The sequence below is a fragment of the Protomyctophum parallelum genome (assembly GCF_964188405.1).
Source record: "Protomyctophum parallelum genome assembly, chromosome: 8".
Classification (NCBI taxonomy): Eukaryota; Metazoa; Chordata; class Actinopteri; order Myctophiformes; family Myctophidae; genus Protomyctophum; species Protomyctophum parallelum.
Window position 1 is genome coordinate 29712629 of NC_139703.1, and position 63671 is coordinate 29776299.

Genomic DNA, 63671 nt, shown 5'->3' on the forward strand with positions numbered 1-63671 from the left:
AAAAAACCCCCAAAAAAAACAGAACAGCTGCCGAATAATAATGTCCTTTCATGCGTGTTTCCCTTACCTCAGCAACAGCAGTGACACAGGGCAGCAACCAGCATAGGTTGCTGTTTCAGTACAGAAGTACGTGCTTGTGGGAATCAAGTGACCTTGGGTTATTGCTTCAAGCTGACGCCACAATGCACATGATTGACTGCTGAGTGCAGTTTCTAAGCCTGTCATTTGGCTATGTCTTACACAGCAATTTTGTGCTGTGTACCTATCCTGTGTTTTGCACTAGCACTAGGCTGTAGGCTGTAGGCTTTGGCTTTTTGAGTGGTGCAAACATAGGATGCAGCCACTCCAATGCCCAGCAATGTGTGTCCCATCCCATGTATGTATGTATGTATGTATGTAGGCCTATGTACAGTATGTATGTATGTATTTGGTTAAAATGGGTAGGGTTTAAAAAAAGGCAAGAGTTTGCTCTGGTGCACTGGCCTAAAAGTGGGTCCTTAAAAACTGCTAAAACATCTGATGTATGTATGTATGTATGTATGTGTGTATGTATTTAAAAGGGGGGCTTTTTTTTTTTTTTTTTTAACCCTAACCATAACCCTATATTTAAAAATAATTCAAAATAGGGTTACCAGTGAAGGGCAAACTGCCTATTCAATGGGGACTATGCAAGGCAGAGGCGTCCACCCACCTGAGTCCAAGTTAGACTAGACCGCATACCTAAACCATGGTCCGAAAATATCCTCTAAAACCCAATGGTAAAATGGATATAAAAAATGGACATTAATAAAACAACCTAAAACCATAAAAGAGTAAAAGTTCACAGCAAGGCCTGGATACCATTTATTTAGTTTGCAGATAAATGAACATAAAAGGGATACATTTCAACTTCTTTCATTTAAACCAGTGGGTGTTACAGTTTGCAATTTTTGAATCCATCTGTGCTCCATGAGTTTCCGCTGTCCACTGGTCCATCGGACTCCACATTCCAGACCTGAAATGATGAGGTTAGTGATGGGATGGGATTGGAAGTGTGTGTACAGAGTTGTGTGTATGTCTGCTCGTTTGATGTGATATAAGTGTTGTTTGAGGCGTGTTTCTAATGTGTGTCCGGTTTCTCCTATATAGTGTTTGTGACATTGTGTGCAGGTGATGATGTAAACTATATTGGGGGTGGTCAGAGACAGGGGATCCGTGATGGGGGAAGAAGTGTGACTATGGGGGTTGTTGATGAATTTGCGGGGTTTGAAATGGAGTGTATGTGGCTGTGGGGGCTTGGGAGGTAAAGTGGAAAATTTGGAATGCACAAGGAGGTCTCCCAGGTACCTATTCCTTCTTAGTGCCGAAATTAGCCTACCTGATGTGTTTGTAATGGGGGGTAGGATTGTTGTATGGTGGTGAAATTCTGTTTAAATTTGTGGTGTAGTGGTTGGAGTGTATGTGAAAATGTGGTTATGAATGGGAGTAGTGTTGTAATGGTAGAGGAGCCGATGGCCTGGATGGTGGGAGAAGAAGAGTTGTAGGAGGGAAGACATAGAGGAGAGGGTAATGTGTGGGCCCCGTCCAGGTCCGTCCCTGTCCCCGCGCTAGAGAGAGGCCTTTGATCCGGGTGCCTGCTCTGAGGTGGCTGGGGAAGAAAGCTAGGATTGAGGTTAGGGTTAGAAGTAGGGGTGAGAGGGTTAGGGGTAGGAGGCAGAGTGTTTGTGGAGAGTGACTGGGTGGGGGAGAGAGAGGCCAGGGCATTGCTCCTGATGGTACGCAAAAATCTTTTGCTGTACCCTCTCCTACGGAGGACTGTGAAAAGTGTGTGTGTGGCCTGATTAAAATGTTCCCTATTGGATGAAATCTTGAAAAACCGAATGATTTGTGATTTGATGATTCCTGCAAAAGTGTGCTTTGGGTGGTAGCTGTGTTTATGGAGTAGTGCGTGTGTGTCTGTGTCCTTAAAATATATTTTTGTCAGTAGTCGTTTATGTGTAGGATCTATTGTATGAAAAAATACAGTGGTGTCCAGGAAGTTAATCTCTGTTGGATGAATTATGTGTTTGATGGTTATGGAAGCATGGTGTGTGTTCAAAATCTGTAAAAATGTATCAAACTGTTGTAAGGTGTGTGGCCAGAGCCCTATGATGTCATCTAAAAATCTGAAATACATGGTAGGTTGTAGTCAGTGTTGGGCAAGTTACTTTGAAAGCGTAGCTTGTAAAGCTACAAGTAGCTCACCATGGCAGTAGCTTGATCAAGCTACATAGCTACCCCTGGAGAGATGTAGCTTGTAAAGCTACAGCTACATGGAAAAAGTAGCTCAAAGTAGCTCAGCTACTTTTTATTTTTCAGCGTTAAATTGAGAATGTACATGCGGGAGACCCCTCCTCCCCTCTGGGAGACCCCTCCCACCCTGCTCCCCTCGGGGAGACCCCTCCTCCCCCTGCTCCCCTCTGGGAGACCCCTCCTCCCCCTGCTCCCCTCTGGGAGACCCCTCCCACCCTGCTCCCCTCTGGGAGACCCCTCCTCCCACCCTGCTCCCCTCTGGGAGACCCCTCCCAGCCTGCTCCCCTCTGGGAGACCCCTCCCACCCTGCTCCCCTCTGGGAGACCCCTCCCAGCCTGCTCCCCTCTGGGAGACCCCTCCTCCCACCCTGCTCCCCTCTGGGAGACCCCTCCCAGCCTGCTCCCCTCTGGGAGACCCCTCCCACCCTGCTCCCCTCTGGGAGACCCCTCCTCACCCTGCTCCCCTCTGGGAGACCCCTCCTCACCCTGCTCCCCTCTGGGAGACCCCCCCACCCTGCTCCCCTCTGGGAGACCCCTCCTCACCCTGCTCCCCTCTGGGAGACCCCTCCTCACCCTGCTCCCCTCTGGGAGACCCCTCCTCCCACCCTGCTCCCCTCTGGGAGACCCCTCCTCCCCTCTGGGAGACCCCTCCCACCCTGCTCCCCTCTGGGAGACCCCTCCTCCCCTGCTCCCCTCTGGGAGACCCCCCCACCCTGATCCCCTCTGGGAGACCCCTCCTCACCCTGCTCCCCTCTGGGAGACCCCTCCCAGCCTGCTCCCCTCTGGGAGACCCCTCCTCCCACCCTGCTCCCCTCTGGGAGACCCCTCCTCCCCCTGCTCCCCTCTGGGAGACCCCCCCACCCTGCTCCCCTCTGGGAGACCCCTCCTCCCACCCTGCTCCCCTCTGGGAGACCCCTCCTCCCCCTGCTCCCCTCTGGGAGACCCCCCCACCCTGCTCCCCTCTGGGAGACCCCTCCTCACCCTGCTCCCCTCTGGGAGACCCCCCCACCCTGCTCCCCTCTGGGAGACCCCCCCACCCTGCTCCCCTCTGGGAGACCCCTCCTCACCCTGCTCCCCTCTGGGAGACCCCTCCCACCCTGCTCCCCTCTGGGAGACCCCTCCTCCCCCTGCTCCCCTCTGGGAGACCCCCCCACCCTGCTCCCCTCTGGGAGACCCCTCCTCACCCTGCTCCCCTCTGGGAGACCCCCCCACCCTGCTCCCCTCTGGGAGACCCCTCCTCACCCTGCTCCCCTCTGGGAGACCCCTCATCCCCTCTAGGAGACCCCTGCTCCCCTCTGGGAGACCCCTCCCACCCTGTGATACCAGGGCCAATCAGAGGCCAATTAGAGGCAGCTGTCAAGTGCTGATATGCCCTCAAAGCAATCAGAAAAAGGAACAGTCCTTGATTTTTCAAAGGGGGTTCTAGTACAAGAATTAACACAGCAACCAATGGTCAAAATTAATATATTTCTTTCATGTTATTGCCCAAAATTGTAGCTTGTAACTTGAGTAGCTAAGCTACAAAAAATGACCCAAAAGGTAGCTGAGCTACTTGACGAGGTACACAAATATGAATGTAGCTAAAATACCACAAGCTACAGCAAAATGTAGCTCAGCTACGTAGCTCAGCTACATGTAGCTTAATACTCCCCAACACTGGTTGTAGTGGACACTTTGCCAAGGCCTCTCTCTCCCACTCACTCATGTAAATGTTGGCATAAGCGGGTGCAAGTTTCTTGCCCATAGCCATGCCCTCTATCTGTAAATAGTGTTTGTTATTAAATGTGAAATCATTGCAATTAAGACTAAGTTCTAATAGTTGTAAAATGGCATTGTCTGGTCTAGTGTTGTCTGGGTGTGTCTGGTAGAGATTTCTAACTGCCTGTAAACCAGTGGCTGTATGTATGTTAGTGTAAAGGCTGTCAATGTCTATGGTGAAAATGTATGTGTGTGGTGGCACGGCTATGGGCTTGATTTTTTCCAGGAAATCATGTGTCTCTTAAATAACTGGCGTGTATGGTGGAGAGGGGGTTGAGGAAGTGGTCTATGTATTGTGCTATGCGGTAGGACTCACTGCTGCAGTCTGACACTATGGGTCTGCCGGGAGGCACCTCGAAGGGAATAGTCCAAGTCTGGGGATCCTTATGGATTTTGGGTAGTAGATAGAAAATCCTAGGTCTGGGGTTATCGGGTCCATAGAGGAAGTCGCGTTGTTTGGAGGTAGTTTTGGTGATAAAGTGTTGTAATGATTTGTCTGAGTTTGATCTGAGTCTGTGGTTGTATGCTGGCTGCTATGTGAGTGTAGTATCTAGTGTTGGAAAGTTGTCTGTTGGCTTCATATGTGTATTGGAAATTATCTAAAATGACTATTTTTGAACCTTTATCAGCTGGTTTAATAACTATTTTTGTGTTGTTCCGCAGTTAGTGTTGTGATGCTGTTCCGTTCGTCTGTGGTCAGGTTGTCAGGTCTGTCTGGTGATGGGTGGTACTGATTAAGTGTATGGTTATCTAGCTGTATGAGGTCTCGTATCCTGCCGTCCACCTGGGAGAGTTTTGGCTCCCAGGTGGAGGGCAGGACAAAAGGTGTATGTCCGTCTGTCTGTGTGTTTTGGAAAAAGTCTATTAATTTTAAGTCTCCTATGGTATTTGTGTGTGTCCCTTCAAAGTGTCTCCCAATCTGTCCCTGTGGGTCGAGGAATGTAGGCGAGACCCCTCTCCAGCAACTGGGCCTCTGCGGCCGTGAGACGGACGGACCTGGACAGGTTCAACACATTGGAGTGGGGGTCAGGTGCTGGTCGGAGGGGCTGTTGGACGTTGAGAGGAAGAGGAAGAGGGGGGAAGAATGGTGGTGGACGGTGTGGGAGAGGGGGGAGGAGAAGGAGGAGGAGGAGGAGAAGGAGGAGGAGGAGGAGGAGGAGGAGGGGAGCCTGTTGGGACCAAGGCAGTTACCAGAGGAAGAGGAGAGGTAGGGCAGGAATCCAGGCTTCGGCTCCTGTTCAGAGAAAATTTAAATGTGTGCACCAATGGTTAAATATTTTGACTGCTGTGGTGTGTGTCCAGTGTATGTTGTCGGATTCTGTGTGAAATTGGTCGGGGTCAACTGGTGGGATGTATGGGAAATGTGTTGAGATGTACTGATTCATGAGTGTGAGGTTATTTTTCAGTTTGACTGTTAGGAACTGGGAGAAGTTGATGAGGGGAATGTGGATGGTGGCGTTCGGAAAGGTCCGTTGTGCCTCCTTGTGCATCCCATTTAGCTGCCTATAGGAGGTCTGGTCTGTGTCATTGTCCGAGATGCCCACAGAGAGAATGACTTCTTCTACCCTGGGGTGAACCTCCGCCTTTTCCAAAATCTTGGTCAGGTGGTTGAAGGTCGCCCCAGGGTAGCTGTCTATTTGGAGATCAGTGTGGTGTGATGGTGGGATATCTATTTAAATTGGAGTCCCCCAAGATGGCCACCGGCTTTCGGACCACAATGTTCCAGTCCAGCACCTTTCTCTTTGGCCTGGCATTGTGATATGTGGGTATACAGGGAAGTGCTGGGGATGGAGGGGGTGGTGACGTGTGTGGCTGTGAGGCGCCAGTGGTGAGAGGCTGCGGGATCGGGTGGTTCTGAGAGGGTTCAGAGGGGCCTGTTTGGTCACGGTTGTTCCCGTATCGAGGCCTACTCATCATTACCCGGGATCTTAGGGTACCGATCCCGCGCTTCACACCGGCGCCTCCTGTTGGGGAAAGGGAAATGGAGTTTAATTCATTGAATGATGCTGGGGTGTGCTGGGGAGTGGTGGGTGTGGTTGGAAGGACTAGTGAGGTGGGTTGGAGTGGACTTGGGGCTGTGGACTCCTCACAGGTAGAACACTCTCTGGGTTGGAAACGGGGGGAGGTTCCAGTGGTCGTATGGGTAGACTTGGGTGTCGAGGAGGCAGAAGGAAGGGTATAGGGTGAGCTGCCCGCACCCTCCACCTCCCGAACACCGTTAGGGGGTCCGGGTGCAGAGGAGGCAGGCAGTGTTGAGTCCTCCGGGACAGGGGGAGGGGTGTTGTGGGGGGCAACAGGGAGCTGGTCCTATGGGGTTTTACTCTCTGTGGCTGGGGGGGCGCCAGAGCTAAGGCCTCTGGACGTCTCCCCAGGGACAGAGAGCAAATGGGTCTGGGTGGTGGGCGGGGGGCACTAGGGAGGACGGGTCGCTGGGCTGTGGGGGTTATGAGGAGGGGTGGGATGGTAGGCCGCCTGGTTATAGAGATGGTGAGAAGGGGTGGGATGGAAGGCGTTGGGAGTAAGGCTGGTGGGGAAGTGTTCCTGCCTAGAGGAGGGGGGAACACTTGGGCTGGGGTCCTAGGGTGTGGGACAGGCCAGGCCGAGCACTAGCAGAGCTATTGGCAGGTCTCGAGTGAGGTGGAGGGGGGGCGGTGTGTGTTGCTGTGTATGTGTTCGCTCGTGTATGTATGTTGTAGCGGTTTGTATGTGTGAAATGTTGCTGTGTATTGAGTTGTGTCTGTGTATGTTGTCTGTGTTGTGTGTGTTGTGTTTGCTGTCTGTGTTGTGTGTGTTGTGTGGTTGGCTGTGTGTGTTGTGTGGTTGGCTGTGTGTGTTGTGTGGTTGGCTGTGTGCGTTGTGTGTGTTGTGTGGTTGGCTGTGTGCGTTGTGTGTGTTGTGTGGTTGGCTGTGTGTGTTGTGTGTGTTGTGTGGTTGGCTGTGTGTGTTGTGTGGTTGGCTGTGTGTGTTGTGTGTGTTGTGTGTGTTGTGTGGTTGGCTGTGTGTGTTGTGTGGGTGTCTGTATCTGTAGTATGTTGCTAACCCGGGTTAGGGTTGCATTAGTCAGTCTCTGGGTGTATCGTTTATGTGCCCACCCTATGGCAATGGTATAGGCTAGGTTATGTGGGTGTATGTCTGGTGTGAGTGTGTCTATGGTGTCTGTGTAGTGTGTTTGTAATATGTGCATGTTTGTGTTCATCCAGTTGTGTGTGTTGTGGGCCACCTGTGTGGTGGTGGTCTCAGTGGGGCAGGCGGGCTTGATGAAGGTGGTGAGTTTATTCACCTGTCTCATCCCAACAGGGAAGGACCCTGTCCGGAGCGCCCTGTCAGCCACCTCTCCATGGTGTACAGCCTGAATTATTTTAAAATATAGTTTGGCTGTCTGCCTGGTGGCTTCATCGGGAGGGTGACCAAGAGGGGGCTGGCTGTGAGGTACAGGGTGATGGGGGCGTGTAGTAGGGGTATGGGAAGACAGAGGTATAGGGGGATATCTGTTGGTGAAGGGTGGTCTGGCTACTTGTGCATGTATGTATGTATGTGTATGTATGTATTTGGTTAAAATGGGTAGGGTTTAAAAAAAGGCAAGAGTTTGCTCTGGTGCACTGGCCTAAAAGTGGGTCCTTAAAAACTGCTAAAACTTCTGAAATGTATGTATGTAGGTATGTATGTGTGTATGTATTTTAAAAGGGGAGGCTTTTTTGTAAAAATCCCTGCCCGCAATACCTTCATATATTTAAAATGAGTCCAAAGTAGGGTTACCAGTGAAGGGCAACCTGCCTATTCACTGGGGACTATGCAAGGCAGAGGCGTCCACCCCCCTGAGTCCAAGTTTAAGCTAGACCGCATACCTGTATGTGTATGTATTTGGTTAAAATGGGTAGGGTTTAAAAAAATGCAAGAGTTTTCTCTGGTGCACTGGCCTAAAAGTGGGTCCTTAAAAACTGCTAAAACTTCTGAAATGTATGTATGTAGGTATGTATGTGTGTATGTATTTTAAAAGGGGAGGCTTTTTTGTAAAAATCCCTGCCCGCAATACCTTCATATATTTAAAATGAGTCCAAAATAGGGTTACCAGTGAAGGGCAAACTGCCTATTCACTGGGGACTATGCATGTGTATGTGTGTATGTATGTGTGTATGTATGTATGTATGTATGTATGTATGTATGTATACATGTATGTGTTTGGTTCCAAAACACCCCAGAGAATTACCTGCAGGAAAGTGAAGGCTCGTTTGAGAAATATTAAGAACAATTGAGCAATTGAGCTCTTCTATGATTAAAGCGCCAAACGGAAAGATAAGGAGGGACTTGGAAGCAAAAGGAATGCCCATAGCAGATGTACCCATCATAGGGATGGATGCAGTGGAATTAGGAGTCCTAATTGGCAGAGACCAATAAGGGAAAATGGTCACAGGAAAAATGGAGAGACTGAATAAAGGACTAGTTGCACTGGAAAGTGTATTTGGATTTTGGATGGCTGGTGCAAGGAGAAGTCACCACGCTAAATATCATAACTGAAGTTGTGGACATTGAAGTGATGCAGCGATCAGCGTCGGAGAGGAACAGGCACTGTCAGATCAGTTACAGATCAGTTACGATCAGTTACCTTTGGGAAATCGAATCCCTTGGAATCCACATGAAATAAATGCAATCTGAGAAGGAAGACATGGCAGTATATCCCAAGCCGTGCATATCCACGGCTTCCCAAGCCGTGCATGCCTATTCCCACTATAGGCTGAGGAAGAAATGCCACTTGACAGTTTTCATACTTTTTATGTATGTGATGTATTGCCATGCTTTCTGTTCTTGCTTACTGTACGTCGCTCTGGATTAAGAGCGTCTGATAAATGCCGAAATTAGAGAGAGAACAAGATTCCCCTACTGTGTAATTTATCTTACTTGTGTCCATTATCTGTGTCTGCAACTATAATGCTGCATGATGATTATTATGGTCTCTATAGCACTGAGTATTTGATTATTTGACTATCAGCTGCATGCCATTTCATACACAAAGCAATTTTTTTACGAACAGGTTTGACAATGACTGACCTCAGGCTAGTGAACCATGACATTTTGCATGACTGATTTTTATCATATCACGTTTTGGATGTTTCAGAACATCCTTTGTCAGACAGGGTATTATTACAATTAGGCCACATGAGGGAGACTTTGAGTCCACATTGTTCTGCTCAAATGCCTATTGTGTGACAAAATAATAGACATGTTACTATAATAGTTAAAGACAAAAATACAATTTAATAAAACAGGTTGCATAAGTCTGACATGACATTAAACTTGTGGTACTCACTCAGAATGGTCTCACTACATGTTTTAAAGAGAGATTAGATTATATATATCTTCACTCTACTCCCTCAATCACATTAGCTGCAGCAGCAACATTACCTATACTTACATGAAATTATAAACATTGACATTATGTCCTTTTAAATTTCAATATGTTTTCTGATTTTAACGATGAAAACTCAAATTAATTTCCGGGGGAAATGATGCAGTGTTTAAATCCTCATGTTATCCCTATAGCACATGTCATCAGACCTCGATCTCTGCTTTGCTGGCCTATACTCAAATCCTGGGGTTAATCCCAAAGAAGGATACATTCTTATGAATGAGAGGTGTAAGTGAGTGTTGGTTAAATATAGCAGCATGTGATTTCAGCCCTGCCTGAATTGAGGCCTTTGTCACAGAATGTATGCAGAATGCTCAAGTCCAACCATTTGTTTTAAATTAACTTTTCTGTGGTATAGCACAGCAAATTTAATATTATAGCAGAAATTCTATAATAAGCTAAGTTATAATACGCCAATTTGTGGGTTGACAGAATGATTACAAGGATATTAACATATCTCACATTATGTTACTGACTATTTTTAAATAAATAATAACCTGCTTTACGGTATTTACTTATGTGTGAAAACTTATATATGTTGGGCCTACCGGTATGATTATTTATGTTTTCCATGTCTATAAGTGTTGTTCAGATGGAAAAACATTAAAAAAACGCTACTGTGAATATATTGTGTATCTGCTACTTCAAAGCATATAGTCAAGCGACTCTTGAGCTCCCTCCTGAATAGAAACGGGGCATGCTGCACGTGCCAGTGTGTGAAATGGGATAGAGGGTGTAAAGGCAGCATATGTCTGACCTTCTTCCCATATCCTACTAAAGCAGCACAGGGCCTGGCTTAAGGAACTTAAGCGATCCAGCTTATTGCACACAACATGTCAGCACGTGAGCCAGTGCATACCTGACCTGATCAATGATGTGGTGTTTGATGCAAATCAAGACCCATTACTTGTGCTGGAGCCATGTTCCGCCAACAGGAGCATGTATCTGTACGCTGGTTGAGGAGAGGAAATAATGGTTGTGTTAAAGGAAGCTATAGTTTTACCCACAGGTCATTAAGAGAGATGGGTTCCTCACTCTAGATTAGATAGGGTTTCAATCAGTTATGTGTGATCACAGATCATACACCTGGACAGCACATATATGCACACTTGTGAATGAGCGTATTATTCTATTTGATTTGGTTAAATATCTGTGTTTAATGTGGCATAAATGACAATTAATGACAAAACATGTTTTTTTTTTGACTGACTGACTGACTGACTGACATCTTTACTGACAAGATGCATTATTGTACAAATCTGTCCAAGGCATAAAATACACATAAAACACAACAAAGCTTGGGAGCTTGTTTCAATTCTGGTTCAATTAGTACAAGATGCATTCTTGTACTTGGCAAACAACACACGTGCCCACATAAAAGAAGAAATGTGTGACTTTCTTCTCTCGGGTGACAGAAAGCCTGGTAGCCTATTGTCTCTGTGAATGCCTTTCAGCGGGAGAGAAGATGCAATCATCTGCAAGCATATTCTCTGTCTCCATGGAAACTGAGCAGCAGTGAGTAGAAGGGGGGATAGTGAGTGTAGATAGGGGGGCGTGGTCTAAGCAGGCCCCAATGCATGCATGTTGGTTTCAAGGATGAAACAATGGCAGGAAGAGTGGGCTGTGGGCTGCCCCCCAGAACGCCTATGTTCATGTTTGTCTTTCCGACTCTCTCTCTCTCTACACAGTGAAGTCCTCAGTGTTGATTAAACTCCGAAGAGTGTACAAGTAGAAACTCATGAAGATCGCCCATTTCTACTCTCTTTGGAGGTACATTTACACAGAGGATTTCTTGTGTCTGCTACCCAATATCCTTTTCTTCCCTCTTGCTTTTTCTTGCTGTCTCTCTCTCTACCATATGCGTCTGTCTGTATTACCGCATGCTCTGTTCCTCTGTAGCCTATGTATCTATCTCCCTCTCCCACTCTCATGCACGCACACACACACACACACACACACACACACACACGCACACACACACACACACACACACACACACACACACACACACACACACACACACACACAAATGAATTGTCTAAAAGAAAGCTGAGACGACAATGAAAACAAAAACAGGATGCCAGAAAGAATTTTATCTGTCCATGAGGAATGATCTTCCCACCTAAATGTCCTGACAGAGGCTGCAGTACGGGGCCAGTTTAGATGAGTAGACAATGTTCCAACTAGTGTGGCTGAGTGTACAATAGTGAACATGTGCGTTTATCTATGTAGGCTGATATGAAAACACATAAATACAGTAAGTGAAACATAATTACCCAGGAGTGTAGAAAGAGAGTAGATTACCCATGATGATAGAAATCAATCTCTCTGTAATCTCTCACGCACGCGCGCGCACACACACACACACACACACACACACACACACACACACACACACACACACACACACACACACACACACACACACACACACACACACACACACACACACACACACACACACACACACACACACACACACACACACACACACACACCAGTGGTCCTGAGGCGTTTCCTGGTGGCCAGCTAAATAGCAATGCAGTATGCTTATTTATCACAGTTTAGCCAATTCATTCCAAATATTATTTTGTCGCTAAATCCAATTAAGATGTTTTAAATGCACCATTTAATTTACCATTTACAAAAAAGGAAAAAAGAAAGAAATTCTCTTTTTTTTAAAGACTTGACTATTTGGTCACCTGGTCATGATGTGATTATTCTGTATCCGACACAGAAAAATCACAGGATGAAAATAAATAAATGGTCAGCAGTATTTAATTTGTTTATTGATTAGGTACCAGGGTGAGGGCAGGGGCACTCCCAATCATAGACTGTAAAAGCTCCCAGTCCCAATGCGTGGTGACGTAAGCAGCAAGGTGACAGGGATAACGTGGATGGCAGCAGCCCCAGCTCTGCAGCCAAGAAGCCATACCGGGCCATCTGTTTGTTGTCACTTTGTCTCGTATTTACACCACGCTGTACTCGAGTCTAGACACAGCATTTACACTCTCCACTGCAGAGGGAATCGGATCTTCATGCACCTGACCGGGGGTTCGATGCTATTTTTCCAGGTAAGCTGACGGGCAGGTTCAGTGAAGCAGATTCCTTTGTTTTCGGCGACCCGCCCCTCCTGTAGGCTACGCCGCTACAGTTAGCAAAGCCTCACGTTCTTTTAAGATTAATTATCGTGTTTTATAAAGGGACAGTTGTTATAGCACTTATGTAGAATTGGATGTGTTGTGTTGTTAATCGTGTGCCATTTGCGCATAGGCTGATATTCCTTTCTGGGTTTCAGTCAGAGAGAACTGAGAGAAGCGTTCCAGGTTGCTAGGGTATCAGGACCTGTTGCTACGGAGCTTTTTTTGTTTTTTTTTGCTAAAGGGCGCGTTCGGAAATACCACACCGGAGCACACTCGCCTATTAGTTTGCATTGCACAGTGGGCTCAGTGCGCTATTTCCGAACGCGCCCCAAGTCAACCTTACAAAACTGTGCACCCTTCTTATGGCATTGATGCACAGTGCGGCAATAACTCATGCAAAAATTAGGCAAGCGTGTCAGTTTAGGCTTAATAGGCTATATTATTGATTAATAACGTATGCCACAGCTCTACCAATAATTAATTTCCATATCCCATTTGCAAATTGCTCAAGCACAAGCAATGTCCATTAATCTTTCCTTAATTTAATTGGACCAATTCGAATTATCATGTCTTTTATAGGCTGTGATAATAGGGTCTACCCTATTAGGCTACTTATCAAAATCTTCAGGGCTTCAATTATTGGCTTCTCATGACCAGTATGCATTGTTGATTAATGGACACACACACACACACACACACACACACACACACACACACACACACACACACACACACACACACACACACACACACACACACACACACACACACACACACACACACACACACACACAGTATAGAAATAGAAAAATATTAAATTCAATATTCATTTTTCTGAAGGCACCCAACCATGATTGAGCCAGAATGAGCCAGAATCACTTGGCCAGTTCATGTGATGCATGCAATTGGAGCTGTGTTCACTCATAGGGAAATTACCCAATCACCTAACAGTACAAATAGTACAAATTTACAAAATACAGAGTCACCTTTGGACTCCAAAATGTTCATTTTTCAGGAAATATACATATATTTTCAAAACGAAGCACTACTGCCCATCAAAGTTGGTGTTGTGAGTTTATATATTGTCAATTACTTGCATGAGAAGGAGAGAGGTGGTGGAGTTAGTCAGATGGGGGTCTGCATCAAGTTAGGGGTCCGTGACAGAAGTTGACACGAAACAGTTTGAGAACCTGTAAGCTTTAGGCCACCGTGTGCCACTGCCACCCTGAAGTGCCTTAAACTGTAGTATAACCAGTGTTATATGATGTAGTACTTTGTTAGTTTTCAGTTTTCAGACAAATTATATCGTAAGTGCATCAGGACCTTGTGTAGTGGGAAACGCAACAAGCTGGCAGAAAGAGAATGGACAAGTAAGATTCAGTTGGCAAGAAAAGTAGGGTGGATGAAATCTAAGAGGATGGGAGCGATATCAAGACAAAACTCTACTTCGCCGAAAAAGGAACGCAGATATAGACTGAGAACCTGGCGAGATAAAAAGATAGCTCTTGATAGGAAAAGTGTAGAAATAGGACAATGGAAGAGAAGTTAGAATTATCTAAGAAAAATGCAAAGAGGATGCAGTCTAAGATGTTATTGGAGAACAGAAGACATAAGACTCTGACTGTATAGTAATTCATTAATAAATAATGTTAATTTATTGATATTTTCTTTTGTATTTTTTTTATTGGATGAGCTTCACACGGGTGTGATTTTATTACCTATGTTAAGAAAATAAATTCCTGTTTGACATGTCTTCTTCAGAAACGCCATGCACATCACACAGACATATTAAAACCTGCAAGCTGACCAGTATACTAGTCTTTTTTTTAAAGATTAGTTTTTGGCTTTTCTGCCTTTATTGATAGTTTCAAGTGAAGATAGACAGGAAAGGGAGGGAGAGGGAGAAGGGGAGAGACATGCAGCAAAGGTCATCATGAACGGGACTCGAACACGCAACACGCAGTCAGGCCAGAGCCTATATGTGGCATGCACCTGGACCATTCGGCCAGCAAGCGCCCCAGTATACTACAGTCTTATAGTTATGGCCAGGCCAGCTATTCATTGCCTTGCTCAAAGGGCACTTCAGTGGTCTTGGGGAGGGGTGGTAATTTTAGGCTACTTCTCCCACCCCCGATTGTTCCTGAAAAAAGTGTGTTCCTCTAGTTTAAACCAGTGTTTCTGCCCTTTGTTTTTTAACACAAATCTTCTATTCTGGAGGTCCCTGACAAAAAAAATCAGATCGGGGTCTGCATCAATTTGGGGGTCCGTGACAGAAGTTGACACGAAACAGTTTGAGAACCATGCAGTGCTGTAAGCTTTAGGCCACTGTGTGCCACCCTGAAGTGACTTAAACTGTAGTATAACCAGTGTAATAAGATATGATAGTACTTTGTTAGTTTTCAGAACTTTGCACTGAAATTTGTCTTGCGACCCAGCGGTATGCAGCACATGGAAATACACATTTGACATAATGCAGAACAGAGAGACAAAAACGGAAGGCTTAAAGTAATCCCTCGTGTCGGGACCCCCCAAAAATGGGTCCCGACCCAGTGTTTGTGGAAGCATTGGTGTAATCCACTTGTACTCCATTATGGTGGTTGAGAGTAACATATTAACAGCTCTCACTGCTCTATGCTCCTCAGGTACACAGCTGCGGCTGTGATTGAGGTTATACGAGGTCATGAGGTCTTTGAAACAGTCAGTGGTCTGTTTCAACTACCAAGTAGGACTTTACGCTTGTGGTGTAATAAGTTGATGTTCTTTTGTTAAATTAAGAGTAGTAGGGCTGGGCTAGACAATGTAACTGAACAAGATAAGGTTCCCCCAGTTGGTACGGGTTCATTATGAACAGAACCAGAGACTGATGTAACATTAAAGGTTAAAATACAGAAGGGTTATTTTAGCAGGTGATATAGGGTGAAGGCTTCAGGGCCTACTGGGTCCTCAAAAACGAAACATACGATACATACACAACAAATAAATCAAAACAATATAAATGCGCAAGCAAATAAAGTAATTCAAGTAATCACCGCAAACAAAATCCAAACCATGCGATACTGGTTAATGGCCCAGTATATCACTATGTCCTCAACACCACTAGGGCACATGGCCCAACAAACATTCTGGCAAAGCCCAGTCAAATACAATATGGCACATAGCCCCTTTCGGGACCCTCGGTTACCTTTTCTGAATTTGGACGGCGGTACCCTAGGGTCCCTCGTTGGTTATTCCACTCTCCATAGGACGCAGCTTTGCCTACTGTCTGTTCACGGAGACCTGCGCGCCGCTTGAGTGTCTGTGAGATGTTTCAAAGATGCATAAAACAGCTTTAGGAGACAACGGAAACGTGTGTGCTAGTTTCCATTAAATATTTTTTAAGTTTTACTTCGCTGAAATTCTCTCTTCCTCACTTCCCATGTCCCGCCTCCCACGACACAACAGCATTATAAACATCCCGCATGTACGCGGTCGGCCAATCAGAGGCAGTAAATAGGATGTGCAGCTAGCCAGTCTCGGTGCGGGAGGCAGTACAATGGGAAGTCAACAAGGAAGTCAAGGAAGTGAGAGGAGGAAGAAGTTCAGCAAAGCTACATTTCAAAAAAATATTAAAAATACTTAACGGCACACGTTCCCGCTGTCTCCTAAAGCTGTTTTATGCATCTTTGAAACATCTCACCAACACTCAAGTGACGGTGCAGGTCTCCGTGAACAGACAGTGGGTAAATCTGCGTCCTATGGAGAGTGGAATAACCAGTCCAAATGTAACTGAGGGTCCCAAAAAGGGGCTATATGGCACAGTGGGAAAAGCAGTGAAAGGTTGTAGGTTAGTTGTCGTCCTACAATAGATCACACAATACATCTGGTTAGCACTCAATACAAATTCATTACATTATACAAAATGTAGCAAAATGACTAAAATAGAACAAAAACCAAAACCTACCCAGTCAATATATTCAAGGCTCCCAGGAGTGACTGTGGATGTGAGGCTGTGGAAGTACAGAGGATAAATTGACTAACATTGCCCCATGTCAAAAACCATCCCCTACACTTTGACTCCTGCAGCGTCCCAGCTCCCCCTCACTAAACATCACACCTGCCGAACTCTGTGAGTACTAGTAGTGCCTCCAGGTCGCCAACAAACACTCAAATCAGGCTTCTGGCCAAACATGAGGCCTCAAACCTCGTCAACCCCTTTTATGCACTACCCTTAAAGGGGCAGTGCACTGCATACAGTGATATTTTATTGAAAAGTCACGTTTATTTGTGCAGCTCTTTAATCACAGTTAGGCATACGGCCTCAAATGGCGTCACAGATCCACATTTAACAAAGAAAACAAACAACAACACCCTCTGTCCTCAGTCCCTTGTGAAATAAATGTCAAGCTATACTGTATGAGGTTTTGATTACATTAACAGAGGGTCAGACCGTATTGTTTTCCTAACCGAAGCAAATGAGTTCACGGTTTGTGTTACCGCCGAATAATGTAGGCTGGCACACGCAGATGCCTGTGTTTGTGAATCGGCTCAGAGCAGGAAATAATGGCCCTCACTAAAGGAAGTTAGTTTTACCTGATCATTTGGGCAGATAGTTCTACGCCGCCAGCTATGGTTTCAATCAGTCATTCATCACCTTGTTATGATGACCATCTGTGCTGTACACATGCATGTTACATGCAGTGGTGGACTATACTATACAGTAAATATTCACGTTAAAAAACTAGAGGTTCGGGCCCTCACACCAACTGTATGTTGCACTGATGATTCGACCGATATGCCCATATATGGAGATCTCTGTATCTGTCAGTCCTTGTCCCATGTCCATATATGGGGCCCAATGAGTCCCTTCCTGGAAATGCAGTCAGTGGAGTCAGAAGTATAATGGGCGCGTGCGGAAATACCGCACCGGAGCGCACTCGCCCATTAGTCGTCTCCACCAGGCCTGGCCGATGCCAAACTCTGCACACACACTCCTTGGATGCCAACGATGAACCTCTGCCCCAAATTATTCAGAGCAGCCTGTTATAGCGCCACCATGAGGCCGATGTTTGCTAAACAGTAAACTCATTTCATTACATTACTCATACACATTTTAGCCATACATCAGTGTGCTATTTCAGAACGCGCAAAAAAAACAGATACTCCAAAAATGTACTTAAGCACAGTCCATAACTGGTTACATGTTTTGCATGGTTTCATGAACAATCCCGACACTGTCGTACGGCAACGTATAAATTAATGTGTTGACAGCATCAGATAAAAGACTCAGCTCGTTCCTTCTCACCTCCCACCTGCACATCATGTTGTAGCCAAACACTGCAGGCAGAGTTTGTAATGAAAGCTGATCAGCCACATCAGCACAGTAAATACACCCACATCTATGTAGGTGTGAGGCAGGAATTTGAAGCACATTATTCTAGAAGAGACTCCCGCGGCCTAACACCGGTGAAGTCCAGTGGATTTATGGACAATTGCATGACAATCCATATAAATGTATATTACTCCCACCGTAGACTGGTGTGTTGAAGCTTAGAAAAAAAGAATGTAGCTATTGGCCTGCAAACCTACTTCAGCTGCATCTCCTTTGGGAAGTCTTGGAACTGTATATGTTCTCAAATTAACTCTGTGTGTGTGTGTGTGTGTGTGTGTGTGTGTGTGTGTGTGTGTGCATATACTGTAGTGTACATAGTTTAATTGGAAATTTGGATATTATGTCTCACAATAGGTGCTTACATAACATAAGGCATATGTAAGACATATAGAATTGTACAGAATAATACAAAATCAAACCCGTGTGAACTGAGTGTTGCAACTCCCCTCTCCCCCTGCCTCTCTCTCTCTGTAATTAGCAGGCAACAGTGCAACACTATCTCTCTCTCTGTTTCTGGCACAACAGCGCCACTTTTGCCCCTACTGGTACTCTAAGTGGTTGCACCACTCAAAAACTGGATGTACAGGAACACTTCATTATAGAGGTGATGCGAATCCAAAGAATCATAATGACGTACAGTCTCTGGCTTGAAGCCATGGTTTTGTTTGCAGGTGCTCCTGCTGGCTTGCAGCCATGGTTTTAATATTGTATTTGACTTTTAGAGTTGACTGACATGCTGCAGTGCCGTGGCTCTGCAGCATCGGACATCTGTCAGTTCAACCCTGGCATTTGGGGCTCTAAAAAATGTTGCCCGCCATTTTAAAATGTACAGTACACCCCGGCCAAATTTGTTTAATAACCCTCCTAGATGACAAACCCATTGAGAAATCCCCCATGTACATTTATTGAACAGACCGTGTATTGCGGCGCTGCACTGACTGATTGCCACAAAGGACCTTTTCATTGATCAAAGTGAGGTTTGTTCAAACAAGCACATGGATGTTGTTGTACAATTTAGGCATTTAGCAGACATTCTTAATCCAGAGCAATTTACATTAAGCAATAACAAAAAGCATGGCAATACAACAAGTAGTTATCATGAAACATGCATAATCACCTGACATATATCACCTGACGAAGCCTACACTGTCAGGAGGTGGTTTTCAAGTAGGACCCAAATGTAGGGATCTTAGAGGAACTCTTTATTCAAACAAAGAAAAGCAGGAGCTTAACACTAGCAAACAAAAACCGACCTGGAACTCAGGACACGAAACAATAATCCAACAGAGAACACAACCAAACACAGGGCTTAAATAGGCACAAGATTAACAGGACACAGGTGAACTCAAATCAACACAAGGATTGGCTGGGGAAAACAAGACACAGGTGAAACAAATAACCAAAAATCAGGGAAGGTGAGACAAGGCAGGAAACTACTACAAAGGAGGACAGGAAACACAAAAGCATAATTTCAAAATAAGATTCAGGAACACCAAACACAACACACGGAAGGCAGATCCTGACATACACAATGAAACGTGTCGTGCGAATAAAGCAGCAAAATGAAGCATTATAAGTCTTGTCCAGGAGCATCTTTTTGGAGTGTGCGGTCCCTTCCTTTTCTGAGGGAGGTTTTTCTCTGGTTTGCATATCATATCTTGCCTACCAGCACCTTCTCCACCTGGATGTGCACAGAAGTATATATACGGTGTAGATATATACCGTATATATATATATACTGTTAATTTCCATTAGCATGGTTTCCAGAGCAAGACATTAAATAAATGCCATATATCTTGTCCTAGGAAGAAAATGCCTAAAAAACCCTTGATGTAATGGGAAGGCTTTTTGACATCGTAACAACTATGGGCCAGTGGTTGATTGCAGTGAGACCTGCTGCAGTTTAGTGGAAGTGGCTGACTGTCCCCGTGAGCACACTAGACGCGTCAGGAGCGTCAGAAGTAGCTGAAGTTTTCTTCTTTGTGGGGTTTTTAGACAGCTGGTGGATGGAAAAGAAGCTCCACCTCCGCGCCCAACGGACGCGACGGACAGCTTCACGGACGCGCTCTCCTCCGCGTCCGTCGGGCGCGGAGGTGGAGCTTCTTTTCCATCCACCAGCTGTCTAAAAACCCCACGAAGAAGAAGGGCTTCAGATCCTTCTGACGCCTTCACGCCACGGGGTGTGTGATGCAGTGGAAGAGGTGAGGTTAGACGGCTGTGGTCAGCAGTCAGTAGTAAAAGGACCTGGCAGATTGCACTGGGTCAACCACGACAACGCTATCAACGTTGGCGGTCTTGACCTACTCTGTTCGTTTTGGCAAAATGTAAATAAAACGGGAGAGTAGGACGAGAGAGACAAGAGGCTTTAGATTCACGATAGAATACTTTGGTTTGAATATTGTCAGGCAGTAAAGTAAGTCATGGTTCAATACATTTAAACAAAGCAGTAATAGCAGGAGTACATACTGTAGTTAGTATAAACAAAGCTAGAAGTAGACACAGGACTATGGACCCTTGGCAGAAGTCATCTGTTTTGCATTTTGTGAACAAGCCAGTTAATGTTTGAATTCTAAAGGAATGTTTATACCAAAGATTTGCAACAAGACCACAAGTTAAAGTGGCCTATTTGCACAATGATTCAAATATGCATCGTCTACATTCTGAAAGTAGCTTGTGACTTGACATGATGAATTGCAAGCAACACTCTCAGCTCGCTTCCTATGACCTGATTCAGGGTAAATCACACTGCTGCACCTTGTCTGTGAAATGGTCTGTTATTGTCTCCACCAGGCCGAAGGCATGTGGGGAGAGTATGTTTTGCACTCCGTCCGTCCGTGTGTGTGTCCGTGTGTGTGTGTGTCCGTGTGTGTGTCCGTGAACAGCTAATCTCGGCCACCGTTAACCCGGTCGATGCCATATTTTGCACACACACTCCCTGGATGCCAACCATGAACCTCTGCCCCAAACTTTCCAGAACGGCCTGTTATAGCGCCACCAGGAGGCCGCTTTGTGCAAAACAAGTTTTTCAATGCCATATTTTGCAGACACACTCCCTGGATGCCAACCATGAACCTCTGCCCCAAACTTTCCAGAACGGCCTGTTATAGCGCCACCAGGAGGCCGCTTTGTGCAAAACACGTTTTTGCACAGTACACCTACAGATTTTGTCCAAACATCACGCAAATTGGTACACAGTCTCTCTAGAGCCATTCAACGAAACGGGTCTTTCAGATTTATCAGACTCCATCCTGATTGGTTAAGATTGGCTTCCAAAGTTCACAGGAGTGCTCAGTTTCAAACAAAATGCTGCAAATCATGAACACATCGCATGATTTCCGTGAAATTGTGCACCCACATTCCCACTAGGCCGAGGACGAAATGCCACATGAACAATTTCAACTCAGCCTCAAGGTGGCGCTATAACTGGCCGAAAAGTGTTTTTACCTCTAACTGCACGGATCTGTGGATAACCTGGTGGAGACCTGTGCCCGGAAGGGCACTTTTTCTAGTTATAACTAAAACTACAACTAAAATAAAAACACTATCGTTAAAAATGAAATGAAAACTAAATAATAGCAAAAATAAACAATGCAAAACTAATTAAATAAAACTAATTTGAATTACACGAAATCATCTTTGTTTAGTTTTCCACCATCATATTTGATGTCATGCATTCTTTCATCCTACCCTTTTCAGTTTCTATAAATCAAAGCATTCCTCCTAATACCTGAAAACTAAAATTAACACAAAAACTAGTCAATTCCTAAAGCTGAAATAAAATTACTTACAGTATGCAGACTAAACTATTCTAAACTAACAGAAATAATGGTGAAACCAAACACCAAACTAAAAAATGAAATAAAAACTAAAACCATTAATGAATATTTAAAAACTAATAAGTCACAGCTTGTTGCAAATTATTGATGTAAACTGGCCTAAAGATGCTGTAGTTTACTTTAAAGTGGACATAATTTTAAGATAAGCTTTCCGACCTAGATAGATGTCCCACTCAGACATACGAGCCACCTTCAACATATCAATTTCTGCAGAGTTAAGGATGCGGGGTTGCCTGTGCCCTGTAGTGAGGGACACACCCTTTCAGCTATTTGGGGATTGGTGGCTTTGTGGCCTTGATGGGCATCATAACTGCAATACCAGCCAGCACCCGCTGTTGGGAGCTCCCGGCTGTCGAAGGAAGACACCTGTTGGTGTCAGGGGTTGAACTAACAACCTTTCATAATATATTAGTCACTTTAACCATGGTGTCTCTATTTTGGGCATGTCATTATAGGCGAAAACCTTCAAAGATTTTTAGTTTCTTCAAGATCTTCAAGCTCACAATGCGTTGCTTTGCGACACAATGTGAGGTTGTATGTAGATCTGCTATTGTTGGACAGTGCGACACCATCGTACAACCAATTACAAAATTGGGCTTGAGTGGTTAGTGAGCATATTAATTATGTTTGTGTCTCTGTGTAGATGTGTGGAGGTAAAGTATCCAGAAGTCTATTTGAATATTATGGTTTGAATAAGTGAGCGAGTGCATGAGTCAACTCTTCCAGTAGATGTGAGGCAAAAGCAGAATTTCACCTGTTTTCACCATTCCCAGAAACCATAGCGAATTTGTAACCAGTTCCAAAAGGTCAATGTAATTTTTCCGAAAGCATCTTTGCTAAATGATCATCTTAGTTTCAATGTAAGCCATTAAAACAAAGAACCATAGTGATGCGGGCGGCAGTGGCTCAAGGGTGGCCGGATGGTAACCACAAGGTCGCCAGTTCGGACCCGGGCTCCCCCAGAGTTAGTGTCAGTGTCCTTGAGCAAGACACTGAACCCCTAATTGCTCCTGATGTGCTGGTTGGTGCCTTGCATGGTTTCCGCCGCCATCAGTGTATGAATGTGTGTGTGAATGGGTGAATGTAATGCACAATCTCTGTAAAGCGCCTTGGATAAAGGCGCTATATAAATGAACCATTTACCATTCATGCGATGCTTTGGGGAAGTCTGTTCAAGTTCGAGTTGGTTTATTTTGGGGAGGACGTAAAATTCTACAGGTTGTGTTTGTGAGTCAGTGTTTTTGAGAGCTGTCAGAGATAAGCGCTAAAAGTCCATGCTCACATTGAAGTAGGGACTAACCTTTTGTAAATGAGTAACAGTGAGGTGGATCATCACTTCCATTTACTAATTAAAGACCATAGTGCCATGGTAGTGAATTTAAGAAAATACACACATCTCGCTGTATTTGCATAAAGAACTAATACAGCGCCGGTCCATCTTTAGCCAACCAACCAACCACCCACCAGCTGTCATGCCGCCCACTACACTACACCCTCCAGTCATGCAAGCAGCTGTCCAGTTCCAGCCATCCAGACATTCTGATGTACCTCAGTCTTATGTCCCAGCCCCTGGCAGATATTTAGCCACTCAGACACTGTCCCTCCAACCCCGCTACCCCCCCCGACCCTCGGACTCTCTTCCTGCCCCAGGATGCAACGTAGTGACGTGCATGCCCGTGCATAGGGAGACTGTCCTTGTTCTGATGTGTTTATGCACTGAGACGCGATTACAAGGAAACAGCTTGCCAGGCGGGGGGGGGGGGCAGGCAGGCAGCTGCTGTTTCCTACCACTCCACAAAAAGTTTGGGGGTACGTACAACCGCAGGATGCCGTGGGGGAGAAGTGGCTCGTCTGCCCGGCTCCTTGCGGGCAGAATCAATGGACGGCCCAAAGCCAGGTAGGATTAGGTCTTTGCTGCTGGCGGAGGTAAAGATCTATAGGGCTGCTGGGCTTGGAGGATCAGCTCTGGATTAAGCTACTCTGCTAGCTCCATTAGGCTTTGTGCTAGAGTTGAATCCACAAAAAGGCTGGTTATTAAGAAGAGTACCACTCTGTCAGTCCACGGTGTGGAGATTGGACTCTGGCATCCTGGTGGTCAAGGTTGCTTGCTTGCTTGCTCAATTCTATCTGATCTGATTGCTTTTATAGGACGGCTGTGATTCAAAATTGTGGCTCTATTATTCTTTTTTGTATATATATTTTTTTGCCTAATTATTTTGTTCAAGGTCAAGGTCCTGTAATTGTATATATGCTGTGACAGGCTTGTAGTATAGATTTTCTCAAGGCTGCCAACTGAGCCAACTGTTGAATTCTCTGGAAGCTAAGAGGCTTGCAGTGGAATTCAGCCATGAGGATTATAGACTGGTGTATCAGCCGCTTTCTCTGTGGATTACCGTGTTTCACCACTGGAGTTGGTGGTTAAGGTTACTTTGTGTTATTCCCCACAGAGATGTGGATGAACTTAGACAACGGCCTGACATTCTACTCATTCTTCTCTCGGAGTGCTTAGTTTCCTGTTGATATTTCATGTTGTGTGAGGCCCCCATGCAATGAGACACAACCCAACACGCTTGTTTTTCAGTATAGTATTCATTTCCACTCATTTCTTGAGCACAGTACGCAACCTACTAGCATGCTTTCTTTTGTTGTGGAGCCTTTGATAACGCTAGCAAGGTAGAGGGGGCTTTTCAATGGGTTTAAAAATAAACACGAGGCTGCCTTGCCTCTTGAGATTCCCAAGGCAAAACAAGGAAACCCGCCAAATCTGATCTGAGCCTTATTCATCCCTCTGTCAATTATGTCTGCAGGGGTTTTCCGCAGTGAGATTGTACAATAGGTATAGTTTTCTTAAGTCATGGGAAGAATTTTAATGTCACCCGCCACACACACGTTTTTGTACTTCCTTGAGTACTTCCTTGAATTTCTTTCATAGATGTGATTTTTGTTATGTTCTCATCTCTGCTCCTTGTTCATGTTGTTGAAGGTGAAAGGTTCAAGGTCATCTAAATTGTTTCATTAAGCTCACATACCATAGGCTACTTTTTGCACATTTGAAATGCATATAGACATTGACATTCCTGCGTGCACGTTTACGGGTCGCTTTCCAAATTACCCGCAGGTGAAAACCAACAGGGTTGTTTGTCTCGTCACCCTAGCAGGTGCTGCTAACCTGTCTGTTTTCATGCTCCACACGTATACTCTGTCATCTGCATGACAGGAGAGAGTGAAAGGGAGATGATAAGTGGAGGTTAATGGACGAGACAGTCACATGGTTATGTTGACAGTCCTGTTTCACTTGAGGAAATATCCACCCCCTCCCCAGTGCCATCTCTCACTTTGCTCTCTTTGTTTATCTCTGTTTCTTTTCCCACTACAAAGACTGAAAAAAACAGCACAAAACACACAAAGAAAAGACAAAAACTTGACAAGAAAAATACAAAATAATCTTTCATAAATTACAAATTAATATTTGAATTCCTCATACATTGACCATGGGCTGGAGGAAGAGACCCACTTTTCCCACTTTTTGTAAAACTTATCCTCTTGTAGTCTATGAGTATGAATGTTAGTGCTCCCCCTTTCTCATCCCCTCCCTCTCACTTTGTCTGTCTGTCACACACTCTAACTCATAGGGGATTCACACTATGGTCCCGGGTGCGCACTCGGGACCACTTGGCAGATGTTGTGGTAGTGTGAATGATGCGTACCGTTCCCGGGAGCGGATCGCCCAACCGTCCCCGGGACCGCATGGGGGGAGGGTCTCTGGACCGTTGAAGTGTATTCAGATACGGATCGTTCCAATGTGAATGCATGCAGTCGACGAGCCAAGCGTAACACAGCCTCTGCACGATGCGTAACACCAGCGCATTTCTCAACGCCGCCCTTCTCCTGTTGAATCTGCTTATACGCGCAGCACCGCGCTGATCTTATTCTGCGGACTACACGTGGCTCTTGGGCTTTGCTTGGCACAGTTTCCAAAGTAAAACAAAATAATAATAATAATGCTAAAGTAGAATCCATAGCAAACTAATACACTGGAGCACAGAACTGACTGACACAGTGAATAGCAGGCAGGCTGACAAGTAGTATAACGGCAAAAAGCCAAAGAGGCAATGCAATTCAGTGTGTCTGGATTTATTTGAGACAATGTCGCACAGTTGATGGTCAGTGTCCGTGCGCGCCAGCCATCAAGCACACCGTCATCAGGAGGATTAAAGTGTGTTATGCAAGTGTACCCGGGTGCGCTGTTGAATCTCGGGCAATGTGAATCATGGCCATCGGGGACCAGGCAACCGTATTCGAAAACGGTTCCAATGAAACGGATTCAGTCCGTCTCAGTGTGAATCCCCTATCAGTCACCTGCCTTCCAGTTTGTTGTTAACCATCCCACTGAGGAAAAGACGGCTATTAGACGTGCATCTAATAATGCGATATATAGACCGTCTATATATAGACGTTTAAACAACTGCTAATCTAAAAAACGTACATTTTTAGCCCATTTTTATCGCATTTTTAGACGGCCCTTTAGACGAATATTAGAACAAAAAATGCTCAGTGCGATGTGTTCTTGCCTCTTACTCAAGTATGAGGATGTTGTCTTAGAGAAGGATTAAAGGCTTGACTATAGTGTGGTTTTATCTAGTCACCTAACTGTCATAACAGAAGTATGTGCCTGGAATTATTTTGTTAAGCTCAACCACCAAAGTTCTGTTTGCTATGCACATTTGGTATCAACAAAGGACCATTGATCCATATTTGACTCATTTGGAGTTACATAATGCCACATGCCCAAGAATGATAGAAGCTAAAATGTAATTGTATTACAATGTAATTGTATCACTAAAAAGGTTTGGGCTAGTCAGCTTGTCTGTTCATTCGCAAGATCTTGAACCTTGTAAATGTTTGAAGGCACATCTTTGATCTCAGTTACAGTACACTTAATTTGAACTTGCCACATAAATTGGAAATTCCATATTTCCATATTTATCTCATATTCCATAACATTTCCATATTTATCTCATGTTATATTCATCTTAAATTACTAGTTTAGTTACTCCTGTTAGAAGCGTTACTGTTGGAAGCTGGTGGCCGTCACACGGGCAAGCAGGGTGTGTCAGCTTTGAGGGAGGGGACAGGTGTGAATGAGGTGATGCCGTTTCGTCACTCCTTCCCTGCATTCCGCCTCCCCACAGCACCCAGCTCACACATGAAGGCATAGGCCACACTAATTCCTCAGCACAGTACCTCTCTGTGACACAAGAACCTTCGGCTACAGGCTATGTACAGGAGAAACCGGAGCAGTTTGACGGCTTTAACGCAAAGCCTATAGTATTTGTGCTGGACTATTAGCTCCTGGATTCCTTTTAGCACTGTGGATATTATGGGAGGCAGAGAAGAGCTGGCTGTGTTCAGGCTCGCTCCCAGCATGCCGTTCCCCCGTGCCAGAGTCAACCGATTCAGGCTCCGTCCGGTTCGAAGCCCACTCGGTAGCAGGCGTGTAAAGCCCTCCGTCCACAGCAAAAAGAAAAGGTAGGTCCACCTATAGCTGCACTGGGCTTGAGGCTGGGTCAGCATGGTTCGCTGTTAACACGCTATATGCAAATATTTGGGTGAAGCGCGTTGGCAGTCTGGTGATGAGGTACTTTTGTCTGTGCTGTTGATAGTGAAGTGATAGTTGATAGTGAAGCCACAAACCATCAATATGTAAAGACAGGATTCAAAGCAATGCTGTGGCATAGTTTATATAATGTGGGTTTGTTTGATTTACTAAATCTATTGCCCTTTTTTGCTATTTTCCTTTTTTGGGGGAACTGAACCTTTGTTGGACAGAATTGGAGCTGTTCTCCATTCCGGGGTTTTGTTTTTTGTTTCAAAGGTTGGCATAACGTGCGCAGCCAAGACCACAGGTTAATATGCATCCATTCAACAGTTGTTGCCTTATGTCAGACTGACACTGACTGCCTCACATCTCTGACCTCTCATGCATGATGTGTTTGATGCATACACAGTAAACAGTGTCATGTGGTGGGACACAGGGTTCGGGCTTTGCACAGCTGTGTTTGAGGCTGGCCTGTCAGCGAGCCAGATGTTGCATGAGGAGAAGAGGCCTCATTATGTCCATGTAGCTTGATGTACTTGGAGTTATCGGTGTGTTCATAGTAGGGCTGGTGGGAAGAGAAACATGGATCCTTTGTCTTGTGGGAGGCCTTGGCCACTTTTCTGTGAATTAGTTGGGACGTTCACCTGCTTTGCAACAATGCACCCTACTGCTGTATAGTATATATATGGTGTATGACCATCATTCATTCATCCATGCATTCATTCATTCATGTCAATCAAGTAGTTGCTGTTTTTGTCAGGTGAACCGTGAAACCTGACCTACAGTAACAACGCTCATGAAATGTAAGCAACTTTGTTTATGTTTCTCTTTACATACATGTATGTTAACAATGTTACCATTCAACATGATAAGATAATGCAAGTCCATAACATGGCCACCATTAGCTTTAACCAAATATACCCTAGCATTCCTATACTGGGCATGTCATAACATTTGGTGAAACTAGCAGATCTACAAGCTTGTACAGTTATAAGAAGCTTGTAATGAGCTAAGTAAGTATAGGTCATCAATAATAATGTTTAGGGTTTAAGTGGGTAATAGTTTAAGAACTTGTTTTTCCCCAAGCGATTTAACATACTGTGTAGACCTTGTGTTTGATCCTTTCTTGCACACTCACATTGGCATTGCTATTGATTGAGCAAGAAATATAAGAAGCTTGTAATGAGCCACGTAAGTATAGGTCAATTAGGTCAGCTGAACAGCTGAGGCCCCACACAGAACTCACAATGAATGAAGCCTGTTCTGATAATTTATTGATTTATTTATAAGACAGATTGCTCTTCCTATCTTCCTATGTTGGCATGGCAAGCTTTGAGTACCTTTCACAGGAATGCAAAAGAGAGAGGATGGAATCTGAACGTGACCATGCTGAACATCAATGGAGTGAGTCAGTCATCAGTCACTTTCCTGTCTGCAAAGTCACTTGGTCACATTTTTAGGGCACCAGGGCGACTGTGACTCCTCATCCATGCATTTACTCTCCTTAGCCAGCTCTCGGTGTGTGCACTATTGTTGTGTGAGAACAATACTCACCCTTGTTTGTTATGTTGCAAGCAGGCAACCAACACAGACAAGGTTCTATCTGTTTGACTGTACGGGTCAAAAAGAAATTTACTACACTTTTTGTAGTTTTCTGCGTTTTTGTCCGTATACAGACATTATGTCATTGTCTCTGCCAATTCACTCCTGCAGACCATGGATGTTTCAATAGATTAGGAGGCGTTGCCCAAGGAAATCTGTAGTGCTCAGCATCACAATGACATCTAGTGGCGAGACATGGTAACATGCCTCCAGGACACATTTTTGCAAGAACAATAGAGACCCCCCTTTGTGTCCACGCTCGCCATCCCTCTCGCTGCCTCCTTTTCTCTTCATCCCGCTCCTTTTGTCTCTCCATCCCACTGGGCTCTCCTGGCTCCTGTCTACTCCTCTGCATCGCTACAGTCTTCATTTCCATCTGTGCTCGGTTTCACGTGCGTCTGTGTGTGTGTGTGTGTGTGTGTGTGTGTGTGTGTGTGTGTGTGTGTGTCTGTCTGGGGCCTGGGCAGGAGTGGCTGTTGCTTGTTTATGCTTGTTGTTCACTCATATGTGTGCGTGCTGCATGCATTTGTTTGCGTGTGTATACTTCCGCGTGTCATTTGGTACGGTGTGTGCATGTCTGTGGCAGAGCTCCCAGCCCCTCCGAGATGAACGTGGAGCCCTGGGCCAGCCCGCAGCTAGACCAGGCCGCCGCTGAACAACAACAACAGCAACACGCCCACGACGCCCCGGAGACGCCGCTGTCCCACCAGGAGCAGCAGGACCAGCGGCCCGACAAGCTGTGTCTGGACTCCTTCTGGAGCGAGGTGGAGACCATCCGCCAGGGGAGTGGCTACGCAGACCTCCACAGCGCCAGGAGAGATTCCAGACAGTCAGAAGGTAAACCAAAAAGAAAAAAAGCCACTTAATGTTGCAAATGGATCTAGAGAACGTCCTGTTGTGTGTTATGATTATGTCTGACATGTTGTGCATTAGTCTATACAACATGAATTGTGATTCGTGATTGTGGGTTGACATTGTGTGTGTGTGTGTGTGTGTGTGTGTGTGTGTGTGTGTGTGAGAGAGAGAGGGGGGGTCGCAGTGTATGAGACGGAGTTGAAAGATTCAGTACAGCTTGCTACCAGTCCATTGATGCATTCGTCATGGAAACGGATCAGTTTCATCTCTATGGCAACAGTATCAACTTTCCACAGACACCATCCTCCTGCTCATAACGCTTTCCACAGACACCATCCTCCTGCTCATAACGCTCATGAATATTGCCTTGAATGCATATAGGGAATGTGCTCTGAAATTATATGATTATTATACCCATTATGATCCAGACATCCTTTTGTCATGCTGTTTAATAGATGTGTTTGGTGCGTGCATGCGTGCGTGTGTGCGTGCGTGCGTGCATTTGCACGCATGCATGTCTTGTGGTTCACGTGTATTATATTGTGTGTACTGTGTACTCATTTGCATATCATGCCTGTTACAAGGACAATGAGCTGTATAATTCACCATACGTTACACACACACACACACACACACACACACACACACACACACACACACACACACACACACACACACACACACTCTCACGAGCATAGCATTCCAGCAAGAAACGTACTCGCTGGGATTTCTTGATAGTGTGGGGAGGGAGGGGAAGGACTGAAGTTGGCCAAGAGAATGCGGGCAGGTGTTGTTGTTCTTTGGCAATGTCTCTTCGCGAGACATGGCCAAAGCATTTCCGAGGGTCCCCAGCCAAAAACTTTGAGAACCCCTGGTCTGCACAACATCATCCGATTCATGCCTGACAGCCAACGTTCATTCATGTTTGGACGCTCACAATGACAGTCCAGATGGTGTGTGCGTGCACGGTGCACTTCCATGCACTTGCGCATGGTTGGTCAGCTACTGCCATATCAGCCCCACATGGCACTGCACTTTAACCCTATACATCGGCTATTTGAAAATAGCTGATCTCCAAGCTCAGAAAAAAATGAAAACGCAAAACAAAGGGCACAAATATAGTATATCATATACCGTAATTAAATATTCCAAAGTCCAAACATACTTTCATAGAATTAAATGTTTTGTGATGATTAAAATAAAGCCTGGTCATCACCATGATGTCGTCCAGTAGGGTTGTCACGATCTTAAAATGTTACTGTCACATAAATAATTGTTGTGAACTTGTGATTAATGATTTCATTGTGTATTGTGAACATTGGCACAAACACAATAATACAAATAATTATTACATTTGTTTGGCTTCGGAAACAAAAAATGCCCTTGGCAGATGCGACAAATTCCTTAAGTCCATAAAGAAATTACATAATTTGTATTTTTCCAAAAGTTGTAAAAACACTGCAAACAAGCTCACATTGACACGTTGTGAGCTTGCAGATCGGCTATTTCCGATGTTTGAAAATTGTATGAACATGTTTCAACATGGAAACAATTATGAGGATTATGTTATATATTATGTAATAATTGGGACAAGCCTATCACCCAGCCTTACGTGTGTGTGTGTGTGTGTGTGTGTGTGCGTGTGTGTGTGTGTGTGTGTGTGTGTTTTCCCAGAGGGGGAACAGGAGGAGCAGTGGCTGGCTGATGCAGGTCTGTCCACCCTGATAAGCGAGGACAGTGAGGACGCAGACAACGCGGTCCTGCTGTCCACTCTAACGCGCACCCAGGCAGAGGCCGTCCAGCGCAGAGTGGACTCCTACACGCTGTCCCTGCGCAAGAGGAACAAGCCTCCTCCGCGAGACGTCAGAGACATCTTCAACTCCCCCATCGCTCAGGTAAATGCAAATGTGTGTGTGTGTGTGTGTGTGTGTGTGTGGGCGGGGGGGTAGTATAGCGTAGACCACTGGAAACAGTGGGTCACAGACACATGTGTATGGGTCCCTTCATTTTTCGTTTACTACATTTTGTTTTTAAAAATATTATCATTTAAAAATATTTAAAAAAAGCATTCCCCCAAAAAATAGTTCAATTATTTTCAGTAATTTCACGACGAAATCAAAGAACAATCAAATAATAAGTAATTCCATTTTCATTCCATCTGACTTCAATTATATTTTCATATAATTGATCCTCACTAATGCTCATTGTGATAAAAAATTTGACTAATCCAAGCTAATAGAAACTGCAGGCTTTCTATTCCTGGAAAGTTGGCATGCTATAATCGGATGCCATTGTTCTCTGATGACGTCACTGTTAGGCGGGTTTCTGAAGTGTCCACAGCCCTCCAATGACACACAGACGGGGTAGAAATAAAAATGGTACCATTGGCATTTTATCATGAGCATCAGTGAGTGTTTTGTCAATTATTTGGGGGCCCACTTTTAATATCCTCACTGCCCACCAGTCGGGCCCCGGCCCACAGGTTGAGAATGGCTGTGCCAGGGGCCCAGGCCTCACACTGATCACACTCACAGTGTGTCCCCTCTGCATTCTGCTGACATGTTCCGCGCAGAATGGCTGACCCATGGGAATGAAATGAAATCACATGCAAAGGCCACGGTTTTGTGACGCCTGCCTGAGACGTCCAGAGAGAGGAATACAAACACTGTCTGTCGGATCGCTATCTGTCCTTCGACAATGGCAAACACTTTTGCATTTCGTCCATCTAAAGCCACTATCATAGAAAAACCACACGGTTGTTCCCAGTGGTAGACCAACGGCAGAACATCTGTCAGATCTCATTGCCGTTTGTAGATGACGTCAACAAACAATAAAGGTTATTCCTATTTTGTAGGAACAAAATATTGTCGCTGTCGGGCAGAAACCTTGTATCCATATTTCAACTTTTTGGTTTCTTTGTAAATTAATTCCCTACTCCCTACAAGAGGCAAAAATAGCCAAAAAAAGCCACTCTATAAGCTCGCAATGCATTGCAAGCTTGCTTTTTTATCTAGAAAAATGTTGAAAGTGAAACTGAAAGTGGTGAAGTGTGTCTGTGGGTGTGGGATTTATAAAGATTTAACCAATGAAAAGTATTAACAAGAGCTTGTGAATAATAACTATACACTGGATCCATTGGACGGTAACGGTCCTGGAAGCCTGGTGACGCGAGGTTATAACGGTCCTGGCCATACAAGGTTTCTACCCAACAGTGCCAGTGGGGTTCATGTGGTTAACTGTGATCTTTGTGTATACCTCACCCTTCCTAGACCCTTCTCCCCGAGTCCCAGGACGGAGCCCAAAACAATATGGAGTCAGTTGCCAAAACGCCACTATCAGGTAAGACCAGTACAGTATGCCACCAGAAGGCTGAATAGCATGTCACACTTTTAGACAGGTGCATTTTGACTGACTATATCACAGTTTGACAGTGGTTTCTCAAATCGAGCCCAGGGGGTTCCTTGGGGGTTGGTTGGTCCAAATGGACCCTTACAGTTCTGTAACTCTGAGAGTGTGCAAATGGAATCAAATGGACCCCATAACTCTGAGAGTGCACACTCTCAGAGCTTTCTACCCAAACCAACAAACAGTAGTTGTTAGGAAGAAATAGTGGTCAGCTGTATCAAGTTAATCAACTAAATCCAGACAGGACTTGAATTAAGCTGTCTAGTCTGTCTTTATCAAATAATATAGTACATTGAGATCTGCCTGACAACCGGTTTATCCATTGCACAATTTGTTTTTTACCACCATCTCATTCCTGTGTCTTTCCTTGCACAGTTCAATTGCTATGGTATGAGGTTTGTGACACATCTCTGCATATTTGGAGAGATGTTTACCATTGCAGCCATGCCCATGCTCTTACTCTACAAACTTGTATACGCCCTCAGACCCACTAGGGTTTCATACACACCTCTTTTCTAGGAAAGACATTGTATTCTGTGAACTGTATACGAATATCATTCCTGTTGTCATGCACATCAAGAATCACAATCAATTACTTTACTGGAGTACTGAAGTATTTCCTATTTTCAATGCCATTACTTCTACACCACTACATCTCACAGGCAAACATTGTACATTTTACTGCAGTACAAATATTTGAAAAGTTACTTTGTAGATTTGGATTATTATTACAAAACAAACATTAACTACTTCAGCCTATTGAAACTTTGGCTACCGGTATGTGAAAACAGCTGATATACAAACTCACTACACGTAGCAATGCGACATGCAGTGAGATTGTAGATCTGCCATTTTCAAAAAATGTTTTTTTATAAATGATATACGTATCGCTTGTGAAACGAGACATTCTGCATAACGAGTTCTTTCACTTTACACGCTTACAACGCATCACTTTGTGACATGTGTCAGATCAGCTCTTTCCTTTATGTCAGTCATTTCTTAATTTGTTCAATGCCAAAAGCACAATTGAATGATTAATGGTTAATCATCTCTGTGACAGCCCTCACCCCGGAGGGCCAGAGGAGGCAGCAGCGAGGTGCCCCTCGGGAGGAGATCCTTATCACAGACGTGGCGTACTGCGAGCAGGCTGTCATCTTCCTCAAACAGGCCAAACTGCCCCAGTTCAGCAGCCAACGCAAGAGAGAGGACGGCACCCTACCGGTAAGCTCTCGACACGGATTCAGAGCTGTACAGCAGAATCTGTCGGCAGCTGTAGAGTTGGGTATGTTGGGAATGTAAACAAAGACACGTGCGAGCGGAAGAGGAGGGAACAAACGGGCCAATTAACTTCCTGTTATCCACATTCTATTGGGCCCCGCCTCCAGAGGTCAATTCAAAGGAAAAACAACAGCAGAGGGCGCCGTTTTTAAGATTCCAGATTGCCCTACTGTTAACAGCCCGACTCATTTCTCCTTCCGCTTTGTCAATTTGCATTTATTTATTTAGCACATTTCAAGACAAGTGCAGGCAGACGCAATGTGCTTAGAAGTAATAAAGACAAGAAAATAATAAAATGAAGACGAGAAAATGTAAAGGTCATTAGTGACACAAAATGAACACAATTACATATGGTTAACAACATGCAAGAATTAAATAAAAAATAAAGTCCAGTTTAAAAGATAACTACACGGTACACACTCCAAACCTAGCTGAATGTTTTCCTAGAAGAAAGTGCCAGGGAATTTGAAATGTTCTCCTGTGATTATGTAATGGGATTGAAGAGAATTAAATACTGATTTATACTTGATTGATTGATTGACTGAGTACAGGTATTGTGAAGACTGAACCAAACCAACACTGTGTTGAAAGCGTTAAATTGGCATTTATTTGGAATAATGGCACAGAGGTAATGGAGAGCTAAAAAATTATAATAATAATTTAAATAAGGTCAGTTCAAACATAGGTTCTTCCAAATCAGGGCCTGTGCCATGATGCACTTTTCCAGTCCATTCACATTTCCATGTGTTAGCTCAGTCGGTAGAGCTCTTGCCTTTGGACCACAAGTTCATATAGTCCGGCAGCCGGGGTTGTGGGGTGGGAAATTTGGTATATAGTTTTTTTTTAATTGGCTTAAAATATTGTCTATATGCATACATTCATGAATCCACTTGATCAATGCCAACAGCCGTTCAGCAAGTGGATTCATGAATGTATGTATATAGAGTATAGACAATATTTTAGGCCAATAAAAAAAACGATATACTAAATGTCCCACTTTAAACAAAAGAAGCCTGTCGGCAACCGGACTAATAAGTTCAAACTCGGGCACCGCCAAAACTCAGCGTATGCGTATGAGTAGCACGTGGCTTGGGTGCTACGTGTTTTTACTGTATAAGAACAAATCCAATAGGATTCGTTCCAAATTCTGATAAGATTTTTCTATCCGAATTAGTTTTGGCTAGGTAAGAAATAATCCTATAAAAATAGAATTTGGAACAAATTGGTGGTCCATTGCACTCAACTTTGTTGCACGACGGTGTCATGTGCCATGGCCCAAGAATAGACGATATAAGCTCACAGTACTGTATTCATTTGGCATTTGTTGTGTGTCTCTCTACGCACTGTACAAATGTTTTCGTTGTTGGGTCACGTTGTACACAAATGTTCTAAAAAGTTAAGCTCCAAACATGCTCATGGAATTATTGTTTTTTAAGCTGACCCTAATCATCCGCCTCGCTTGTTAGCCAACAGGGTTTCAGAAAGGAATGAAAGGAATTAGCCTTAGCAGCACAAAGACGCACGTTATGGCATGAATACAGAGGTGAACAGTTTTCCTTTTCTATTCCTGGCTAAATAAATTCCTCACTCAGGATTAGAAATATCAAAACACGTGTGGGTTAGACACGTTTGGCTCCGTTTCCCCCTTCAAATAGAATAGAAGGAAACGTGATATAAAGTGAAATGCTGTAAGCATATAGGACGCTCTCATTAACTCCCTCCATTCATTTATCTTTGACACACTATATCAGTGGTTCTCAAACTATTGTTGTATTTGGTCTCCCTGCCCTTCTATTGAGACATTTCAATTTAGATCCGGTGTCTATATAGGTTGAACATGACCTTTGACACAATCCTGTTTCTGCTCTGACACACAGTTGACTAGAAGGTCAAATTTTGATTTCTCCCCAGAGCAAGCAAGCGGATTAGCTCAGTGGTAAAAAATTATATATATATATATTTCAGTATTTGTGTAGGGGACCAGGGTTCAAATCCCTGGTAGACCAGACTAGTTACTTTATAGATACAAAACACATACATTAACCACTTCAGCCCTATATCCATTTCGGCCATTTAAAAACCCCCACAGGAGTCCTTAAATTTGTTAAAACCAAGACACCAGAGACAGCTTGTTTATGCTTGGACCACAATGCTTCACGATTTCAAGATGAGCCCATGTTATTCTCCATAGAGAAATTACTTCCGTGAACCAGTGGATGAGCGAGTGACGTCAGGACGTCTGCGCTCTATTCCCCTACCCTTTACTGACTCTGGTAGCGTCCCAGCTCCCCCTCACTAAACATCACACCTGCCATAGCAAAACATCACACCTGCCATAGCAAAAGGGACCTGACGAAGATATAACTGACGAAGATGTAACCGACACATCGAAACGTTGTCGAGCTTGAACTGTCCGTGATGTGATTCCTTCCTAATCATACCTGCCATACTCCCGTGTGAAGTGAGGAGCGCTTCTTACACATCATAATACATCATCTCATTCCGGGCAATGAGAATTTGCGTCAAATTCATCTCCAATGTTTGTGTAAACTTACGCAAACTCACTCAAAACTTTCCATTCATTGTCAAAGACACTTAATGTTTGTGTTAGGACGAAGTTTGTGTTTACACGCACACTAAAAGCTGGACTGGCTAGCGCCCCTCAATTTTTTTAAACTTATTCCAGCACTACTCTTTGCTGTTATTCTGACCATCTGTCTCCCCCCGTCCTTCTCTCAGAGGGTGGTGTGCCCCCAGTGTCGCCTGGGTGTGACCCGCATCCAGGACCTGTCCCCCGCCGACATGAAGAAGGTGCGTCAGCTGGCGCTCATCGACATGACGGCTCTCTGTGACCTGCTGGAGGTCGACGTCAAGAGGCACAAAACCTCCAAGAGGAAGATCGCGGGTATGATGACGCACGCATGCTTACACGCACAGCACACTAAGGCTGTACCCTAGCCCTGTTTTTAGGACTCGAACCTTCGGCAGGAATTTTCGAGCGAACCTTCGAACCATTCGTTTCTAATTAATTTGAAAAATAACCTTCGAGCTCCGAAGGGGGTGGGGAAAGTGTCATATAGTAGCTTGTTTACAACTGAAACGGACTTCCTGTGCATAACTTCCTCTTCAAAATAAGAGCCACATGTAATGATGTAACATGTAACATGTAAACACAACATGAACTTAGTACTCTTATTATGCATCTCGCCGAGAAATATTTTCGAGTAAAAAACACAAACAAAAACGAATGGTTCAAGCCCATTAATTAAGATTTGAGTACCAACCCTAACGAGGTTCGAACCCTGAATGTTCGGGGACAGCCTTACAGCACACATGCACACAGTAATATATACACACACACACACACACACACAGAATGTATACACACAAGGCATTGATACACGCATATTGACACAGGGCATACGTACAGTATATGTCAAGTAGGATAAAGACACTGGAGCAACTCAGACAGTTGGAGCCTATTTACAGGATGCGAGGATGGAAATGACAACTAAACGTGTAGATGTTACTGCCATGACCTGACCAAGATGTAGCAATGTTGTCTTTTCAGCCCTTGCATCCTGTTAATAAAAGAAAAGCCTCTAACAGTCTGACTTGCTCCACTGACGTTGTTGTACTTGACAGATTTACTGTATGCACTGTGGGATTCACACATGCACACAAACACGCCGCGCGCACACACACACACACACACACACACACACACACACACACACACACACACACACACACACACGCACACACACATAGCAGATGGCGTTGCTGAGCTTGTAGATTGGCAACTTTCAAAATGTTTGCCTCTGTCTTATTATTTGGCCAACTGTCTGGCTCCAGTGACATTATTGTGCTTGACAGATATACTGTACTTGCGCATACACACACAGTAGGATGGATACACACACACACACACACACACCGCAGGGCAGGGTTCCCCAGTGGTTGTCACTTTGGCTCAGTCCCTGTGTCACACAGAGGGAAGGAAAGGTGGCAGTGGGGTTGACACAATGGGGTTGAACTTGACAGTGGTTGTTGCTCTTCCCTCTCAGACGGCGCTCTGTTCGGCGTGCCCCTGGCCACTCTGCTGGAGAACGACCAGAAGGTCAAGGCCAACACGGCCACACCCCTCTTCCTGCAAGCGGTGAGCGAGCGTCACATTCTGTATGTTTGGTCTGTGGAGACGAATGTTGACTCTTTGCAAAGGGAACAGCCACAAGGTCATAGATGTCATTAACCCATTTAGGCCTGACGTCGAAATAAAAACGATTTTTCAAAAATAGCAGACCTACAAGCTCATAGGCACGCTATGAGCTTGTAGATCTGCTATTTTTCAATAGCTAAAGTATAACATAATGGTAATGCTTAGTTAAAGCACCAAAAGGGGTTCCCGCCCAGAATGGGTTAAGAGATTTTGTACATAAATGTACAAAAGTAATATTGTAATATTATTATTGCTATTAAAATTATTATTGTTTTGTATTTGTTATCGCTCTGTTTCGGATGAGATTTTCCAGCTCATATTTCTACCTTGAGATTATGTTAATGTGTCTGCATAAATAGTGAATAAATCACTTATACAGAGAGCAGATAAGGGGTGTTTTTATTCTTTGTTTTATCATTGCAGTCATGTAGAAGAAAACATTAAAGGTATATTCAGTGATTTCACTCAAAAAACCTTAGGTTTCGTTTTTGGCTGTGGGACCCAGCCTTTCGTCCAATCAGGATAGAGAGTCAAAAATGAAACCTAAGGTTTTTTGACCCCCAGGGGTTAACTGGGGACAGGGAGGAACTCCTTATATGGCCAGCACACTCTATAGTAGGGAGGATTATCACAACAAGACAAAAAAATAAGTGATATTTGAATTAAGTGAAATCACTGAATATACCTTTAAGCAGGCAAAGCAGCAACTATTTTTTTTGTTTTTGCTGAGCACAAGCTCTCATTTTCTCATGCACACAGACAAGACACACAGTGACATATCTTCAGCTATTCTAAATGTGCCTGCTGTCGTGCCTATAGAACTGACAGAGAATAAGGCGACTGATCACATTTTTTTTACCTTATTATTTCTGCCGAACGCACAACTGAGTGTGAGCCTGACTATGTCACCAGTGTAGGTTTATATGTGAAACCATTTTGACCACACCCTTCTCATGGTCGCAGTTACTGACAGTAACCAGCAGAGGGCCAGAGGTACACGAGAGGTTCAGAATGATCTTTAGAGGCTGCGGAATGGATGCTTCACTGATCTGTACTGAGAAGTGAACCCCCTATCTCTCTCTATCTCTGTATGTCTCTGTCCCTCTATTCTAATTCATCCCACCCCCTCCCTGTGTGCATTTCTCTATATTTACATGTGCAGTTATTGACCTTCTTGGAGAGGAAAGGTGTAGACTCTGAAGGGATCCTGAGGGTTCCAGGCTCTCAGTCCAGAATCAAGGTAAATATGCAAATTCAGTCAATTCGGGTTTCGTCAATGTATGTGAAGATGAACATGAATATGTTGTTTTAACCACTTAAGCCCTATTGTATACTTTCTCGTTCAATGGTGTTGCGTGAACGTAGCTGATCGAAAGGTTCACACATTTTACTCTTTTTTTTAAAGTTAATTTGTCATCAAATTTCTGTTACTTCTGATGAATTCCTTTATTGTGGTAGTGTTGCTTGTGGTGTGCTGTCAATTACATCAAGTGGACAGCTGAGGGTGCTGTTGAGCTCTGAGGAAGGACAAAAAAAATGAAAGGAACCAAAATGCCTGAGACTTTTAGTCAAAGGCTTGATAATAATGGACATGTAATGAGAACACAACAATGTTGACAACCATGTTTAAAACGGTTCCCCATTCTGTTGTCTGTTGTCATTGTTGCCTTTTTGGACGATGAATTGATTGAGTATGTTTAGCAAAAAACCAATAAAATAAGCAGATTTTTTTATTTGTATTTTATTTTATTTTTGCAATTTGCAATCATGATAATTCACCAGTCCAAGATAACAATAAGCATTACATCTGGAAAAAACATAACCCATTAACACTGGGAAAGCATCTGTCATTTTAGATTGTAGCTCAAATATAGCACATTGGTTGTCAATTCAAACATAGCATCTATTCTATATTGGAGAAGTTGTACCCAACACATGGCAAGAAACCCAAAGCCACAACAGCTACGTCGCTATTGCAACACCCACAAGACCATCTTACACACTACACCCACACACACTCACACGGCAGTGACGTCACACACTTACCTTCGCAGTGTTGCAACGCTATCTCCTCCTATCGCGCCGAACACTCAACGAGTACATCCTCAAGAAGGCGCAGCAGCGACTGTACTTTCTGAGGCGCCTTACAAAATTTGGCTTAAGTACAAAAGGACTAGTGAACTTTTATCGCTGTATAATTGAAAGTGTCTTAACTGGCTGTATCACAGTGTGGTACGGTAACACGACCGCTCAGAATTGCAAGAGGTTGCAGAGGACCATTAAAACAGCAGCTAAAATCATCGGCACTACAGAATTACCCAATCTCCATAACATCTACACCACTCGCTGTATGAAAAAAGCCCATAACATCATGGAAGACACCAGCCACCCTGCAAATACCCTGTTCAAACTACTCCCCTCCAAAAAACGCTACCAGAGCATCAAATCTCGTACCACCCGTCTCAGTAACAGTTTTTACCCCCAGGCAGTCAGGCTGCTGAACAGCTGACCTTGAACTGTATTGCACTTCACTTCACTTGCACTTTTCTTTTCCTGTTTTTGTCTTTTCTTGCACTATAGATGTTTGTTTATGTCCTGTGTATGTAAGACTGAGAGTGCTCTGAGCAAAATAAATTTCATTGTATGTATACTCTGTATCTATACAAATGACAAATAGACCTGAACCTGAACCTGAACCTGGAACGCCAAAACTCAACACCACCCGCCAAACACTGGCACTGGCACTGCCACCAAAAATGCCTCCCTTCCACACTCACGCCGCCAATGCATTTGTTTACTACAAACATTATTGCCCGAAGCACCCACACCCCCGGAACACTGTTGCCCTTTCACCACGCTAAATTCGCCAGTTCTATGCAAATTACATGTGAGAAAATGCATTCACAAGCCCACAAATGCCATTCAAATGCCATTCAACACACACTACGACTCGCTTACAATTCGCCAACCTGGCAACTACTACCCGTCTTTTAAGCCACTCCCCTGTGCTGCTCTGATAGTCTCCCTGACAGTCCTGTCCGCAGGAGAATAAAACAAGGAAGGAGAGGAATCTTCGCCTCACGATTTTGCTTATTCCTTCTAAATCACTGTATATAAAATATCGCTTACTCAGCGAATCTCTTAGTTACGTCAACATTGTTCTTCCACAGAACTTGGTTTGTTCCAGACTATTACAATTACACCGTTCGAATTTGCCATTTCGCCTGCCGATTACTTTTCATTGCGCACACACACACGCACACGGACACACACACACACACACACACAGGAATAGCCGTGCAGCCTATACACGGCGCCAGCGAGACAGGACGTTATAATCTTCAGTTTCATTAAATAACTGTCTTTCTCCGCACGCGCACGTGCGCACACAACATTATTCAACTGAAATGCGTAACGCCAATATTGGGCTAATATAGGTAATATGCTACCAATATGTGGGTAGCCTGCAGCCAGGGATTTACCCACGGAATGAATATATATATATATAATCATCTATACCAGGGCTGCCCACACTTTCTTTTACTTCAGAGCTACTTTCAAAACGACCAGCAAAATAAAACTATCATCCCATTGGTTTTTATTTTTGGTATTTGACTTTGCTACTGATGATTGTACGCAACAACAAGTATTGCATTGTGTGTTTGAGCTGACAGGCCCTTTTTGATGTCAATCAATCAAGTCATCTCAGGTCATCTCAGATGCAAAAACCGTTTTTTATATTAAAATTATATATATTTTTAGGGCCATGTCATGTGGTCTACCTGCAAAGCCTTTGTGATCTATACTGGTAGATCCTGATCTACCTTTTGGGCACCGCTTAACGTCAGATCAGCCGTTTTGTCGGTCAGCGCCAAAAATGCTCCCCGACAGCATAATCGGAGCAAATACCGGGCAGTGTGTATGAGCCTGTGTTGACTACACTACACTAATAAGGACACATAATAATAACTAATAACCCATCCGTTACTACATGTGGAGTCAACTCCCGCAATTTCCTTCTTCCCATAGTGCGCGGCAAGGTAACTCTGGGATGAGCGGCCGCGAAATTCTAGTATATATATATATATATATATATATATATATACATACATGAGCTTGCAGGTCTGACAAATAATCAAATTTGAGCACCACTGATTTTCAGAAAACATTCGTAGAATCGGCTTGAGGTCGGAAAAGCCATTTACGTTGTTATAGCCTTCAAAACCGGGAAAGCATATGTGTCATTTTAGATGTTGGAGTATATATCAACAGGGTTTCTTTTACTTTTTTTAAATACAAATATTATTTTTTCTTCTGAAAACCAGGTCAGGATTAGGCCTCAGGTCTAAATGGGTCAATGGGTTAACACTACAGTGAATGAGTGTGTTGCTCTCTCTCTCCTCCCGTGCAGCTGCTCCAGCAGACCCTGGAGTCCACCTTCTACTCAGGAGGCGTGAGCTGGGACGAGGTGAGCCCCAACGACGCCGCCGCGCTGCTCAAGAAGTTCATCCGCGAGCTGCCGTCTCCGCTGCTCACCGCCGAGCACCTCAATGCCTTCAGCGCCGTCAGAGGTCAGTGGCCCGCCGGCCTCCTCCACTACACCACCAAGTACACAACAGTGCTTCTCAACCCTGTGGGGCTCTGTCTGTGGGATCATGGGTTCTCCCCTGATGACAGTGAAGTGACATTTTAACCCATTTAGACCGTATAGGACGTGTGGAGCCGTCCTAGCTAATCCATCTGATGGATTGCGAGGTGGTGTACACACATTTTCATTGATATCAAATGAAAGAAAAATATTCAGATATGTTTTTCTTTTTTTGGGGGGTTGGCCTCTCCTTCTGCACCATACTCCTTGCTGTTCACGAATGCGCGCTGCCGTTCACTTCCCTGTTTACTAATCTAGGGAGCTCTCCGTGGTTTTGACCAGATGGATATACTAAGCTCTTCATTTCTGACTTCAACATGCCTCTCGTTTAAAATATGAACGCGAGGCATTATTGAGCGACTTTATAGTATAGCGAGGTAACCAAGCAAACATTAATTCTCCAGATTTTTGTACGAAACGGAAGGGGGGGGGGCTTTCCGAGTAAAAGCTATCATATCTGCGTGGCACCCCAAGCTGCTATTTTGAAAGAAATCCCAGCGCTGATTGTGTTAAGGAACCTTTGGATAACTCAAACGAAATAAAATAAATAAAATTACTAGATGTTAAATGGTGCATTTATATAGAGCTTTTACCCAAAGCACTTTACATAGATTGTGCATTACACATTCACCCATTCACACACACATTTATACACGGGTGGCGGAGGAATCCAAGGCACAAACCTGGACATCGGGAGCAATTGGGGAAGTCTTGCTCAAGGACACTTTGACAGTAACTCTGGGGGAGCCCGGGATCGAACTGGGAACCTCTACCGGTCACTCTATCCCTGAGCCACTGCATCAAAACTAATGAACAAACTATACTATAAAAACTGGCCAAACATTGTCAAATAATATAAGAAAGAGGCAAACATTGTGAAAATAGCTGATCTACAAGCTCTCAACGCATCGCAATAAGCTTGTATATCTATACTCTTTGCACAATATTTATCTGTGGAACCGAGTCAAACTCAATGTAATGCTTCAACTCCTGCAGTTCCAAGTGCTTATCAGGGTGGAGAGGGTCCCTAGTTCTAAATATTTTTGAATATTTTTCTAAAAAAATAAATTGGGGGGTCGTGGCCAAAAAAGGTTGAGAACCACTGAAGTAGAACATATCTTATTTGTACACTCTCAGATTTAGTTTAAACCCATTTAGTTTTGTTCACGTAACAAAACAATAAATACATGTTCCACCAATCAATTCCCTCTATAAGAGCAGTATCAGCCGGTAGTACGGTAGTGTGGTGGTGTTTACCTACAAAAACACCTCTCCCTGTGTTTTGCCGTTTTCACTGTTTGTGACCAAAAGCAACTTATTTCACAGTTCATTGTGAACATGCGTTTGTCACATTGAGGACCCGTTTGCAAATTCTTCCCTCCTTCGCTCTCCCAACCGTGTGGTATGATGATGGTGTCACAAGCTGAAAACTACTGATAAACAAGCTCGCGACGTGATGTGAGCTCAACAGAAGATAAATCAGGCTTTTAGCCACCAGACAGCTCAGCATGTTTCACACCATAGTTAGTAGTTACCACTATAAAGTCACTTTTTATTGTGATGACGGCGGCATGTGGCGCTTGCGATCTCTGCTCCTCAACGAGAGGAAAATCAACCCTAGTAAACACAGACTTGGCCTTTTCAGAGGTGGCCTTTTCAGAGAGGACGCTGACTGTGATGTGCCACGAGAACTGGAGCAAATGACGAGCAGCCCCCTGTGAAGGTTTCATTACTGGAGCATTAGTTTCACCTGAAGAAAAACAGAAAGGGTTTAATATGACTATCGATGTGATTGATGAGTCGCTGGGTGTCTAGGTGGAGAGACGAGGCGGTCTGACGAGTTCAAATTGATGAACGATGTGCGAGCATGGAGACATAAGCTAACAGACCTAATGGCCCGCTGTCACACTGCCATTAATCTTTACACATCCCATTATTCTTAGAACTATAGAGAAACACTATAGAGGAAATGAGTTGCGTGTTTGTTTTTGGTTGTGTGTGCGAGCGTGTGTGTGTGTGTGGGGGGGGGGGGGGGGTAGCTCAATCAATGTTTTAGAGACAGATGATGTGTGTGTATGAACCAGGTCTTATATTTGCTCGCTCACTTCTCGTTTCCAGACATCTCTGAGCTGAAGCAAAAACTCCACATGTTGAACCTTCTAATCCTACTGCTGCCTGAGCCCAACAGACACACACTAAAGGTACGCACAGTCGCACGCACACAAACACACACACACACACACACCCCACTGTTGGTTGCAGCTCAGCAACCATCAGCAACCAACACTTGTGATTTGCGACAGTATGGAACCCGGTGTCAGCTCTCACCGTTATTATTATTATTATGACGTTAAATGTTTTCACAGCACACCCTCACATTCTTTCACTTGGTCCTTCCAAACTTCTCGAATCATTCATGCATGCCCTCAGACACAGCACACAATGCCACACATACACGCTCGCTCATCCTCACGCTCTATAGTTTCACACCAGAGGCAAACAACACATAAATAAACTCCCAATACACACACATTTGCCCCGACCGACAAAAATACATCTACTCAGTGCACACCCACACAAATATACAACCCCACACACACACACACACACACGCAAACAAACAATGGTGACTTGTCACCTCACAGCACACCTCTCTCTTTTAGAATGCACAAGAGGCCCATTTATCTGTTTTGTGCTGAATGTCCACTCAGTCCATGACTGGCCCTCACTGTTGTGTGGAGTTCCACTTTAGCCAGTAGTATCAGATGGAGAGTTGCCTTGTCGAGAGAGCCACGTGTTTATTAACTACTCGCAGCTACTCAGCCTGAAGAGCCACCATATTATCTCTCTCTCCGTCTCTGTGGAACTGTTCACTGTTTTTAATGGCGCAGCCTACGCGAGCGACCAGGCTGCCACCATCTCTTATGTTCACGTGCTGAGTCAGCTGACAACCAAGACGGCCTCTGCAACATTTTTGGCCCTCAGTGGAGAAGTAATTTAATGTGAAAATGAATCACGTCCACAAAGGGTGTTCCGCAAACACATGGACGCTACAGACTTATACTGTATACCTTGTAGGTATATTTTCTTCTTCAGATATTTTTTGGAGCTTTTCTGCCTTTAGTCATAGATTATAGTGTAGATTGACAGGAAACAGGGGGAGTGAAACGGGGAGAGACACGCAGGAAAGACCGCCAGGAGCGGGACTCAAACCCACGATGCCTGCCAGGCCACTTATGTGCCTATAGGTGCCTGGACCACGGCCCAGGCCATATCTCTAATACTTTCTAAAAGTCAAAACTATTATGCTTTCTTTGTGCTCTGTCAGAAATTAGCTGATCTACCCGCATTCTACAATGTGAACATGTTATGTAGATTTGTAGCTATTTTCAGCACATAATGCACAATACATTGAAGTATAAATCAGGCATTAGACCAGGTCACTGTTACAACCTCCACGGAGAGGTAAGTGATACAAGATTCTCATGTTAGTCATAAATATCATTCCAATAGCATAAACAGTGTGGCACAGACGTATAGCTCACTCATAGTGAACCTGCTCTGTGAGTTTATGATGATTTCACAGTATCATAACACAGACCTGTTTTGTGTTTCAAGCCGATTTGAAAGCCTCTAATAGTTATGTATGGCATGCATTAACCCGTGACTCATTCTTACTGACGTACGTGCTGCTGTCAGATTGTTCTGTTCCGTAAGTTGAAACCTGTCTGAACAGTAAATATGGAGATCTGCCCATATACGGAGATCCCCGATCCTGATGTCATCGGTATATGCCCATACAGGGCACGCCCATATAGTACTGATGAAACTATATCATTCCGTGTTACGAGAGAGCGAGAACCCGAACAGTGTGCAGCGCTAATGCTCACAGGATGTCCCGTCATCACGAAGGTGTGAGCTGTGACGCGTGTTCCAAGGCGAACTTCCACGAGCGACGATACAAATGTTTAACATGTTACGACTACGACCTATGCGCGCCGTGCTACGAGGGCGGCGCGACCTCGGCCAAACACGCCGTGGGGCATCCCGTGCAGTGCATTCTGACCCAGGCCGACATTAACCTCTATTATGGGGGAGAAGCCCTCTCGGCGGGGCAGCCCCAGGCCTTCACATGTCCCCACTGTGGCAGAATGGGCCACACCCTGATCGCCCTGCACGAGCACGTAGCCGCCGAGCACGCCAACACCTCCACCCAGGTGGTCTGTCCTGTGTGTGCAGCGCAGCCGCGCGGCGAGCCTAATCGATTGACCGACGACTTTTCCGGCCATCTCACACTCGAACACGGAGCACCCCGAGACTCTGTGAGGTCAGGGGGGTACCGGGCCATTAACATTACCGGACAAAACGCTTCACGGAGCTCCAACGCCAACGGCGGAGAAGCCACAATGGACGCCATAGCGGAGCTGCTGTCTCAGATGTCGGCGGCGCGTGACCTGGCCGGCGGCGGCCAGCTGGACTGGAGTCCACCAGCCTCCCAGCTGCTGCAGCTTCAGGAGCAGCTGCAGCTGGAGCGCCAGCAGGTCCAGGCAGCACGGCAGCAGCTGGAGATGGCCCGCAACGCCACCCGGGGGGGCGGCGGCTTTGCCACCAACCCCGCCGTCATCGCCACCAACCCCGCCGGCTCCAGCACCAATCAGGACACCAACCCGGGGCCCGGTGAGTCCGGCGCGCAGCTCACGGCACACGGCTCCCAGTTTCTACTCGGCAGTCTGAGCGAGCCGCCGCTGTCTGAGGTGGAGCAGGAGGCGAGCGAGGCCCAGTGGGCCGACAGGAGCCTGTTTGTGACGGAGCTCCTGCTGTCCACGCTGATGTCGGACCAGGCCTCTTCCTCCCAGGATAGGAAAGACTGCCATCGGCCACCGCCGAAGTTCGGTGACTTCGAGTCTATGGGCTGCGTGGAGCTCATGACCCTGGACGTGGCACTGGAGAACCTCAACCTCAAGGAGACGGCAACTCCCAGCGCAAAGACGGCAACGGCAACGCCTGCGGAGGCTCCACCCCTTTAACCTCGCCCAAACTGACTATACTCTGTCTGTCCAACTATACTCTGTCTGTCTGTCTGTCTGTCTGTCTGTCTGTCTGTCCAACTATACTCTGTCCAACTATACTCTGTCTGTCTGTCTGTCTGTCTGTCTGTCTGTCCAACTATAATCTGTCTGTCCAACTATACTCTGTCTGTCTGTCTGTCTGTCCAACTATACTCTGTCCAACTGCCAATGGATGAAAAACATGCCAAAAAAGGACTGTGGCTCTTTCCTGACGCCTCTTACTTATTACAGAAATTTGTTTGGGGCGCCCACTGTATTTAGAACAAACATTAAAGTTCATAGACTTGGCTGGCTCTAAGTGCTCTAAACAAACATTAAAGTCCATAGACTTGGCTGGCTCCAAAGTGCTCTCTGAAGTGCTCTAAACAAACATTGTAATATCCTCAAAGTCCACAGAGTTGCCAAACAATTTATGTCATAAGTGCTCTTAGCAAACATTAAAAATCCCATAGACTTGGCTGCCATATGACGTAATCTTCAAAAGCCATGCATGCATTGGAGGGGCTAGTGCCCCTTGAAAATCTATGTAAAAGTTGATATTCAATACCACATACCAGTAACCCTATTAACCCATTAACCCAATAACTCTGCATTCAGAGATCTTTGTATGCCTCCACTGTTACCGTAGGAATGCAAGTAACCACCCCCCCCAAAAGGAGAAGAAAAAAAAAGAATTTATAATTAGATTTAAAAGTAAATAGAAATGACGTGCTATGGCTCTGGAAAGCATGCATATACGGACTGGCATATTGTGGTCGCCATGTAGAACCAACCAGGCGGTCTTAGAGTTAAGCCTGAGATGAGACAGACCATATATGGAGAACTCTATCTGTGACTGTCAGTCCTTGTCCCTTTTATACCCATATATGGAGATAGCTGATTGTTTGTGCCTGATGCCATGACAACACATTGACGTTAGACAACACACTCCATATTTGCGCATAGGTACCTGCATCCTGGACACCTTATATGGTTATGGCTGAGTCATACAGTAGATAGTCCCTCGCTGTCCTTCAATTTGTTATTGAATGTACAGTACCTCATGTATCTTAAAAATCACACCTGTGTGAAGTGAGGGGAACTCTTTAATGTTTGTTAGGACAAAATAGCCGATTTGCTCGTCTACAATTTACAGTATGACGTTAATTCTCCATTCACTGTCAATGGCATTTAAAGTGCAAATAGCATGCATTTTAAAACTGCTTTTAATATTTAATATTATATTGTCTATGTCCCTAAAAGTTATTTCTAAAGGTTTGAGCCTCAATCACCACTCTGATATAACCAGTCCTTGTCATTTCTTTCTGGACTTTGAAAGCAGTTTTAGCTGCAGTACCACAATGTCCTGAGGTGGTGGGGGAGCTGATATGCAGATTATTTAATATTTGAGTCATTATAATACTGATGCTAGATAAAACCAGGCTTGTTTCCATTCCATGCCAGCTTGGAAAATCAACAATGGTGGACATTGTAAACAAAGTGGAAATTAAAATTTGGAACTGAAGAAGGAATTATACAAAGTAGGGTGACATTGATGACATCACGATGAGGACAAAATCAGTTGAGCTGTTCCTGAGAGCAATTTCCATTAATTATAGCACCCATATGATATGAAAGCCTGATTGTTCAAAAATTGTTATTTGTGGGGATATAAAACACATATGGGAGCCCCAAAAGCACAAAAGAAATTGAAAAAGTTGAATTTTATGTTATAGGTCCTTTAATGTTTGTGTTAGGACAAATCCTAGTCTACACTATAGCTGAATATAGGAGCGCCCCTCAAACAATTGTTCTGGTTATTGTACTAGGTAGAGTAGACAGCTCAAACGTTAAGCACTTTTGGTACCAAAAAGTTTTTACATTTCTAAACATATTTATAATATGTAAAATGTAACTAAAGCTCAAAGCCAGCAAGTTTTTCTCCAAACTTGTTTGATGTGGTGGTTTTTATATTTTCGTTTCTGTGTTGGTCATGTGACCCACAATACCATATAAGGGAGGCTGTCATTGTCCTTCATCATTGTCACCTGATGAAGGCCAGCTATGGCCGAAACGTCATGTCATTATTGTATATGTCGGTGTTTTAAACTAAATAAAACACTGTGGAGCTGAGCTGTTGTACGGACTTCCTCTTCTTCTACTGAGTCATAGATAGCTCAACCGTCTGGGCTGCTAAGCCAGCCGGACGGCGTGCCGCGTGTTCGACTCCCGAGCCGCGTGTCACTCCCCATCTCTCTCCCCTTTCCTGTCTAGTTACTGTACCCTATGAATAAAGGCAAAGAAATAATGCTTGATTATTCTGTGAATAGGATGGGGGGAGGGAGGGGGCTTTGTGTGTGTGTGTGTGTTAAAGGCAAAAAAATAATGCTTGATTATTCTGTGAATAGGATGGGGGGAGGGAGGGGGTTTTGTGTGTGTGTGTGTGTGTGTGTGTGTGTGTGTGTGTGTGTGTGTGTGTGTGTGTGTGTGCGAGCGTGAGAGTGCGTGTTTTAAGTTAAATTTTGTATACTTTAAAATTATTGTACTGTGTTTTTGCTTGATCAGAAAACAAATAAAAAATGAATGAGAAAAAAATAAAGGCAAAAACCGCCAAAAAAATCTGAACGGCTGCACCCCATGGTTTGGCAATACACACAGTAGTCCATTAGGAAAGGAAGGTTGGATTACCATATTGTCTCCATTCTGACAACAGGGCAGCTGATGTCGAAATGGGTTCCATATCCGAGTGCCTCTCTTCTCGGTTCATTGACCGCGTGTGCATCTGTACATGTCAGGCGCACGTGCATGCATGCGTACATATGTGCCCGCCGTCTGTGTGTTATTTCTCTGTACGTGTGTTTGAGCATTTTTTTCAGACTTTAAATGCATCATTCGTGCATGCATGCATGCCGATGCGTTCTCGCATGCGTTCATCTCTCTGAACATATGGCTCTCTCCTCCGTCCTCCAGGCGCTCCTGGAGTTCCTCAGCAAGGTGGTGTCCAGGGAGAAGAGGAACAGGATGAACCTGTGGGCGGTGGCCACCATCATGGCTCCCAACCTGTTCCTCCACAAGGCCGTGCCCAGCAGGCTGACCGAGGGCGCCGAGAAAGGACAGGCGGAGAAGGCGGCGGACATTATGAGGCTCCTCATCCGCTACCAGGACCTGCTCTGGACGGTGAGTCGGCCTTCAGAGAGCAACACACAATTCAATTCAATTCAAAGGGCTTTATTGGCATGAGAAAACATACGTTTACATTGCCAAAGCAGAAAGAACAATACAACAATACAGTAATACAATCAAAACAAAAATGATGTACATTTGAAGGTCAGAATCTACAATAGGTCAAATTCTATGTACCAAGATCACTCAATGCAGGTATAGGTATAGTGCAGGAATATACACAATGATTAGTCTTTAGGGTGGTTGTGTTCCATTTGATATCCTTCTCCTATCACAGGAACTCACAAATCTTGCTGCTGTGTTTGCACATTGTTGTACTTCGCCCAGCAGATATGGGAGTTTTTTGTCATTGGTCATGTTTTCAAAACCTCTGTGTGTGGTTGTAATCTGTGGGAAGTATGTGTCTCTGATGTCTTGGTACAATGGGCAGATGGTTAGTAAGTGTAGCTCGGTTTCCACTTAATTTTGTGTGCAGTGGGTGCATAGTCTGACTTCTCTCGGGATACAGGTCTGCCTATGACGGCCTCTCGATCGCGAGACTGTGCTCACTGAGTCTGTACCTAGTTAAGATTTTTCTTTGTTTTGAGTTGGTCACGGTGCTCAGGTATTCTGCCACTGTGTATTCCTTGTTTAGGGCCAGATAGCCCTAAACAGTTCTAGTTTACTCTGCTTTTGTGTTGCTTCTTTCCAATGTGTCAGATAGTTTTCCTTTTGCTGTTTTATAATTTGGTTTAGTCCAATGGGTTTTCTATCTCGTGGCTCTGTTTGACTGATATATTATCGTATAGCGTCGGCTGGCGTGGTGGAAACCTTGTATGTCCAAAACTGTTATGTTTCAGGACATGGAAAAAAAGGAAGCTGTGTTCAATGTATTTATTATTTTAGTCACAAGCTCTTGTTAATACTTTTCATTGCTTAAATATTTATAGAACCTACAGAAACACTTTCGCATCGCACAGCAAAGCCTTGTGAGCTTGTGATTCTTGCTACTTTTGCGTGACACTCACTCAGTCATTTTATATTAACGTTGAAATTTGGAGATACAATATGGATGTTTTAACTTTTATGGGGTGGGGCTGAGTAATGCCAAATGTATACGTAGTTATACGGCCTGGTCCCGCAACGAAAGTGCTGTAGCAGATCTACAAGGCCACAACGTGTCACACCACAACACATTGTGAACTTGCAGATCTGCTATTTTTGGTAAGGGTCAATGACTACGTATAAATAGTGTACAGGCATGAGCAGTGGATTACACGTCATTGCAGTACTCTTAGTCGAACTCACATAATAATAATATATCACTACATTTGGGAAAACAATTTACCTCCATTCAAGTTAATATTTTTAAGATATACCGGTAGAACGTATAGAAAGTATTGTCCCAAGAGTCCCTTCCCAGAAATGAAGGCAATAGGCCTACAATAGGCCCAATTCACTAAGCTGTTTAGTGTTTACACCCATATTTTGGGTGTAAAGGAATAATCCAAACTTCCCACATTAGAAGTCTAGAATAAGGAATTCTAATGACATACAGCAAGCTTTGGTCCCATCATGTAAATCTGCATCCGAGCAGACTTGAGAGAGCGTGTCCCTCCGCAAAATTCACTGGCAAAATAAGATTACTGAATCAGACAACTAACGTGGGAAGTTTGGAAAATTCCTTTACACCCCAAATTTGGGTGCATATTAGTGCATAGTGAATCGGCCCTGAAATGTAGTGGAGTGAAAGTCATCAGCTTGCAAAAAAAGACAAAAAACATGTAATATTCCAAAATATTACTAATACTACCCATTCAACATTGTTATAATTTAGCTATTGAAAAATAGCAGATCTACAAGCTCGTAGCACGCGCTATGAGCTTGTAGATCTGCTATTTTTCAATAGCTAAATTTTGAAAAGTCGTGAAAATATTTATTTCAGAAAACTGGAGGTTTTAGAAGATATATTTTTTTATTTCGAGGTCAGGCCTAAATGGATTAAAGGACCACTTCACCACTTTTCAACGTATCTTCATATAATAGGTCCTCACTAATAATCATGATAAAATGGCACGATTTTCTTTCTACTCAGTCTGTGTCTCATAGGAGAGCTGTGGGCAGTTTAGAAACCGTCTTCCAGTGACATCATCATTAGGCAGATTATTTTTTAAACAAGATTTTTTTACAAAAATGTTTAGATTTTCATTATCATGAGAGCGATGGCTTCCATTTTCGCATTGCAACTTTTCAGGACTAGAAAGCCTGCTGCTTTTATTAGGCCCACAGCCCTCCTTTGAGACACAGACAGAGTAGAAAAAAACTGCGCCATTTTTTCATGATTATTAGTGAGGACCTATTATATGAAGATATGTTGAAAAGTGGTGAAGTGGTCCTTTAAGTACAGTACTCAAATAAATCTACTGTCTACCACTGGTTATTGGTTAACACGACTCTCAGGGTGACGCGACGTGTTTTGTGTTTCTCTCAGGTGCCTAACTTTCTGATGAGCCAGGTGCGCAAGCTGAACGAGAACAGCAGCAAGCGCTACCAGTTCTACGACCGCCGCATCAAGAACCTGCTGAGGAAGATCCACACGGACAGCCGGGACAAAGACGACAAGAAGTCGGCAGAGGTCAGACGCGTACATTTTGTTTAAAAAAAGAATCACACAGGGACTAAAACAACAATGCGTGAATTAACCCATTTTGACCTGAGATCAGATTAAAAAAATGTCTTCTACATCCTGACAGTTTTCTGAAAAAACTATGTTTCTATGTCAGTCGTTCGAGCTTGTAGATCTGCTATTTTTCAACACCAAAAGGGGTTCCCGCCCAAAATGGGATAAGAAAGAAAGTAAAATCTCTGAAGAGAGAAAAATGTAATACCTTTTATCCTTATCAACTGAACTATCCCTAGTTTTAGTTTGCACAATCTATTTCTGCTCAGGACGGACTCCATTTTTGTCAGTTTGTTAACCTTGTCCCTTTTTGCTTGTGTTGTGTAGCCGTCCCGCACGGTGAAGATCCAGGTTGGAGATCTGGTGAGCAGCACCATGGAAGTCCAGGTCAACGCTAACTCCCGGGCGTCGGACCTGCTGGCCCAGTTCCACCGGCAGTTCCTCTGCAGCCCTGACAAGAGCAAGGGCAAGCTACGGAGGTACAGTATGATGCTAATACAATACTAGTATGTTGACTAGAATGACTAGTTATCAACCTTGCGTACTTCTTAAGTTTTCCTTCCTTTTTCTATGATTTTCACTACATGTATTGATTTGTACTTCTCAGAATCATTACGATGGATATACTTTTATTTGTGCCATACCCCTGTGCAATCAAACCTTTATTTTGAGGGGATAACTGATTGATCGTCATGTCCGGTTCTATTATGTCCCCCGTGCAGAAATGGCTCCACTGTCTTGCCGGAATGCGCAATCTACGAAGTGGGAGGGAACATTGGTAAGTAGAATGATGGAACCATTCCTCTTGGCTTGGACATTCACATGTCTTTCTGTCTGTTGAACTGATAAGGCTAGTTAGTGAGGGCCTTACGCAATGAGCTGTGCACTGCATCTGCACTTATCAGACCAGACAATTGCATAATTATGACACACATGTACTACGTGCTCTCACACACGAGAGTATACAGTAGATGGGCTCAGGGCCATCGATCTGATGGACATTGCATGTGTGGATGAGGCCTTTGATGTGTTTTTGTTGATCGGCTTCACTAGGAAAATCCTTTAATGAAGAAGACTCGGCTCTGAGGTTGTACTTAGTATGATCTCAGTAATTTTCTATTCACAGCTTCGGCCATATATTGTACATAAACAGACCAATTTTTTTTTATATTTAAATGTGTCCAAAGTTTCTAAACTATATTATATTATTATTGATATATTATTTTCAGACATTTATTTTGGGCGGGAACCCCTTTTGGTGTTTTAAACATTATGTTATAATTTAGCTACTGAAGCTCATAGTGGCGCGCTACGAGCTCGTAGGTCTGCTATTTTTGAAAAATCACAAAAAAATGGGGCACAAATCTTTGAATATATAAACGTTTTTTTTATTTTGACGTCAGGCCTAAATGGGTTAATCACTGAAACCCTCAAAATGTGACCTTGCGTGTGTGCGTGTGTGTGTCATAGGCGAGCACTGTCTGGATCCCAACACGCACCTTCTGGACCTGTACAACAGCAACCCAGGAGGGGAGTGGCTGATCAAGATGAAACCCTGCAGTCCCACCAGAGGGCTGTGACAGCCAGGACAGGACAAGACAGGCACGCCAGAAACTGTGGAAGGATGGAGGGACTGGGGGACATGCAAGCTCCTCCGTTTACTTACGCCAACAGAGGACAAGGGCAAGAGACGCCATGCCCTGAGATGTAAAGACTGCCAGAAACACAAAGGAGTCCAGAAAGCTTGCACTCTCTCTCTCTCTTTATTTCTATCCCTCATTTTCTATCTATCTGACTACCCGTTTGTATGTGTGTCTTTCTGTCAGTCGGACAGACAGACAGACAGACAAGTCCTGCAAGGACTGTAAGGACAGTGAGCTGGGAGAGAACAGGACAGGAGAGTTGCTGGACCATTTTGGTTTGCTGTCTGTATCATCAGGCAATCAACTCTGACAAGAGCAGATGGAGATGCAGTGCGCCTCTGGCTACAAGAAGACACTAACTGACTGACTGCAAGAGACTCAAGTCGCTCTCTCTCTGTCTTTCTCTGTCTCTCTGTCTCCATTTCTCTCTTTCTCTCATATGCACGCGCACAGCCGCACACACACACACCTCTGCTCAATTTCTCCCTTCCCACTTTGCAACAGACATTTTGCACAACAAAAGGTGGGCTGATGTGGAGAGAGCGTGTGTGTGTGGTTCCATTCTGTTGATATCGGCGCCATTCAAAAAAGGTAAAAAAAGAAAAACTCTGCGGGGGAAGGGGACACAGAGACCCTGATGAACTGATACCCCCCTATCTGTCATATGCTCTGCTCTCTCTCTCGGGACTTCTAAGACGAAAATAAATCTCAAATGTCCATCAACACCTGACCCCCCACAGAGAGAAAGAGCACATGTAACTCCTTTTCTTTTCTTTCCTTTAAATGCCAAGGGATTTCCGGCGTCTCAACATCTGTGAGCTGTGTCGTTACCTCTAAAAGGGAGTAGTTAAGGACAGGTAGCGAAGCTGGACTTCAGCCTCCTGCCTTTGTTTTTAAATGTTTTTTGATATACTGAAGTGACTCTTGCGTACAAGTGATTATTTCTATGAATGTGAAACAATACAATGCTTCTGTACATGAATGTTATGTGAAATACATTTAAAATGAAGGGGAGTCACTTATTCTCTCACTTCAGCAGTGTGACTGTGGTGTAAAACTTACCCATTCTCCTTTGGTGGTATTTGCAGTGTTCTTGTACTTTCTGTTGTTTTTGTTTTGTTATTTTCAAGATCAGCTCTTTCTCTCAATATCTCTCTTGGGATTTCCGCTAAACGACTTTGTTGGTATACCTTCTCGGAGGATACATTTCATGCCTAAAAACATATAGCTCTTGCCATATAGTATACCTTTTGATAAAGACGTGTTGATGAAATCACCAGTGCTGTACTGTATGTCTGACCTGAAATGTATCAGATGATTGTATTGTGTCGTGACTCTCAGAGTTAAACACGACACCATTAAGCTATCGCGGCCCCAAATCACACGTGCACTCTTAAGCAGAGAATGAATGTGCTGCCTGAAATGTTTTGTATACCGATCGTTAAAGACTCCAGTCTCAGTTTGTGACGCCATGTTTGTGGCTTCGCCGCCATTTTGAAGAAAAGTGTCTCCCGGACTCGATAAGCGAGGGTAATGACGGGCCGGGCTCGCAGCCACATCCATCATCGACAGCGCTGGCTCCATCTCGGGGAGCCTTCTTCCCCCCATAATGGATCATAATGGCGGTGTGATACACGCATCAGAGGGGAGGGAGTCCCGTGGGCCATGGGAGGAAAATGGAATGTAATATATGGCTGTTGTAAATTCTACTGCCCCGCTGGACGGGACAATGGACAAGTGCTGTGCTTGCATGCTTTGGTTGTATGTGGGGGAAGGGGGGGGGGGGGGGGTTCTGTACATGTGCACCTGATGTGGGTTCTTTTTTCTTTCTTCTTTTTCTGCCTCAGCATGTCGGGTCAGAAACCTGGTATCTCCATATTTATAAAAAATATTATGATTTTCTGTAAATCAGTGAGCTTACAAGACTGTCGCCACAAAATTTGTGAAAATAGCCGATCCACTGTACAAGGCTACAAGCACACAACGCATCGCAACGTCTTGTGCGCTTGTAGATCGGCTATTTAACTTTTTTTTTGGACATACAAGGTTTCCACCTGACTGTGTGTGTGTGTGTGTGTGTGTGTGTGTGTGTGTGTGTGTGTGTGTGTGTGTGTGTGTGTGTCGAGCTTCATTACACAAGTCCAATTGGCCTGTCCCCCTGCATCCAAGGCACAGTTCAGTGCCCCGGCACAAAGCACGCTGACGAAACGACCCTTCTGCTGACAATGATCAGGAGAACTAGGTCACCTCTAAAGCATGCCTCCCAGAGGGCAAGCAAGCAGTATGACAACCTATAGCCAAGCCCCGGAAACAGGACACACACACACACACACGCTGTCAGTTGACCACATGAACCCCTAGCATCCCTATTCTGGGCTAAACGTTTGCCGAAAATAGCCAGTCGGCAAGCTCACGGCGAGTCACATTGTGACCCGTTGTGAGCTTGTAGATTGTATTTTTGACAAACTGGATGGGTGAAGAGAGAATAAATGAAAGGGCCTTGAACAGAGCCCTGGGGGACTACAGTCAATGAGGTATAATAGGGTTTGAGTGGTTAAACAATGGAATATGATGTCTCCGAATCACTGCCGTAAGTTTCCTCTATATTAAATGTATATCGAGTCATTGTGTTTGTTGTGACAGGGAAGGAGAGGAAAGAAGAGCTGTTTGAGCCATTGAGGCTAAATTGATATAAAAATGCAATATAAACAGTGTTAAACTACTGTATATAGTCATCCAAGGCATCTGTAAGGAGTAAATGATTGCCAGTCATAAATGATGGTTGCGTCAAGCTAGGTATTCATCTGTGTGGTCGTGGACCTTTTTTGTTGTAGCTCATAAACAAAACAATCTAGTCTACTGTACTTTGTTCGTGTTAAAGACACTGGTATCTTTTACAATGCTGTATGGTTGACAAAAACAACACACAGAATGTCTGTTCAGAGAGTTTACATCAGTTTGTATGTTCTCTTCTGTGAAAATATCTTAGGCATTACGATGAACTCCCCCCCCCCCCCCCCCCCATTTTTTATAAAATAAATGTCTCCCATTTGTTAATAAATGTGAAAATAACATTGTTAAAGTGTGTGTGTGTGTGTGTGTGTGTGTGTGTGTGTGTGTGTGTGTGTGTGTGTGTGTGTGTGTGTGTGTGTGTATGTGTGTGTGTGTGTGTGTGTGTGTGTTTTTGAGGAGAGGAGAGGAGTGAGGTGAATGCATTTGTACGTGGGCAACATTTATCATGCATATGAATTTACAGCTGCTTTCATTCTCACTACCATAGGGGTACTCATGCATTCACTAACGGGGTGGCGGAACCACACACACACACACACACACACACACACACACACACAATGAAGAAAATCTATTGTGAAGTAATGGTTTGCTGTACTGGTATAATCAATGGATAGATTAACCTTGTAACGTGTGCCGGTTGAGAGGCCGGCGGTCCGTCACTCCTTGATTAATCATTGCATTCCCTCCTGGAAAACCATTCTCAACTAACTGCCTCATCAACTTTGATTATACGAGGTCTCCCAGTAGCCACAATGGGTATTGAAGAGCCATAAGGAACAGCTATAACCTGATTCATTGTGACCTTTTAACATTAGATTTTTTCTTTACTTTATATGTCTAACACACACACACACACACACACACACACACAATGCTGTAAGGTTGTTGTTGTTATTGTTAGAGAAAAGTTTGGAGGTCTCAACCACACACCCAACAACCTCAGTCATCACCCAGACAGTGCCTGCCCGCCAGACCCTTTAAGCAGGATTTACTGTATACGTCAACGTATGCCGGTGAATCTACAAGCTCACAAGCCTGATGATCTACAAGCTCACACTCTGCGTTGTGGACGCAAGGCGTCGTGAGCTTGTAGATCATCTATTTTCAGTGGGCGACACTGTCGTGCGCCAGAGCATAAAATAGCAGCCTGCTTTCGGATCTAATGACTGTAATCAATGGATGAATAGCAATCAGCTGGCCCTGTATGAGGCCCTGGCACAACGCCTGACCCGTGGATCCCTCCACCAATCAGGCCTCTGCATCCCCCTTTCAGGGCTAATCACAGAGCACAGCCACTTTCACTGCATTTGACAGAAGGAAACGGGCCTCTCCTGCTTTCCTCCTTTGTGTTGATTTGACGGGATATGACTAGATTGAGCGATGAGGGGAGAGTGCTTATCGTGTTGAATGTGAAGCTTTTGGTTTCCACCTGCAACCCGGCAAAGTGATTATGTTGTTGACGAAAATTATTATTATAATTATGAATTACCGTACTCCAACTTTCAATTTGGTGTCCCTATGTGATGTTGTTGTAGCCTATATCAAAATATAAATTTGAAAAAGAAATGTGGAGCAATTTGTCCATTAATTGTTTTAAAACTTTTGCTTCTGAAATAGATTTCCGAAAGTAGAAAGCGTAATCAATGAAGGTATAGCAATTTTAGTACGGCAGTTAACCAAACCTATTGTGCATTTTATGACTAAAGCATGAAACTTTCTACAGTGTTTCTATATACTATGAAGTTTGTTTTCAGACGTGGAACCACTTCTGAGTTGATGTCTGTAACTCGTTAGAGGCTGTACACATATCGGGTTGTCAAAAACATGCATTTTTCCCTTTTTTGCAGGCACAAAGACAGTATATCAATAAGAAGAGTTCTGGAACCCACTAGTCATCATCAAATTGCTTTAGTAGGTTAAACTAACAGTAGAAGATATGTCAATTGGGTTTCATGGGTCATTAGGTCACACAAACACCTCACATAAACACAGACACAAAAATCGGATTTTCAACCATTTGTGTTCAATTGGATTGAGCATTTGACATCTCTTCTTAACATATCCTATTTGCAGTAAAGAGTGTCTACCATGCAATGACATTATTAGAGAGGCCTAACAGTCTCCTGAGCATGAACAAAGGGCAGACTTTTTGCACTTGCATCGCTTCGTGCACCCTTTCTTACAACCACAATGTATCAGTTCATAGCAGCTCTGTGAGGCTTCTGGAAGGGTGGTCCACAGTGGCTGCCATCCCAATTCTTCTTTCACCCCAATCAGAAGGGCTAGGCTGGATGAAGGGAATGGCATAGAAGCCACATTGATGACCAACAGGGCACATTGGCACAAGTCCTGTCGAGTAAGATACAATCAAACCAAACTGCAGCGACGGCGGAAGTTGCCAGAAGAGGTGAAACAGTCTGTAGTACCCAAAGTTCACACTCGGTCTACTGACACTGACAGCCATGTCTGTACTAAGGACAGGGTGTGCTTCTTCTGCAACAAGTTAGCAGGCTCTCAAAAAAAAAAAAAACTAGACTAGACAAGCTGCTTTGGAAACGGAAGACACTGAGTTACTAGGCAAACTTGCACCTGGGGACATGATAGCCCTCGAGGCAAAGTATCATCGAAACTGCCTCCGGATGCTCTACAACAAATCAAGACAGGCTCATTCAAAGGATGGACATGAGGAAGAGACTCAGGTGCATGGTATTGCTTTCGCAGAGTTATTGGCCTTTATGGAGGAAAGTATAAGGTGATGACTGTGCCCCAGTATTCAAACTGGCAAACCTGGGTAAACTGTACCAAGTACGACTTAAACAGCTCGGTGCTACAGTAGATTATCGTGTCCACACAACCAGACTGAAGAACCGGCTTATGTCTCAGTTACCTGATTTAACGGCTTGTACACAAGGAAGGGACACACTATTAACATTTCAGGATGATATCGGAGATGCTCTCAAGAAGGCCTGTGATCACTACCGTGATGCCATGCATTTAGTGAGAGCAGCACAAGTGGTACGGAGAGAGATGTTTTCCAAGAAGTTAAACTTTGATGGCTCATTCCATCCTAACTGTCAGAAGGAGTCTGTACCTACATCTATTTTGGCCTTGGTGAACATGATCCTGGATGGGGCCAACATCAAACACCAGACTCAGCTTCTGGAAAAAGGAACTTCTACCGCTGCTCTTTCAATCTCACAGCTGTTGGTTTTCAACAGTGTCAAACATACACGAGCAGAAAAGTCATCAGGTACAGTACGTCACAACCGTAACCGTGAAACTCCACTTCCTCTGTATGTGGCAATGAAAGTCCATGCTGTCACACACAATAGAGGGCTAATTGACACTCTCTTCAGTCTGGGTATGTGTGTGGCATATGATCGCCTGCTGCAGGTGTCAGCTGACATTGCCAATGGAGTCTGCCAGCGTTTCATGGCAGAAGATGTTGTGTGCCCGCAAGAAATGCGCAATGGACTCTTCACAACAGCTGCGGAGGACAATATTGACCACAATCCGAGCTCTGGAACAGCAAAGGACTCCTTTCATGGCACTGGGATCTCCTTGATGCAGTGATTAACCAGTCCACTCTATCCACTAGGTCATTCATGCCACTGCCACAAGCCTACACCAATGTGCCACCAGTTGCTCGGAGACAAAGACCTTCAGAGCCCCTCCAGTAAAAGGCCCTTTAAAAGTCTTGATAGCAAGAACAAGAGAAGAAGAAGATGGGTGGTTGAGAACTGTGAAGGCAGCCTTGGATGATCCAGAAACCAACCAGGCAACCTGGGTGTCATGGTCTGCCTATCATGCTCACATCCAGCCACATTGCCACATACAGAGGAAGTGGAGTTTCACGGTTATGAAAAGCTGGCAGAATCCATTGGCAATGTCAGCTGACACCTGCAGCAGGCGATCATATGCCACAAACATACCCAGACTGAAGAGAGTGTCAATTAGCCCTCTATTGCGTGTGACACCATGGACTTTCATTGCCACATACAGAGGAAGTGGAGTTTCACGGTTACGGTTGTGACGTACTGTACCTGATTACTTTTCTGCTCGTGTATGTTTGACACTGAAAACCAACAGCTGTGAGATTGAAAGAGCAGCGGTAGAAGTTACTTTTTCCAGAAGCTGAGCCTGGTGTTTGATGTTGGCCCCATCCAGGATCATGTTCACCAAGGCCAAAAGAGACTTCCGCCGTCGCTGCAGTTTGGTTTGATTGTATCTTACTCGACAGGACTTGTGCCACTGTGCACTGTTGGTCATCAATGTGGCTTCTATGCCATTCCCTTCATCCAGCCTAGCCCTTCTGATTGGGGCTGGGTGAAAGAAGAATTGGGATGGCAGCCACTGTGGTCCACCCTTCCAGAAGCCTCACAGAGCTGCTATGAACTGATACATTGTGGTTGCAAGAAAGGGTGCACGAAGCGATGCAAGTGCAAAAAGTCTGCCCTCAAGTGTACTGCCCTTTGTTCATGCTCAGGAGACTGTTAGGCCTCTCTAATAATGTCATTGCATGGTAGACACTCTTTACTGCAAATAGGATATGTTAAGAAGAGATGTCAAATGCTCAATCCAATTGAACACAAATGGTTGAAAATCCGATTTTTGTGTCTGTGTTTATGTGAGGTGTTTGTGTGACCTAATGACCCATGAAACCCAATTGACATATCTTCTGTTAATTTAACCTATTAAAGTAATTTGATGATGACTAGTGGTTTCCAGAACTCTTCTTATTGATATACTGTCTTTGTGCCTGCAAAAAAGGGAAAAATGCATGTTTTTGACAACCCGATATGTGTACAGCCTCTAACGAGTTACAGACATCAACTCAGAAGTGGTTCCACGTCTGAAAACAAACTTCATAGTATATAGAAACACTGTAGAAAGTTTCATGCTTTAGTCATAAAATGCACAATACCTTCCATATGATGAGCTTAACTGCCGCACTATA

At 44.4% G+C, this 63671-nt stretch overlaps 2 protein-coding genes across 4 annotated transcripts; both read left to right on the top strand.

The window, feature by feature from the left end:
* The first annotated feature begins 12368 nt into the window (after window positions 1-12368).
* Window positions 12369-57665, top strand: arhgap40 (Rho GTPase activating protein 40). 3 transcript variants are annotated; one of them, XM_083770965.1, is made up of 15 exons: window positions 12369-12506; window positions 29567-29817; window positions 31510-31730; window positions 33105-33174; window positions 34301-34461; window positions 37258-37423; window positions 38586-38677; window positions 39900-39977; window positions 43149-43308; window positions 45504-45586; window positions 51404-51610; window positions 54087-54230; window positions 54603-54754; window positions 54998-55053; window positions 55746-57665. In XM_083770965.1, the coding sequence occupies exons 2-15, from the start codon at window positions 29586-29588 to the stop codon at window positions 55853-55855; spliced, it is 1932 nt and encodes a 643-aa protein (XP_083627091.1). In that variant the 5' UTR covers window positions 12369-12506; window positions 29567-29585; the 3' UTR covers window positions 55856-57665. The 3 variants fall into 3 exon arrangements, with proteins under 3 accessions (XP_083627091.1, XP_083627090.1, XP_083627089.1); XM_083770964.1 differs by lacking the exon at window positions 12369-12506 and adding an exon at window positions 23542-23676; XM_083770963.1 differs by lacking the exon at window positions 12369-12506 and adding an exon at window positions 26981-27308.
* LOC310863712 (E3 ubiquitin-protein ligase KCMF1-like) lies at window positions 47279-48412 on the top strand (the record flags this gene model as incomplete). Its single annotated transcript, XM_083772208.1, has 1 exon — window positions 47279-48412. One exon carries the CDS (start codon window positions 47279-47281, stop codon window positions 48410-48412), a length of 1134 nt encoding a protein of 377 aa, XP_083628334.1.
* Window positions 57666-63671: the final 6006 nt, after the last annotated feature.

Coding starts and splice junctions, on each gene's coding strand:
- arhgap40 (XM_083770963.1), top strand. CDS start 27,160: ATGGGAGGCAGAGAAGAGCTGGCTGTGTTCAGGCTCGCTCCCAGCATG. Junction 29,818..31,509: donor AGATTCCAGACAGTCAGAAG/GTAAACCAAAAA, acceptor GTGTTTTCCCAG/AGGGGGAACAGGAGGAGCAG. Junction 45,587..51,403: donor CCAACAGACACACACTAAAG/GTACGCACAGTC, acceptor TCCGTCCTCCAG/GCGCTCCTGGAGTTCCTCAG.